Below are 70,540 nucleotides of genomic sequence, written 5' to 3' on the forward strand. Positions count from 1 at the left end.
TGATTCTGACACTTGACCAAATGTGGTAGGCCGAGAAAGGCCATCTTCAGTCCAGGGCTCCGAGGGAGCAAATCTTTAGGCCAGAACTTGTCCATTTTGCTGGCATTATTAAGGTCCGCCTTGGGGACAAAAGCCTGGTAATGCTGAAGGTCCCTAGGATCTGGCAGTTGGCTGCTGGGCATAATGCCAGTAAGGGCCAAGCACCCTGCGGAACCTGGGAGGGCATGAGAGGCAGGTGTGGGGACCCAGGGACAACTAGAGGATGCCCCAACCGAGCATCCCCGGGCCTTCTAGGTCCCTGGGCGCGCGCGGGGCTGGGGTCAGGGGGCGCGCGGGAGAGGGAGGAGCGCTTCGGGCCGGCGCCCCGTAGGGTTGAGAAAGTGAAAGGGCAGCCGCTCCAGGAAGTCGAGAGCAGGAAGCGCCTGGCGCGGGCTGCCGAGCGCAGGTAGGCGCGGGGGAGACAAGGACCCTCCCCAGCGGCGCGCACCTGCCAGCGGCCGCGCACCTGCCAGCGGGCCCGCGCCCCGCGCCCTGCGCCCCCGCTTCGGCCTCTCCGCCGTTTGTCCCTGTATGCTGTGGCTGGAGAACCCGGACCAGCCAAGTGCTTTTCCTAGGGGAAGTCTTTGAAGTAAAGGATCCTAGAGTGGCTGGCCTTGGGCGACAGAGCCGGGCGATCCCGGGCGACGCCGAGTTCCCGGGGAAGAAGAAGCATAAGGCTCCCCAAGGCCCGGGGCTGGGATCGCCTAGCTGTGTTGCCGGGTCCCCTCCCAGTCCCGGGCCGCTGTGACAGCTGTGGGGAGCCGGCTGCTGGAGACCCGGCGCTTTGTCTGCAGCCGCGCGTTGGGGACGTGGGCGTGCCCGTAGCCTTCACCACCCGGCCAGGAGGCTGTGCGACCGGGGAGGAGCCGGCTCGCAAAGCCCTTGGGAAAGCTCGCAGCCAGTACCCTGGGTTCTCTGGTTGTTTGTTTGCTAAAGAACTGCTTCCTGGAGCTCCGGCTCAGTGACCAACGCAGTGACAGCTAACCTTCTGGCGGTAATAAAAGCTTTAAATCACCGGAAAGTCTCCCAGGCGCATGCACCAATCTTCCAGCACTCCGGATCCACCCTGGGATCTTGGTGACCTTACAGGTAAAGATTTACATCTGATCTGAAGACCCTTCCTTACCTCTGTCTAGGTTTGCATTCCTAAACTGCCTTTTCCTGGTCTTCAGAGCTTTCTGCACCTGGGCTCCCAGTTGCCTGCTTGCCCGGCTGCTGGCCCCGGAACTTAAATTGCGTGAACTTGGGCGAGTTGGTAAATAGATTGGCTTAGCACATTGATTTCTTTCTTCGTACCTGGTTAGAGGACACCTGGAAATTCCCTCTCTTGGGGAATCCGGTTTGCACCCTGTGGTCTCGAGAGTAGATTTACAGGTCGAGTTTCCTGGGCAACACATGGGTTGCGTTGTTCCTTGTGAATGGGCTAAGAGCAGAGGTGGACAGAATTCTGACTCCTACTTGTATTTATGCCCAGGACAAGTGAAAATAACTGTTTCTGTTTATCTCCCGTGGGAAATGGAGCCTTTAAAGGCTTAGAAAGTGCTTAATTGGAGAGGCTGTAATTTGTCTTGGTTTAAAACAAAAACTCTTGAAACTTGGAGGGAGTTGTCTGGTTCTCAGGTTTGTCCTTAAATGCCCTCATTTTGACACGTTGCCTTAGGGTGCTATGATTTTGTCCCCGTGTTGGAGAAAACCCTGAGGCATTACTCTTTCTTTTGCTAACTTCTAGCCACTTCTGAGTCTCCTTGAAGGGTGGGTGGCTCTAGGTGGCTCTGAGCCCTGGGGCTGGAAGGACAGTTCATAGCTGTGTCTGTTCTTCTACCCTTGGCCAGGCTCTTTCGGAAGGGCTAGTCTGCACAGCTTCTGAGCCTGGTAGGGGTGCTGTGTCACAATGCAGTAGTTCCTAATTGTTGTCCCTTCCCTGTCTGATAACACTGCCTTCTTATCCTTTTCTTTAATGGGCTGAAGTTCACTGAGTGCTTCTAAGAGGTGACTTTTAAAAACTACTTTTCTGTGTTTAGGCTATATGCCAGAGCCAGTCAGCCAAGCCAGGTGCTCCCCCTCTGGGCGCTCCCCCTCTGTGCGGGGATGGGTTGGAAGAAGTGCACCTGAGAAGGTGCACCCAAGCAAATGGAAGGCCTGGGAATTAGACTCCTAGCTGGACTAGCTGGTCTCTCCTCTTAGAGCAGTGGTTCTCACCCTTCCTAACTCTGAGGCCCTTGAATACAATTCCTCAAGTTGTGGTGACTCCCATGAAGTTACTTTGTTGCTACTTCCTAACTGTAATTTTGCTACCATTGTTGCAATGTAAACATCTGATATGCAAGGGTTGCCACCCACAGGCTGAGGATCACTGTCTTAGAGTGAAAGCTAAGCCTAGGGCTCCAGGAGGGTATGTCAGTAGCCCTCCTGACCGGGGATTTTGAGGGAACAGATTTTGGGGATGTTGTCCAGGCTAGCAAAAAAAGGGGGAAACTTTGTTAAACTGAGTTCTCAGCACCCCAAATGTGGAATCACCATCTGTCAGTCCCAAGGTGCACTTCCTGTGAGCACGGATAGCACATGTGTACACACACACACACACACACACTCGTACATACATCAGGGGAAGCCGGGAGTTTCTTCCTCTTTAGACCTTCTGGAACTTTGCTGTTGGACCAGGTTTTGCTGGATAACACACATAGATTTGTCTGGTAGCAAAGGGTGAATTTTCAGTATTTTGATGGAGGAAATAATTAGACCCTGATTATCCATCTTCAAGCTTGTACAGTTGAAATGAAATCCTTTAACCTGAAGCTACCATCACAGTTAATTCACGGGTGCATTCAAAGTCCAACAAGAACTCCTTTTGAGCAAACCTTTTTTGAAAGATAATCATTTACATATGGAGATTTGAGGCAGACTCCTACAACTTTTGATCTAATCCAGAGGCAGAGTTTTGCTACTATGCTCTAGCTGGCCTGGTACTCGCTAGGTAACCCTGACTGGACTCCAACTCAAAATGGTCCTCCTGCCTCAGCCTCTCGAGCGATGGGATTACAGGTATAAACCACCAGGCTGGCTCCAGCTGAGCGCCTTGCTCCTGTTCTATGCTAGGGTATAGGACAGGGAAATCCTGCCCTCCCAGAAGCCAGCAGAACCACCCACATTGGTATTAATGGACTGTCTGCTGTGTACCAGGCCCTGTGCCAAGGCCTTCCTGAGATCACGGCTTTGTATAACAATGTTGATACCATTAGGTCATCACCCTCATTTTTGAGCTGGAGAAGTTAAGGGAACAGACTTAGTGGGCCTAGGCTTACTTCACTGTAGGTCTGTGTAGAGTCAGGAATGAGTGACACTTGCTAAGGCCCCATGGGACCCTGAGAAAGGTGGAGCTCTCCTGGCTGGGGTAGAAAGGGCCTCTACACCTCCACGAGGGTTGTGGCGCTGGTTTCTGGGCTAAACTGTCTTCAAGGTTGTTGGTTGTCTGCAAGTGAACTGTGGGGTTTGAGACCCAAAGTCTCTGTCCTGTGACTCCACCACTGAGCTACACCTCCAGGATATTTGTTGAGGCTGAGAAGTAGATTCCACTTTGGAAAAATACAATGCCTTGGGGAAAATATGCCCCAAGGGTGGTATGGGGAATCTGGCTGGGAGATCGCCTCAACGCTGGGCCCCTTATCAGTTCTCTGGCTTTGTGCTGTCCCACCTAGCATTGCCCTTCAGCGGCCCAGCCTTCAGAGAAAGCTCATTTTCCAAGCTACTGCCATGAGCACGGGAGAGAGATCCACAGCGGCTGCGGGGAAGTTCATCCCCAGTGTTAGGTGTGGCAGGCTCAATCGCAGAACCACAGCCTAAGCAACTGACGATTGATCTCTTCTGCAGTTTTTTGCCCAGGCCCATAATCCTCTCTGGCTCACAGGAGTCCTAGTGAGCAGTAATGGAGCAGTGCCCGCCTCCACCCCATGCTCTGATAATTGTGCGTGTGACTAAACAATAGACGTACGCTTTGGGGCAGACTGGCCAGACTCATGTCTGGAAGCCCTGAAGGCAGCGTTGAGTGTCCACCTCCCTTCAGGAATCATTAGAACATCCCATGAGCTCCTTTTTAGCGGTCTACCCCAGGGCATCCATGGTGGGAGCTTCCTCTGGTACCAGAAGTGTAACTTTGATCAGCTGTGGGTGGCCCCTCCCCATCTGTGGAATGACTTCTCCCTGCCAGTGTCTCAGAGGTATGAGCATCAGGACCACAGCTTTTTTATCTATCTATCTATCTATCTATCTATTTGATTTTTTTTCAAGACAGGGTTTCTCTGTGTAGCTTTGGTGCCTACACTGGAACTAGCTCTTGTAGACCAGGCTGGCCTTGAACTCACAGAGACCTGCCTGCTTCTGCCTCCCAAGTGCTGGGATTAAAGGCGGCATGCGCCACCACCCAGGACCTCAGATTCTTAATAAAGTCTTTCTCCCGTAGAGCTTGGCCGACTCGAATGGAAGGAAGAGGGGACATGACTCAGTAGGACATGCTTGCTGTTGCTCTCCAGGCTGTGTGAACTGCAAGGCTGTCAAAAAGAAAAGAAAAGAACCTTAACCTGTTTCCTGAAGCATCTGATTTCAGGACTGGAGCTCCAAGGTCAGGGGCGGCGTAAATGGCTCGACTCCCCATGGGCATCCGTTTCATCATCTCCTTCTCCCGGGATCAGTGGTAAGCTCCGGCGTGGTGATGTGCGGGGCAGGGTGCACTGGGTGGCTTTTTCACCCATGTTTCGGTATGGAGCATGGGTGTCAGGCTTTCTCATAGCTTTGGCGTGGTGGCCCTCAAGAGTCCTGTGCTTTGGTGGTGACATCACAGACAGTATTTGGACTCCTAATCTGTCAGGAAGGAAAAACTCATCTTTCTCTCTTTTTATTTATTTATTTATTTTGAGACAAGGTTTCTCTGTAGCTTTGGAGCCTGTCCTGGAACTAGCTCTTGTAGACCAGGCTGGCCTCAAACTGACAGAGATCCATCTTCCTGCCTCTGCCTCCCGAGGGCTGGGATTAAAGGCATGCGCCACCACCACCCAGCTCTTTTTATTTTTGTGGTATCTTACAATATAAAATAGTTTCCCACTAGCCCAGAATGGAGTATAACACAGGTTTATTTATTAGGGGGAAAACTCACAGAAAGAGTAGAGACCCACAGTCCTCTGCATGTGCAGGGGAACCGGAGCTGAATCCAGCAGCCAAGGGGATCCCGCTCATCCCTACGTCTCAATTTATAGTACACAGGATTATGCCCAAAGTGGGCTAGCATAACAAAGGCCATTGGCTGAAGGACTTCCCACAGCGCTGGTGCTGATATCGAACCCAGGGCCTTGTGCATGCTAAAGAAGCACGCTGGCACCGAGCTGAGACCTCAGCCCTGCTCCTCCCCTTTTACATTGAGTGCTTGTTGGGTACCAGCAAGTTAAGTGGACAAGTGAGCAAGAAAAAGGGTTTTCCTCGCATGGTCATGGAGGTTCAGAGAGACATGTGTGTCCCACGGTGTATTTAGAATCTGGGGCTTATTATCATCTCTGATAGGAGACGTGGGAAAGGGCACTTAGCAGGAAAACAAATGGCTTTTTGAAACGAAGAAAGAAAAAGAAACGAAAGAAAAGAAAAGAAAGTCCTTCAGAGCACAGGCAACAGGAGCCTGTAATGCCTATCACCAGTGGAGGAGCCACCTTGCCTTTCTGGTTGCTTCTGTGGAGACAGTTTGTGCCACTGAGGTTTTCCGTGATCTTTCTCGGGAAGCTCAGCTCTCCCTCTGCTCAGCATGGTGGTCGTCTACACAGTCTCGTTCTGGTCCACTCACCCACTCACACGGTCTGCTGGACAATTCCAGAAGCTCTCAGGGTGGGTTTGGGAACCTCTGCAGCTGGCTTCCCTCCATAGCTCTCCCTTGAGGTCAGCTAGGGATCCAGTCACAACCCTTCACACGCTCGTACTGGGAAACGGTTTAGCTTGTCTTGTAGACCTGTGGTGTCCTCTTGTGTCTACAGATTGCTACTGTTTACTGTTTTTCTAGTCTGTTCCTCCTACTTTTATGTAGATGGGTGTGGTAGGCACTGTACAGTTTTTATTTTTTAGATATTTCTATGTCGATTTTGCCTTTTGCTGGGCATGTAGCCCAGTGGTGGAGTGCTGGTCAACATGAGGCCCTGGGTTAAGGCTTTAATCAGTGGTCATGTTAAAATACCATGTCCAGTGTCCAGCAAGATCTTTGATGGTTCCTGTTCCATCTAGAATCTGCATGTTGCATTTTGCCATCTTGCGGGGTTTGCCTCCTTCAGCCTAAAAATGTCCCATGGCCTATCTGTCTTTTATGACCTTGAATCATGGAAAGGTTCAAACACCTGTTTTATGGGTTGTCTCTCATTTTTTTTTTTTTTTTGGTTTTTCGAGGCAGGGTTTCTATGTGGTTTTGGAGCCTGTCCTGGAACTAGCTCTTGTAGACCAGGCTGGTCTCGAACTCACAGAGATCCGCCTGCCTCTGCCTCCCAAGTGCTGGGATTAAAGGCGTGCGCCACCACCGCCCGGCTCTCATTTTGGATATGCAGGTGTTCTTGGCTAGAAAGTCAGACGGCACCTTTTTAGCAGGTGGGGCTGGGGAAGAAAGGGGCTGAAGATGCTGTGGGGGAGGAGGAGGGACTAGACATATGGAGGTTGTGGTGATATTTTGTTTGTGATCTAACAAAGCTTGCTTGAAGATCAGAGTGTGGAGCTACTAGTTAGCCATAGATGCCAGACAGTGTTGGCAGACAACACCTTTAATCCCAGCACTCAGGAGGCAGGGGCAGACCTGAGTTCTCAAGATTGATCCAGTCTAAAAGAGAAATAGAGCCAGGCGGTGGTGGCTCACACCTTTAATCCCAGCACTAGGGAGGTGGAGACAGGAAGGAATATGGCTGGGCAGAGAGAGGAATATAAGGCAGGAGGAGATGGGAGCTCATGCCATTCAGTCTGAGGATTTGTGGACACAAGATCTTGCCCTCTTCAACCCGAGTATTCGGTAGAGGTAAAAGATGTCTCTAATGGCTGGCTCCTTTACTTCCCTGATCTTTCAGCACTTACCCCGAGATCTGACTCAGGTTCTTATAATTAAGACCAATTCGAATTCACGCTGCAGGAGGTGGAATGGGAAGAGACCCCAGAGGCCCAGAGCAGGTATGCACACCTAGCTCCTGGTCTCCTTCTGTGTGCAGCTGGTCTGCATACCTGGCTCAGGGTCTTCTGTGTGTGCCCCTTCCCACTGACAGGAACCAGGGCCTCAGAGACCCACTCATGCCTCAGCTGGCAGGAACAGCAGAAGTTGGGCGGAAATGCCATGCAATGCCAGGAAACAAAGCCATGAATTAAACATGAAGGAACTGTTGCTTGCTGACAAGATCTAGAACAACTTGAGACTTCAAATAATTGATCCTAGGAGTAGATGGTGGCCCCCCAACTGAGAAAAGTACCCTGATGCATCTCACAGATGTCCCAACCTGTGAGCCACTGGACAGGACTGTGATTGCTTCCTCAGGGCTAGCTTCCAGGATCAGGAGCCTGGTAGCTGGGAACATCTCCATCATTTCATGCATGCTCCCACAAGATTCTTAGTCTCTACTTAGTATGGAAATCAGTCCAGTTGCCAAGGCAGGCGGTGTTTTAAATGACCAGTGTCAATCACAATGACATCTGTCTCCTGATCCAGGCGCTGACAAAGTCATGGCCTTCCTTCTGTATCTGGTTGCGTGGTTTCTGAGGTCAGAAAGGGTTAGGATTCATTTATAAACCAGCCACACTGATGAGTAATTCCCAAAAAAGCACTTGTTGAGTCCCTATGTGGCAGAGGCAAGTGACAGCCAACCAAGACCAGACGATACATCAGCGGCTGGGCTGCCGCTGCTTCTCTGAGGATCGTGACACTCAAGGACACTGTATTAATTATTTGTCTTATCTCTATGACCCGCAAAAAAGCAGCTTAAGGGCTGGAGAGATGGCTCAGCAGTTTAGAGCACTGACCGGCTTTCCAGAGGTTCTGAGTTCAATTCCCAGCAACCACATGGTATCAAACAACCATCTATCTATAAGCCCTCTTCTGGCATGCAAGCATACATGCAGACAGAACACTGTATATATAATAAACAGAAGGGCTTCTTGTGCATGTCTGAAGGTACAGTCCCTCTGTGTAGCGAGGGAAGCTGCTGTGGGCTACTGTGACAGAAACACGAGTCTGCTTTGCTCTCATCTCTATGGTACGGGAAGTAGGGCCAGTCTGTAAGCCTCGAGACCCACTCCCCAGACATCTATTTCTAAGACCACTCCCCAAAAGGTTTAACCACCTTCCAAAGCAGCAGCACCAGCTAGTAACCAGATGTTCAACACAAGAGCCGTCCGTACATAGGATTGGCAGTCAAGGATAGCAATGGATACAGTCCAACACAAAATCATAAATTGTCTCAAATTAAACCATGAAGGTTTTTTTTTTGTCTGTTGGTTTTGTGGTGGTGGAGTGTGGTGTGTGTGTGTGTGTGTGTGTGTGTGTGTGAATTTTGGTTATTGTAACTTTACTGCATGGTTCTCAAGTTAAATAGATCTTATATTCCAATGTCAAATAGTTGGGCATGTCTGAACCATAGCAGATACCCCTGAGGAGAGTCTGGGAGTGCATCCGGGCCCTAAGCTGGCATTGATAGAATGTGCATTTTTTGCTAGAAACTCAGGGTTAACCCAGGCTCGATTCTTGTATTGACATGTACTATTTGTCATAACCGCATAAGCGGAGCGGGCACTGGAGAGAAAATGCTGAGGCTGTCGGCTTCTCTTTGTTTACTTCGTCTCCCCAGGTCCACCTGTAGCATCACATAAAACCAAAAGTACAAATAGAGAGGTCTCTCTATGTAGCCAGGCTGGCCTCAAACTCACAGAGATCCACTTGTCTCTTAAATCCTGGGATTAAAGGCGTGCGCCCCCATTTCCAGCATCTTCTTTTCTTAAGAGGACACTAGTCCTTGAGTCAGAGCCATCGGAACCTGACAAGACCTCATACTAACTCATGACATCGTCAGGACATTATTTCTGGATGAACTGATGCTCAGAAGCCCTGCTCCTGTCCACACAAAATGGTTCAGCTTTGTGAATGGTGACGTAGATAACAATAAGCCATGGGTGACGGTGGTGGCGCACACTTTTAATCCCAGCACTCAGGAGGCAGAGGCAGGCAGATCTCTGTGAATTCGAGGCCAGCCTGGTCTACAAGAGCTAGTTCTAGGACAGGCTCCAAAGCTACAGAGAAACCCTGTCTTAAAAAACAAAAACAAACAAACAAACAAACAAAATAAAAGGATGACAATAAAGGACCAGGCAGAACAAGGGCTCCTGAGGAATCCTGAGGGACCTCAGTCTCATAGACCAGGATTGTTGTTCCCACCCACTTCTCCCAGAGACCAAGCGGGGACAGATGACCACTAGCTGAGAGCGGCTATTACTTGTAGACCCTCCTGGAAGTCTGCAACTACTGCCTTCCCCCCACCCCAGGTCCTCTAGGAAACTGAGGCCAAAGGAAGAAGGGTGACTTTGGAAATTGAGGAAGTAGGCTGGGCAGCATGGCACTTGTAGATAAAGGCTCCCTTTTCAGCCTTTGGGAAATCCTGCCTGTTCTTCATTGACCTTTGACTCCAACCCTCAGGAGGAGGCTTTCTCTCTGTGAAGAGTCCATTTATGGCTTCACCAGCAGGAGCGTGGGCTGTCCCGAAGAGCCCCTTTGCTTGCACGCTTTGTACCACCTTCCCCAGCCACCTGAAAAGGGGCCTGGTGGAAAGTGCAGCCTGTCATCCTCAACTTGACTGAAACCCAGTGAGGACTGAGGAATGTAGTCTGTCAGGGCCGGGCCCTCCTCATCCCTTATCATCACAATAGGGGAGTTTCAATTCCGGCAAGGGGTTGACAGAAAGCCTGAGGCCACTGAGTCATCCTTCCCTCGACTTCTGTAGTGCCTTAGTCGGGCAGCCCTAAGCAGTGGTCACTGGAAGGTGTCCAGGCTCCTGATTCCAAATGAGAGCCTCTGAAGAGAAACCCATGCCCAGGCTGTCCTGCCTTGTGTCTGGGGAGGAGCTAGAGCCTGGCTGGGAGCTGGAAATGGCGCTGCGGAGGTCAGTGGGCGGCTCACAACCAGCCTCAGGCTCAGCGCTTGGGCCAAGTTAGCAGCTTTGGCCAAAGAACGAAGAGAACCTGTTCTGCCCCAGGGAGGCTTTCACAGACTGAGATACAGCTTGTCCCTCGCTGGGGCAGCTCCAGCTCTGCCTCTTGAGTGCTGGGATGAACTGTTTGTTTTTCACAGGTTTACTTTCTTCTTGTCACCTTGTGGGCTGGGACGAGTGTCCTGTGGACTTTCCACTCGGTTTCCCCAGGGAGAAGAGAGCTCAGAGGATTCTGTATCCTGAAGCTAGTTTCTACATGCGGGTTCTTTCCTACAGAGTGACCACCCTCCTTCCTCCACCTCAACCAGGGCCTTTGTTTAAGTCTGGAAACACTAATTTTAGCCTCTAATTTTTTTTTTAAAGCATCTGTTTATTCCTTTTGTTTATGCGTGTACGGGTGTGGGTTTGCTCCTGTGATGATGGGTTGTGAAAGGTCAGAGTACAGCTTGCAGAATAGATTCTCTCCTTCTTCGTTCTGGGGTTCAAATTCAGGTCATCAGGCTGGGTAGCAAGCAGCTTCATTCCCTGAGGCACCAACTCTCCTTGCCGATCTCTTCCCCTGACTGGCCCAGGCTTCAGCCCTTCCCTTCTCCAGGCATGAGCATCCTAGGGAGACTCATTTCTTGGGGTTCATGGTTTCAGAAATCTTGTAGTCAGAGACAGGGAGAAACTTGTCCCCCCAGCGTGTCTTCGTTCTTGTCAAGCAGGTTGGCTCTGTGGGCTTTGAAGGAAATGGCAAATGCAAGAAAGGGTTTCTCTGGTGCATTTGCATTCTCAAGCAAATGAACCGAACGAGAGACAGGGCCTGTGGGGGCCATGTAGGGGATTGAACCCTCACCCCTTATCATCACTTATCAGTGTCTGACACTGTTACTGGGTAGACGGCTGGCAAACATGCCTTGAATTACAGAGCCCCCAGGAGGAATCCACTCGAGAACTGTTTGTTGTTGGGACCGAGTGATAGAGCGGAGGCTGGGGCCGAAGATGTTGGCATCCCCCAGCTCCTGCAGGGCTTCGGTGGTCTCGCACAATCAGGGATAGCCGTGTTTTTAATGTCCTGAGACTGTCATGAGATTGTGAGTGGGTTTGGTGCGTGGCTAATGCACAGACGACGGAGCGTGACACCTCTCATGCCCCGTCTGCTACGTGTGTTCCAGGTACCGGGCCTTCATCTTCCTGCTGACATTCCTGCTGTACGCGAGCTTCCACCTGTCTCGAAAGCCCATCAGCATCGTGAAGGTAAGAGATCACACACGGGCACTCCAGTAATCTACCTGAAGCCTGGGGACTCTGGGATCACACATGGGGCTCTCCAGTAATCTACCTGAAGCCTGGGGACTCCGGGAGCCGGAGGGCAGAAGGATGAGGGTCGGGAGATTGTTAGAGACTGCTTATTCCAGCATCTTCCTTTCAGGGTCTTTTGCCATGGTTTGCTTTATTTTCCTTTTTCAGAAACTCAGATCTTTACAGTGTTTCACGCTTTATCCCCTCAGGGGCACACCTCCATCTGACTACAGCTCCAGAATCCCCAAACTTAATTAAATATTTATGTTGTCTGGTTTTCTTTCCTGGCGAATCCCGTCTTAAACGCTTTCCCAAGCGGCTCCAACGCTTGGTGCAGTTTGACCCCTTGCCTGGTTCCGGGGCCCTCTGTGCGGCTCACACACTGAGTGTACACAGGAGAGCAGGGCAAGGGCCGGGGACAGGTGTTCCACTGGACCTCAAGTCCTCTCTATTGACATCAGAACTAGGGAGGAAGCGGGTGTTTTCTCACCCCACCTTACCTGTGGGCCAGTCGCAGGAGTGAACAGCTTTTGACTAATGTAGAAGAAACAAGGCTGCTTCCTCGGGCCAAGACCCACCTATTTATGGCTCTGTGACGCACTTGCCTTCCATCTGCCAGTAGGACCTAGTCCAGGACTCTGGTACTGTGACCTTCCCAGCTGAGCAGGGCCAGCTGCCCTCGAAGGGCTCCCAGCATTGGAGAAAAGGTAGGGGCCTGCTGCGCCTGGGTGCCTTCTCCAGCGTGTTCATTTACTAAGAAGGTTCCAGAGTTTTTCTTTGGTAGCCAGGAGTTTGCTGTGGAAACAAAACACTTGGAAACCTTTAAGAGAGGTTTCAAAGAGACCTGAGGGGGTAGGAAAACAGTCAGTGGCATTAAAAGCTCCCGGGTATGACATGTGACAAGGGCTCTGACATAGGCCCCAGTGACCAGCCCTGGAAATTTGAATGCTGTCTCTGTGACTCTTCCTGCTTAGAGAAATTCCTGAGTGGCCCCACACAGGGGCCTGAGTGAGCACTGAAGACCTGGGGTCAAACAAGGTCAGGGAGCCTTCTTGGGGCTTCTGGGACTCAGCTGGAAAGACTGGGCCTGCACGGTAAGGGAGGGACCACTTCCAGTACCAGGTTGAAGGTGGGGTGTCACCAAAGAGTCATTGCCTGTGAGACAGGTTTGGTGACAGGTTTGCCACCTGTCTCTGGGTCTCTGGGGCAGGATCTGACCCTTGGACTCTACCTGCTGAGCGGGAGGAGTTTTGCCAGGAAGGGTGTGAAAGTGGCCCAAGGTCACACTCTCCATTGGAGCCTCTGAGTTTCTTGAGGAGGGGTCTTGGTTTGAGCCAGAATTCCATAACCAATGGTCTGTGTGTTAACTGTCTAATGCCGACCTCACAGCAGCCCTTGGGTGTCATGGGGAGTAAGTGAATTCGTGTTAGTGTCTTCTACATTGGTCCTCTGGTCCCAGGGTCTCTATTACTTTTTAAGGTCTATCTATTTTTATTTATGTGTATGAATGTTTTGCCTACATGTATGTGTTAGGGAAAAAAATCCTAAGAAGGGCAACTCCCCCAGCACAAAGAAATCCAATTAGATCAGATCAAACCGAATTAAAATGCCCATCATTTTATTAAATACAATGCTCTCAGGTGGCCGAGCACATGGCAGGGAGACAGGAAAGCGGGGAGCACATGCAAACCCGGAACCACGTGTTTCTCCTCTGGGAGCCTACTTAAATACCCTGTAGGAGTGGTATGCTGGGATTTGGAGTCCAGACTAATATAACTCCCAGACCAGGAGGGGCTGGGATGGATGCCAGGGGCTGGAGGCTACTCTCCAGACTTAACAGTATGTATGTGTATTGTACGCATGCCTGGGGCCCTCAGAGGTCAGAAGAGGGTGCCAAATATCCTGAAATTGGAATTATGAACAATTGTGAGCCACCATGTGGGTGCTGGGAACCACGCCAGGGTCCTATGCAAGAACAGTCTGTGCTCTTAACTGTTGAGCCATCTCTCCAGCCCTGGGTTTCTGCTCCTGACAGTGCTGGCCTGGAGTCTCCAAGACAGCTGATTACTTTCATATGGTCAGCATCTCGTGTGATTCCCTTTACCGCCCAGATTTTCCAGGGCACCTGTGTATAGATTAGCCTTATGCCGAGTCCTGCAGGCTGCTTTGCCTCTTGATACAGACAAGACTGTCTGCACCTATGATGTAGACGTTACTGAACTTTGTGAAGCATGCCCTCGCTGCAGCTCCCACTGTAAATGACACAAATGGCCCCGGGGACGGGAATGATTCTATCAGGGACCCAGTGAGTCACCATCTGCAGTCTGTATTTCCCAGAAGGCTGTTAACAAAGCTGGAATACATTTGCTTACTGGACTTGGACCTCACGGCTGAGACTGAGCTGGGTTTCGCCAGTGATCATGACTCACTTCAAGTGTTGCTGGGTCAATCAGGGTTACACTTGTCCTGCATCATCACTGACTACGTTTATTTTTCTCCGATTAAAAAAAAAAGTTCCTTTAAAAACACAATGATAAACCTGGAGCTGGGAGGACAATGTTGTCCCTTCCCATGATCCTCCACCTGTAGCCATCTTTATTTGAGGCAGATGTCTTCCCTGGCTGGTAGACAGATGGAGTCTGTGTCCGCATGGAGGGGAACTTTGGGGGGCTCTCCTCCAGGCTGGGCCAGAGCAGAACCTGTAAATAGTTGGTTTCTCAGAGAATTACTTTTGCAGGGTCCCTGGAGTGTGTGTAGACAGTTCTCTTTGTGCACAGAATTGAAAACGGTAGGAACCCCAGGGCTAACAGAAGACAGAAGTCTTAAGGGCCAGAGCTGTCAAGGAAGCTGTTTTCTGAAGTTTCCTTTATAGACAAGGTCTCAGGATGTGCCCCTTGCTGGCCTGGGACTCACCAAGTAGAGCACACTGGCTTCGAACTCTTGGAGATCCGCCTCTGCCTCCCAAGTGCCCATGACGCAAAGATTCCCAGGGAACATTTTAGTAAAAAGTTAGGACACCTATAGCTAGGATCCACTGTCCTTTTTGTCTTTTTAACTTTTTTTTTAATGATACTTTTTTTTTAATTTATTTATTATGTATACAATATTCTGTCTGTGTGTATGTCTGCAGGCCAGAAGAGGGCACCAGACCTCATTACAGATGGTTGTGAGCCACCATGTGGTTGCTGGGAATTGAACTCAGGACCTTTGGAAGAGCAGGCAGTGCTCTTAACCACTGAGCCATCTCTCCAGCCCATGTCTTTTTAACTTTTTAAGAACATTTATTTCTTTATGTGTGGGGAGTGTGCAGTGGGAGGTCAAAAGATGTGGGAGTTGGGTCTCTCCTTCCACCTGGCTCCCCAGGCTTGTAGCAAGCACCCTGGCCTGCTGAGCTGTTTGCACCAGCCCTGACACACTCTTTTGACTGGTCAGTTCTTTTCTGTGTGTGGGAAAGAGTGTGTGAGCATGCGTGTGTGAGCATGCATGTTCGTGTGTATCTAAATGCACACATAGGTATGTGCATGCGCAGACACCAGAGACCAACTTCAGGTGTCATTCTTAAGTCGTGTTTTACCCTGTTTGGAGTCTGAGTCTCTCGCTGACCTTGAACTCACCAAGTGGGCTAACCTGGCTAGCCGTCCATGCTTAGAGATGCGCCTGTCTCTGCCTCCCCAGTGCTAGGATTAAAAGCACTCACTACCATACCCAGGGGTCCCGGAGTTCTAATTCAGGCTCTCATGCTCACAAGGCAGATACTTTAACTGACGAGGCTAATCTCCTAGCCCTGATCAGTTTTTATTAACCAATTGCTGTAACAAACTGATAGATTTTTCTGTGTAGCTTGTTGAAAGATAATCCTGTAAATGTTTGCAAAGGGCTGCTTTGACATAAACCGTGTTCCTCAACGGACACATCCCCTCCCCCAAATGCCTCTTTGGCAATCAGCCCGTGGGAGCCTAGTATGTCTCCCTGCAGCCCAGTGTAAGAATTCACTCCACGTGGTTTCATTTTGCTTAATTGCCGTGCCCCCCACCGAACACCTGGTTTTCAGAACAGATGTTGTTGGAATATTAAAATAGAGCAATGTTACTGAAAACTAATGCATTTATTTAAATATCCTCTGAGTTCTTCATCCTTTGGAGGCAGCCTTCCAGCGGGGCTACAGGAGAGGCAAAGATGGCATCTCTGACATGAAAGACTGGGAGGGGTATGAGAATATGGTGTCCAGTGAGATTGGAGGTTAGCTGCTGGAGCTGTGCCCTAGCACCCTGGAAATCAGTCTCCAGATGCCGGCCCCAGGGGCAGGCAAGGACCTGGGTGGTGCTCTCTGTTTGAAGTCCATCCTTCAGCCACCCTGGGACTCCAGCCATTGTCACATTGGCTTCAGCATTGGTGGCCAGGGGGTGTGACTGAGATCAGTCAGTTACAAGCAGCCGCAGTAGTCTGTGGTCCCAGCCCATACCTGTCTGTGACCAAGAGCCTGTGATCCTAACTAACCAGGTGCTGGGTGCTGGGTGCTGCTCATCTTGGGCAGGACCGGAAAACTTCTCCTGTGGCTTATGGAAGATTTCGGATCATTTCTAATCTGTTCTGGTTTCCATGGATGGTATTCCCCGGGCAGGTCAAGTCCCAGAATTCTATTCTGAGTATGGCCTATAGAATGCATGTTCCTCACTTCCATGCAAGGCTAGCATGCTCGCTTAGTCCTGCAGGTGACCCTCCCAGCCTGCAACTGTCCTCAATGAGCAGCAATGGAGAAGGCCCCCTTGGGTGTGGTATCCTTGAGAAAGAACATAGTAGGGAAGTCAGAAAACTGAGGTCTTGGTGGTAGAATTGGAATACACACACACACACACACACACACACACACACACACACACTCAGCAGTCCTGGCAGTGGCAGCCAGGAGCTTGAGTGGGGGAAGGTCCAAGTGACCAAATTCTGTCTGACTTGACAGAGAGGTCAGAGCCTCTTTGGCATGTCAGTGCTACCAGTGGAAGCTTGCGAGAAGGTAATCAGTTTATAAAGTGGTGAGCTTTGGGGTGGCATTTAAGTCAGCATTTAACAGCACAGAGCTATGCACAAAGCTTTGTTGATGTGCCATGCTGTGCCTTGTGCCCAGCCAGGATGACCAAGGAAGCCTTTCAGATAACCTGCCTCGCGATAGCCACTCTGTCCTGATGGAGATGGACGAGCCTGCCACCTGCATGGTGGCCAAGTGGCTCCTTGCCTGATGCTACACCAAGACCACCTTTCTGTACCAGCCTCCAGGCCCCTATGACTCTCAGGAAGAATTCCTTGTCTCCTGAGGGACATTCCCCCTGACCAGAAGGTCCTCCTTGCCACCTGCTTGGCTGCTTCATCTGAGTTTTGTGTGGCATGGGTCCTTTATGAAATCTAGTGCAGAAGACAAGTGTGAGTTCACTGATATGAAAAAGTGAGTTCCATACTTCTCAGTTTCCCCAGGAGATGGTCCTGGCCTACTCTTACTGCAAGTGTGGCTAGCATCTCTGGGCGGCCCCATCCCACACACTGTGTAGAAAGTGTGGTATTCAGTCTCACAATCTCGGTTCTTTAAGTGAGCTGCAGCCTCTTGTGCAGGTGGGGAAACCAAGGCAGGACACTGTGTGCTTGTCCTCAGAGTCTCTCCTCACACTTCCTGTCTCTGCCACCTGTCAAACACCTCCATCCTAATACAGCTTGCTGATCCTGGTGAGATGCACTGTTTGCCACCTGACTTGCTGATAAATGTATGTATTTGTGTAAATATGCATATACGTGTGCATGTATATGTATTAAATATACATATCATATATATGATGTATATGTATGTATATGTGTAATATATATACACGCACATATATGTATGAATGATCTGTGCACAAGAAAATGCATTCATCTTAAGCATCTGGATTGACCTGTCTCTGCCTCTACACCTGAGTACCCAGCATCTAAGTTAAGATGGAGCTTTTCCAGCCGCCTATGCCAGACCCTATTATCCCCTTCTAAGTAGCCATAAGATTCATCCACGAGAGTGTCTCTCGTCTGTGCTTGAACTCATGGAGATGAAGTCACATAGCCTGTGTTCCATTGACTGTTTTTCGAGGGCCGTGTTTGGAGACTCGGTCCTCTTCCAGCAGTTCCTAAAAACTCATCCTTTCCTTCCTCCGCAGTGTTCGGGTGTCAGCATCAGCACTTAATCCCTTCCTTTCCCTGGTGCAGCCCGTCAAGGATGTCTGGCAGTTGGTCCTCAGCTTGGAGCTCTCTTGCCAGATGCTGTCTCTACTGTTAGGCCTCTGGAGGCCGGATGGTGCTTGGGTTGGCTGCGTGGGTGGGAGCTGGAGTTATTGCAAAATACCGCTGGAGCCTCCTGTCTGTGGCAGGAGCTCCTGTGGGCTCAGACGCCTACCAGAGGCCTCCTGATCAACAAACCATTGTTCTGTGAAGAGGGGAAGCCACTTTACCTGGTTGAGACATCCCAATAAATTCTTTATCTGCCCCACCGTCCCTTTCTTCTGTAGGGCGAACTCCATAAGCAGTGTGCTGCCGGGGATGAAGCTGAGCCCAGATTCAATGGTCCCAGCAGCAGTACCAGGCATGGCCCCACCCACTGGCTCCTGAACAACGTGACCGTGACCGAGACCGACTGTGGCTGGGCCCCATTCGGTGAGTTTAGTCAAATGCCCTGTTGCCTAGGGATCTTGACAGCCATCCATCCCGGTTCCTCCAGCCTGGCTAGTCTCAGAACAGTGCCACTGTCCTCAAGTATGTGTTTCGGTGACAACTGTCCCCTAGGAAACATTACTTGGCAACCACCAGGTCTTCAATGCCTACGTTACAAAGGGGCCACCCCTTAAATAAGCATGTCTGTGCTGGGTAAATCTCTAGACGAGACCCTGCAGTGTGTGCCTGTCATACTCGGAGGTTAGGGCTTGCCACGCAAAATCTGATGAGGGTGCCACGGGCCAACCAGGTGACATTGAAACACAAAGGCAAGCCCACCACAGCCAGTATGGTTTACTTTCAGTCTGAAGGACACATTCAAGGACAACTTGGAAAAAAAAAAAGATGGCTTTGTTTTCTTTCACAAGAAGCTGGCCAGCAGCTGGGCTGCCATGTTTTTTTGTTTTGTTTTTAATTAGAGTGCCTCCCATTCGGAGGGACTTTCAGAATATAGGACATGTATTTTATAGCCCAAATCTAGAACCTACTAAGTAATTCTGAGCCCTTCTGTTGCTTCTCAATCCCACACAGATAAGAACAACTACCAGCAGCTTCTTGGAGCCCTGGATTACTCCTTCCTCTGCGCCTATGCCATTGGGATGTATCTGAGGTAGGGACGCCAGTCACACACTCTCCTGGGGGGCAACTGCTCCTCATTTATCTTACTGCATCCAAATACTCTGCAGTGTGCAGAGAGCTAGGGGTTCCTCAGTTACTAGAAAGTGATGCTTAAACTTGACTCTAGGCTGGGGCCACTTTGAGAACATAGCAGTGTCTAGAACATCTGCAGCCGTCACAGCTAGGGGAGGGGAATCCAGCATCATCCTGTGGGCAGATATGAAAGACTCGGCTAAACACCCCAGGACGTAGCACCATCCTCACTCCAAAGATGCCCAGCCCAGGGAACCCGGCTTAGTAAATAAAGTGGGTTTCTCGTTGCATCTTTATCAGCAAAAGTAGTTTCTCGTGCCACTCATCAGTGAGTTTATTGAAATGGGGTTCTGTTAGATGTGAGGTCCATACAGAAATCTCAGGAGGGAGGCAGGGACACCTGCCACTTCACTGCTAGGCTTTGTGCCATGACAGGCATGACAGCACAACCCCACTGGGAAGCTACCGCTGAAGTCTTGACAGTGGGTGTCACATGACTCTAGCTGGACTAGAAACATGGAGAGGGGTGCACCCGGGTCTTGCCTGGCAGGATCAGCAGGTACAGCGTGGGTGTGAATCCTCTGAGAGTCAGACATGATGTGGGGTGGTGTCCGTTCCATCAGAATTGCTTCTTAAATTCACAGAGAGGAGGTGTCGGGTGGTGGCACCAGGCGGCCATACTAGAAGACACCTCTCAGTGGTAGCCAGTGACAAACGCTCTTGGGAGCCCACATGATTCAGCCCCTTGTCCTGGGCCTCAGCAAGTTAGCAGCCTCTGAGATGTCTCCTGAACCCTGAAGTGAGCAAGGCGCAGCAGCTAGACCCGAGCTCTAGAATGCTCTCCAGTCCCTGTGGTTAAGTTCTGCTCAGCTGAACATGTTAGCCGGGTGTATTGTCACTGTGCCTGTTTAAAGGTCATTTGCATGGCTCCTGTTTGGTGAGGGCAGGAGGGAAAGCTTGATGGCAAGCAGCTTCTGGAGAGGACCTGGGAACAATGGCGCATACTCCAGGGTGCTGCTCTCGGGCAGGCAGGTATCTGCCCATGTTCTCTGCTTGTTAGAGTCCTGGACTGCTTATGTGGAAGGAAGTGTGGGATGTGAATTTTTTAGATTTTCTGAAGGTGTGTGTGTGTGTGTGTGTGTGTGTGTGTGCGCGCGCGCGTGTGTGTGTGTGTGTGCGCGCGCGCGTGCATGCAGGTGTCTATAGAGGCCAGAAGAGGGCATCTGATCCCCTGGAGCTGGAGTTACAGGCAGTTGTGAGCCTCCTCACATGGGTGCTGGAAACCAAATCCCCAGTCCTCCAGAACATAGTGCCATTAACCAATGAGCCATCTCTCCGGCCCACATGGAGTTTTGAAAGATCACAAAGGGCCTTTAGTATCTGCTGAAATCATGTGTGTCCTTGGTGATGCTGTGGGTGAACGGTAGAGCATGGTGTCATGGTGATGGCGACCCGCCCTGTTGTGAATCTGGAGCCTTGTCTGCTCATCACTGCAACAGTTTCAGAGCCAACCTAACATGGATGTAGCTCACTTTCCCTTCAGCCCAGGAAGGTGAGACTCCAGAAAGTCAGCTCCCTGGGCCTCTTTGTCACTCTTAGCACTGGGGCTCTGGCCCTCTTGATGGGCCTTACACACCAAATAAGAAAACCTGTCTTCCAGTCAGGCAGCAGCGGCTGTGGCAGGAAGTGGTTGGCCAGGCAGGGGAGTGTGGTCCTCACTGACCCACCCAGTGGGTGTGTTCACACAGGTTTCTTGGTTACCGTTCATTGGATGGGCGGCTTGCTTGGGGTCACAGTGGTCCCCTTTTCAAGTCCCCTTTTACAGCTTAATGATTGACATCTTAAATAGCTCGGTACACCGGCCGCGTGTTTTTGCTATAAAAGGAGGCTTAACGAGCAGGGCAAGCCCTGCTTTGTGAGGCAGTGTTTGTGCGAGCCCCAAGTGGGTGCTTTATATTGTTTGACGGTTGGTGATTTTTATGACAGGTGGATCTAAGGGGTCCCACGGGAGGGAGGGAGCTCCACAGAGAAGCATTCTGTCCAGTCTCCCAGGAAATGGTGGGACTCCGAGGTCCAGAAGCAAAGAGCGTGGCATAGGATATCCGGGAGACGTGGCCGTGGCTGTTAGTCGTAGCTGTTGGCCATGTGCTGTGCTGTTTCCTCATGCCTGCCTCTTTCTTTGTTCCCTCAGCGGCATAATAGGGGAACGCCTGCCGATTAGGTATTACCTGACTTTCGGGATGCTGGCCAGCGGTGCCTTCACAGCCCTGTTCGGCTTGGGCTATTTCTATAACATCCACAGCCTTGGATTCTACGTGGTGACCCAGGTAAGGGCCTGCTCCAGGTTCACTGTGAGGACCGGGACGGTTCGGGTCCCAAAGCAGGAGCTGGCGAGGGGCAGAGCAGCGCCCGTCCAAGGTCATGTCTCAAGCTGCTGGCTTAGGAACGCCCTCCTCCCTTGGCACCTGGACTGCTACTTCCTGTTTCAGGAGCTGTCAGCGTGGCAGGTCAATGAGGTGTGAAGCTTTAATGATCACTCCAGAGTGGCCATGGGGTGGCCAGGGTAGGAGTCACTGCCAGCAGAACACAGCTATGAGACCTTAAACTGCAGGGCCCGGGGCAGAGGTGCTGAAGGCGCACAGGGGTGGGACCGGAAACGCAGCTTGCCCTCCTTGAGAGCCCAGCCTTTGTGGCCCTCTTGGCTTCTGTTCTCTCCCACAGTACCGTGGGTAAATATTGACTAGAAAAGGAAATGGGGCTGCCCGACTTCTCCAGATGGCCAAGGGCGGGGAGGTGCAATAGAAAACCAAAGCAGCTCTTGTTTAGTTTGGCTTTTCATGACCATGCCATCGTGCTTGAGAAAGCCTAGCTGCTTTATGACAAGCATGCTTTGTTCTTGCCTGTGCTTGGTTACCCCTGGCATCCTTGGAGAAATCATCTCTAGGTCTCCTGAGCTCGCGAAGCCCATGGCTGCTCAAGTCCCATGTCTTAAGCGGTACAGGGCTCGCATAGATCCCGTGCACATCTTCCTGTAGATGATTTGTCTCTAGATCATTTATAATATCTAATAGGGCGAGTGTTGTGTCTCTGGCTGTTACCCTGGTTAGAGAACATTGGCCATCTGGTATGGATGCTGCCATTGTAGGCCCGACAATGCATTTGGTCCTTCTGCCTTGACTCCTTGGTTGCAGAAGCCTCAGACTATGACATACAGACTTAGCAGGGAAGGAAAGCAAGTCCCTGGGGTTGCAGCATGCTCCGCTAGCAAAGGCCCAGCTGTCAATGCAGAAGCAGCAGCAGCGGGGGGGGGGGGGGGGGGGTGCCGCCCTCTCTGTGCCTCCCGGAGAATCCACTGTCCAGTGAGACAGCCTGCACCAGGCTAGGGCCTCAGTTCTGACGACACCAACCTGAGCCTCCTGGGCTTGGTCCAGCACCTGCTTGGAGAGAGCAGGAAAGCATGCCAGAGCTGGATCAAGGCTCCGTTGAATTCTGAGAGGGAACCTTCTCCATGGGCAGTAGGGGGGAAGACATACCATTTCTAGGCTGCGTTTGCTGCCGTTTATAAACCAGTCTGTGAAGAGAAAGTTCTTGCTTTACAGAATGTTTAGATTCCAAGGAGTCTGGAACGCTTGAGCCTGACCTGTCAGGGTGTTCCTGGCTGAGGGTCCTGGCTTTATTTTTCATTTTTTAGGCCATGTCTCATATGTAGCCCAGGCTGGCCTCAAACTCACAACATTCTTCCTAAGTACTAGGGTTATAGGTTTGAGCCACCATGTAAGGCTTGAGTTGACTTTTTTTTTGCTTTTCATGTGTGTGTGTGTGTTATTTTATTTTTTGGAATGGGGTCTTGTGTTACTCAGGCAGACGTCAAGCTCCTTGAACGGTCCTCCTGCATCAGCCTTCTTAGCAGCTAGGATGACAGCCATGCACCACCATTCCTGGCCTATATATACTTTATAATAGATCCGTGTTTCTGCATCTTTTATGTATATGAGCTACATATGTATTTTAAACTTCATAGCTAATCTGTATGTAAATATAAAACTTCCTTCTCACCATTGGTGGTGGAGACTGACATAGAGTGCTGTCGCATCTGTGTAAGTCCCAGCACAGGGAGGATGGGGAGGAACCAGCATCTCCCCTCAATGAGCCTTCCTTCCCTCCTACAGATCATTAACGGACTGGTGCAGACCACAGGCTGGCCCAGCGTCGTCACCTGCCTCAGCAACTGGTTTGGGAAAGGAAGGTGAGGAAAACATGGCCCCTTCTTCAACAGTTCTTTCTTTTTTTCTTTCTTTCTTTCTTTCTTCCTTCCTTCCTTCCTTCCTTCCTTTTCTTTTTTTTTTTTTTTAGATTTTGATAGAAACTGGACCACATTATCTTCATTATCTTCAAGCTTCAAGGCTTTTTTTTCCCCCAGTCTATTTCAGGAACCTTAATGAGGCTCCTCTTGGACGCAATGTACTGAAAGCTCTCAGCTTTACAGTCCCCGTGGGGCTACAGCCTTCAGAACCCATGTACCTACAGAGCACAGCCTCCCCACTGGCCACTTAGGCAGGTAGTGTGACCCGGACTCCATACCTGAGAGCTGTGTGGCCCTTGGCCTCAGCTTCCCTCACACTTGGGTGACATAGAGCGCCTGGGCTCTCGGGCCTCTTAAATTGGAGTCTGCATCTGGCCATGGGTCGGCAGAGGTCACCCGGTCCATAATTAGCAGGCCTGGCCCAGCTCTAGCGATCAGACTACAGTGCAGTCACTTGTGGTCCCTGCCTAGTGTAGCTGGGGTTAGTAACCATAGAGACGCCACCCAAGATGGAGAAGCTAAAACGGGAGATGGATTCAGAGGCCCAATTTAGAAAGCCTGTTTTAGTCATTTGGCGTGTACACCAGTGTGAGCTTCTGTCACCATGATAGCCAACCGACTACCATGTTTGTGGAGGCCCAGATTTAAATTCCGAGCCTTCCAGGAATTGTAGGAAAAGCCCCCCTTCCCTCTTTGAATCATAGACTCAGGATTTCTGAGCGAAGGTGGACTACTGGCTGATGCAGCCTGAGGCAGAATGAAAGCACAGGTCTCCAAGGAGCAGCTGCAGTCTGGCACCTATATCCTCTGCGGGGCCATGCTGGCTCCTCTGGGCCCCAGCCCTCATGCTGGAGCAGCCATAGTCTGGTGCCTATAGATGGAGCCCCTGCAGGGCCATGCCGGCTCCTCTGTGCCCCTATAGACGGAGCCCCTGTGGGGCCATGCTGGCTCCTCTGGGCCCAGCTCTCATGCTGGAGCAGCCGCAGCCTGGCACCTCTAGACGGAGCCCCTGCGGGGCCATGCCGGCTCCTCTGTGCCCCTATAGACAGAGCCCCTGTGAGGCCATGCTGGCTCCTCTGTGCCCCTATAGACGGAGCCTCCATGGGGCCATGCTGGCTCCTCTGTGCCCCTATAGACGGAGCCCCTGTGGGGCCATGCTGGCTCCTCTGGGCCTAGCTCTCATGCTGGAGCAGCCGCAGCCTGGCACCTATAGACGGAGCCCCTGCGGGGCCATGCCGGCTCCTCTGTGCCCCTATAGACGGAGCCCCTGTGAGGCCATGCTGACTCCTCTGGGCCCCTCTAGACGGAGCCCCTGTGAGGCCATGCCGACTCCTCTGTGCACCTCTAGACGGAGCCCCTGTGGGGCCATGCTGACTCCTCTGTGCCCCTATAGACGGAGCCCCTGTGGGGCCATGCTGACTCCTCTGGGCCCAGCTCTCATGCTGGAGCAGCCGCAGCCTGGCACCTCTAGACGGAGCCCCTGCGAGGCCATGCTGACTCCTCTGGGCCCAGCTCTCATGCTGGAGCAGCCGCAGCCTGGCACCTCTAGACGGAGCCCCTGCGAGGCCATGCCGGCTCCTCTGGGCCCCTATAGACGGAGCCCCTGTGAGGCCATGCTGGCTCCTCTGGGCCCCTATAGACGGAGCCCCTGTGGGGCCATGCTGGCTCCTCTGTGCCCCTATAGACGGAGCCCCTGTGGGGCCATGCTGGCTCCTCTGTGCCCCTATAGACGGAGCCCCTGTGAGGCCATGCCGGCTCCTCTGGGCCCAGCTCTCATGCTGGAGCAGCCGCAGCCTGGCACCTCTAGACGGAGCCCCTGCGAGGCCATGCCGGCTCCTCTGGGCCCCTATAGACGGAGCCCCTGTGGGGCCATGCTGACTCCTCTGGCCCCAGCCCTCATGCTGCCTTACTCTGGCTCCAGTTTTGTGTGCAGACCCATTTTGACATGATTGTACCACTCACTCACTGTCCCGTTGTGCCATGTTGTAGGCGAGGCCTGATCATGGGGATTTGGAACTCCCACACCTCCGTGGGCAACATTCTGGGGTCCTTGATTGCCGGCTACTGGGTGTCCACATGCTGGGGACTCTCATTTATCGTGCCCGGGGCCATCGTGGCAGCCATGGGGCTAGTGTGCTTTCTCTTTCTCATTGAACGTAAGTATACACGGCCCTAGGAATGGCCACCTGGGCTTTAGTCTTCAGGGAGAGTTAGTGTGGACTGCAGTGTCGTGGGTGCCCGTCTTCACCCCAGCCCTGCACAGACTTCCCCAGAATCCCATTCTCTCCTAGTCTTGCTCAGTTTTTCTGCTCTTTCCCAGTTTCTTGGGTCACCCCGTGGGAATTCCTTTCCCTTCATCTCACGATCCCCATCCTCAGCACCACGTGTCTGCATCACCAGGGAGTCTGAGGTCCTCCTCGAACATACACCTGAGGGCACAGGCCCAGCCGACGTGGCCGCACCTGCTCCCTCCAGCCACCTCCACCTGTTGACATGGACTTTACCGGCTTGTATACGCCACGATAAAATGCTTCTCGGGCAATGTCATAAAACCATGGTGTGGCTTAAAGCCATATCTTACTAGGTAAAGTGTCTCAAGGAAAACGAAGTCCACGTTGTATTCCCGTCAGCCCTAGACTTCTGATTTAACGAATTTTGAAAAGCCGAGAACCAGCATATGAAAGATTTGAGCAGCCTTGCTGCAGTCGAGGGGCTGTTCTGACCCTCGTCTCGGCTCTGGGCTCATAGGTAGGCTGGCCGTTTAGTTCTTAGATTACTGCGTGGAGCGAGATGAGCGCACACGGCTGTGGAACACCATGTGGTCCCCAGCCTGTGCTCTGACCTCACCTTCAGGGCCCCAGTCCCCATAGTCTGCACACACTGACCTCGCCCCCACCCTGGCCTCCATGCTGTGCTCTCCACCCGAGAAATGAACTCGCATTCGTGGGTTCTGGTTCTCCCTTTTTTTTTTTTAACCCCTCCCTGCTCAAACCGGTCTTGTTAGTTTTTCAGTGACCTCCATCTTGCCGAGCTCGGGAGGTGTGGCCCTCTCGGCCCTCTGGGTAGGTGGAAACAGAAAGGAACGTTCAGACCTGGAACTTAGATGTGCGGTCCGGGAGCAGAACGGATGATGTGGGACACTGCTTTTGCCCCATTTCACAGTGTTCTTCAGAGTCCCAGGAAGTGGCAGACTGGCAGGCTGGCAGGCTGGCAGACCAGCCCCAGCAAGTGCACTGTGGCATAGGCAGGGCCTTGTGGCTGCTGTCCCGAGGCAACCGGTTAACTAACTGGCAATCACTGGAGTTCTTGGAAAGGCCACGGTGCCACCTGTCTTCCTGGGCCTTGTCCCCTCCCCTCCCCCAGGCAGTCATCTTCTACCAGCTACCTGGAGAGTGCCAGTTCGTCCTCACTGAGGCTCCAGGCCCTGCGTCTGCCCTGTCCCACTTTAGAGGTCCCCAGGGTGTGTGTTCTCTTCTTTAACTGCTGGAGGAGCTTGTTCAGGGTAAGGAGGATGGGAGGAAGCACAGAGGACGTGGTAGCGGCTAGATAGGTTAGATGTTGCCATTCAGCTCCATCGGGGACAGGGCATTGTCCCCACTTAGGACAGACTTATCCAGAACAGTGAACCCCTGTTTTCACCAATCCAGAGCCTCGTTCTTACGAGTGCCCACTCCTGCTAATAATGTACAGGCCAGTACCGAGAGGACTGTCTGTTAGGTTGCTTGTCTCCTGTGCCCCATCCCAGGTGACCTACTGTCCTCGCCTGTTACTGCCATGACCTTGGTGCCGCTCTTCCTCGTCCCTGGGGCAGACAAGCTCCACTCCTCGGGCCAACCCAGCCTGGCAGAAGGCTGACTGGGCCAGAAGCCACAGGCCTAGTGTTGCCTGTTTCTCTGGGAAGTTTGGCTAGAACTGATGTGGGTCAGGACCATTCCTTTGAGCTGGTATGTGCCTCCTGCCGACCCAGTCCTTCTAGGCTCAGGACAGGAAGGTAGTTTGCTGTTGGTGGTATCCTAGTGCCAGGGCAGAGAGAGACAAAGCTGGGACCCCGAGCCTGGTCTCAGGATTGGTCTCTGTAGTGGGCACGCCTTCCCAGTTCCTTTGTTGTTTATATGTAATATATCAGCCTTTGGTGGTCACTACCAAGTGCAGGGAAAACCAACTATTACCTATTTTAAAAGCTCACTGTGCTGCTTGCCTCCTTGTCTCTCCTCCTCCTTCCATGCTGTGCCCTCCGGATGCGGGCCCCAGTTGACACCAGCTGGTTTGCCTCATCAGCCACCTCCCACCCCTGCTCCTGCCTCTCTTGGGCACTTCACTGCAGTGGCTTGTCCCCATATATGTCCTAGGTCACAGGCCTGGTCATGGTGCTTTGGCGGCCCCTTCCCCTTCCCCATCCAATACAAGACTGTCTCAGGGTCTGGTGTTCAACTGTGTGCCACTTCGGTCTGAACAGAGCTGTGCTCCTCATAAGGACAGCTCCCCTGTGCTGTGCCAACCAGGCCTGAGGTCACCTCCACCTCCTACCCTTTTACAAAAAGACCTGAGCTTGGCCCTGCTCCCCGCCTTGGAATTGAGACCCTCTTGTCCCCTGAGTCTTCATCTGTCATAACTGGGACATTCCCCTGGGTGGCAGGCAGAGAATGTCCCACGTGAAGTGCTGTCTGCATCCCAGATACCGTGTCAGGCCCGAGGGCTGTTCTCACACATACTCTCTAAAGTATGCAGGGTTCAGGAACAAGCTGCTGCTTGCTCGGGAAGCTGAGTGACCACCCAAGGCCCAAGAGGCCACTGGATAGGTTTCAGTTGGCAGGACAGCAGGACCTTCTCGTGGCCCCTCCCTTCCTTTCCGCGACGCTGGCATTCTGTTTTCTCCTGGGAAGCATCTGGTTCACACACTTATTTCTTAGAAGTTCGTCACCCGTTCCAGAAGCTATTCTGACAGTGTTCTGGCACCAGCCTCAGGCCTCGATGTTTTGTCTAACCGCTCCGTGGGTCCACCGTGTCCTTGGCTCAGACTGACTTACCACACCATATTCAAAGTCCTGTCCACCACACCCATGGCCTGCCACTTCCTGGAGCGGGCTGCCACATGCCCATCAGAAATCAGCGGAAGAATGGGAAGGGAACGGGGCTGCACCCTCACCTCCCCGGCAAGCCCCTTAGCCTGGGCTGTCTTTCTTCCCTAAACTTCCATTTATTTAGTGAGAGCAGCTCTAAATGACGGGGTTTTGTTCTCTTCAAATGAGCCTTATTACATACATTCAAGGATACACGGCTAATAAAAGTTACAGTCATGAAACACACCCGTCTGCTCGCATAGTCCCCTCTTTTGTTTCTGTGAGGAGAGACGCTGAACTCACTCACCTAGCAGGAATGCCAGGTGAAGAGTGGTTCCGTTGCCAACAGTGCCCTAAGGACCGCCTAGGGCCCCGGGTGGGTTCATTTGCCATGGGCGGCCATGCTCAGCTACCCTGTCTCCCTCTTTGCTCTTTCAGATCCAAAGGACATCAAGTGTTCCTCCACCCTGCCCACGGTAAGAGCTCCTCCGTCTCCTGTTACCCTTCCAGAACAGCCTAGTCCTCTTTGCAGCCCACACTGCCAGAAGGGAGAGACTGGCCACAGCTTCACACATAACAAGAATCTCTCTCAGCCCACGTCACCACCCACCAAGCCCTTCCGGCTGACCAGCTCCCAAGGCCTCAGCTCCACCTGCAGAGGCTACCTGAAACATGTCACCACAGCCTGGCCTGACATCCCTCAGTGGCCCCCATTTCTGTCAACATACAATCCCCGTTAACCTGTGTCCCCTTTGCCCTGTGGAATGTCACCTTTCTGTTAGGACCTTTCTGTGTATAGCCAGCAGCCCCCGCGTTCTCAGCTCTGGGGGCAGTGCCTGAACCGTGCAGCAGAGGGCGCCAGAGCCCTTTCCTGTTGAGGCTCAACAGCCGTCGGCTGGGGGCGGGGGCGGTAAGGGATGGGGGTGTTCTGTTACTTTATAAACCAAAACAAAAGTAAGCAAAGAAGACTGCTGTATTCTGGCAGAGTAGCTGTGGTTGAAATTTGAAAGTGCTCTCAAAGCCAATCCAAGCTTACAGAGCCCGCAATGTTTCCATTGTGACCTGGGGGCGGGCGGGCGGTGACAACCTCTAGATGCAGTAGAACCTGGACACTTGCTTCCATGTGGAAACATCTGTCCCTCGAACAGCTGTGGCCACACCTGGGGAAGCGAGCTGTCCTAGAACCTAGAAGTGGCTTCTTCCTCACAGCCAGCTCCAGGCATACAGGGACCAGGCCAGGCCCAACCTACTGGTGTCTGTGTGTGATAGAGGGCTGGCCGAGTCTGCCTGATTCTTCCCATATTCATGAGCTTAACTGAAAGGCCACGATACATTTCAATCTTCTCCTTTTCAAACCTCTAATCTCTGAGGCAGTCCCCTGGGTCTTACAGAGCTCAGCTGTCCTGAGTGTTCTCTGGCAGGCTGGACAGGGACCGTGAACAGAACAGCTGATATTTCCACCCTCCTAATGTTTCACAGTGGGGTTCAGCTTTAAGAGGGGTTCAGCTTTAACACATGAAATCTTGGGGGTGATCAGCCATAACATAGCAGAACTACAGGGGAAAAAATGTCAATTAGACTTCATCAGAATTCGAGACTTTTGTGTTTCAGATGGTAGCATCCAAAGAGAGGCAGTCACACAGAATGGGAGAAAATGCTTGCAGGTTGTGTTTGGGAAGGGACCTGCATCTGGAATAGACAAGGAGGGTCACTGCTAAGTCGTTAGTGAGACGAGCCTTAGCAAAGCAGACAGTCTGCTGCACGAACAAAGCGTTCAGAAGAGGAAGGGACAAATGAGTCAGTGGGTTGGTGCTGGGGAGGGCACAGAGTGACAGCCTCCTGTCTCTAAAGGTGAAGAAGTGTTCTGAGATTGAGGTCAGTGTTGGAATCAAGGGTCTGACTCACAGAACACTGAACCGCGAGCTTTACATGATGCGGTGCCGTGTGGGTGTTTGGAGTTGTCCTAGGACATCATGAAACAGTAGCATATTTCTGGGCTTTTGCCACATTTTTCTCTCATACTTTTTCTATGGTGATTGAAGTGTTCCTTTTAAAAAAAAACGTACTTTTAGTCTGTAAGTATCTGTCTGCATGTATGTATATGAACCATGTGCGTGTGCTGCCCATGTATGTATATGAACCATGTGCGTGTGCTGCCCATGTATGTATATGAACCATGTGCGTGTGCTGCCCGTGTATGTATATGAACCATGTGCGTGTGCTGCCCGTGTATGTATATGAACCATGTGCGTGTGCTGCCCGTGTATGTATATGAACCATGTGTGTGTGCTGCCCGTGTATGTATATGAACCATGTGCGTGTGCTGCCCGTGGAGGCAGACGGGTACATCAGATCCCTGGAACTGGAGTTACTAAGGTTGTCAGCTGCCATGTGGGCGCTGGGAATAGAACCCGGGTCCTCTGGAAGAGCAGCCAGTGCCCTTAACCGCTAAGCCTTCTCTTCAGCCCCAGTACAAACATTCTTTTTTTTATCTTTATTTTATTTATTTTTTTTAATTAATTTATTTATTTATTAAAGATTTCTGCCTCCTCCCCGCCACCGCCTCCCATTTCCCTCCCCCTCCCCCGATCAAGTCCCCCTCCCTCATCAGCTCCGAAGAGCAATCAGGGTTCCCTGACGTGTGGGAAGTCCAAGGACCACCCACCTCCATCCAGGTCTAGTAAGGTGAGCATCCAAACTGCCTAGGCTCCCACAAAGCCAGTACGTGCAGTAGGATCAAAAACCCATTGCCATTGTTCTTGAGTTCTCAGTAGTCCTCATTGTCCGCTATGTTCAGCAAGTCCGGTTTTATCCCATGCTTTTTCAGACCCAGGCCAGCTGGCCTTAGTGGGTTCCCGATAGAACATCCCCATTGTCTCAGTGTGTGGGTGCACCCCTCATCTTACACCTGTCAGAATGGCTAAAATAAAAAACACCAATGATAGCCTTTGCTGGAGAGGTTGTGGAGAAAGGGGTACACTCATCCATTGCTGGTGGGAATGCAAACTTGTGCAACCACTCTGGAAAGCAGTGTGGCGGTTTCTCAGGAAATTCGGGATCAATCTACCCCTGGACCCAGCAGTACAAACATTCTTAATGAATCCTCTGATGAGATGCTTCTCTTCCAGCATTCCAGAGTCTCGGAGAACGGCGTGAACAGGTTTAGATTGCAGAAGCAAAGCACACACAGCGAAAAGAATGGACCTCTGGTGAGTTACACATGGCTTCCGCCTGCTGTGACGACTGCAGGGACTCAGGACCAGTCTCCCTGCCCAGTGGGCCGAATGACTGGCCCTGCGCCTTAGTCACGGCTCAGACAGCCACTGAGTCTGCTTGTATTCCTGAAGGGCCTTTGAGGTACCTGTGTTGGCTTTTTCTGGATAGTCAGCTAAACTTCCGTGTCTTCAGTCAACTCTGAAAGCCATTCTCTCAACCGGTAGCTGTTGGTAGCCCAAGGAGCCCACCGCTCCGGGTCATTAGGGCTGGAAAGTTAGGTGCAGGTGGGATGTGAGCAGAGCAGCCTGGCTAGTGGTTCTCCACGTGGAGAGGCGGGGCAGATAGGTGCTGTCCCTGCTGGCCCCAGCAGGTGTCACTGCAGCACAGCTGTATGGCAGGTGGGTCTTGCAGGTCCTGGAGCACAGAGCAGGAGGAGCACGCAGTGAGCAGGGATACAATGTGATGTAAGGAGTTCACGTCACAGGCCTAAGAAAAGGTGACCCATGTCATAAAAGGTCATCTCTTACCTTTCCCCCGCTTTCTAGGTGAAGAAAGGCGCTAGGGCATGAAGGTGCTAAGTTCCTGATTTATACCCCAGCTTCCGCCCATGCCCGGCCCTTTCCCCTGCCCTCCCCTCATGTACTTCTCTGGATTCAATTCCTCAGACGATTCACCGACTGAGCCTTCTGAAGTAGTTTAGACTTGACTTTAGTCATTGAAATTATAGTCGTTTTCTTTTCGTTTTGAAGTCTGGTTGCTCGAAGGATCGATGCACCAAGCATACTATCACTTTGTTTATCGCTCAGAGACATTTATTTATGGTGTTTGACGTGGGAGAAGCAAGACACAGGCTATTCCATACACCCTGGTCTTTGCACTTTAAGGAGCGTGTGGGCTGCGACTGGTTAACCAAAATGCTTACAGATCTGTCCACCCTGCAGCCCAGAGGCCGCATGCATGCACCATACCCCAGCGTAGCCATGAATGCAGCCCAATGCACGGTTCTTGAATATGGGCTTTGTAGATGACAGTGTTGTGTCTCAGTGTTGAGAGGTTGGGCGTGCCTACAAGAATCTCGGCTCGCTTGAGTTTTATTTTTCAATATCACATCTTGATTAAGGTTCACACCTCCGTGACACTCCTCCGCAGTGACTGTGAAGGCTGACATTTTGCTCTTTGTAGTGACTAACCTGGAAGGGCTCACTCTGGCTTCAGTGTGTGGCTTCCCTCTCCCCTCTGCAAGTCTGTTCACTGTCACCAAGAAGGCAGCTCGGTAGCCTTACTCAGGCTGACTGTGGTGGGGACTGGCCCTGCTCACGTGGTGTCTTGAGCAAGCCCCTGCCGCAGGTTAGGATGCGTAGTGGGATGTCCCCTGAGCTTGACAGGAGCCCCTGGTTGTCCCCTGTCCCAGGGTGGTCTAGCCTGACTCCAGGTGCTACTCACTGCTGCTCATGCCAGGCACAAGGCTCAATGCAGAGGCCACGTGGGGCTGCACGGGACAGGGAACCCCTGGGCTTTGTGGGCTGACGATGGTTGCCTTGAGGTGGCCATAATCCCCACCTCGTTGGTGTCTCTGACTGGCCAGGGCTCAGACATTCTCGAGACCCCACGTGAGCATCAGAATGGCAAGCCATTCGCCTGTGATTTCCTTGCCCAGACCTCACCAAGGACAGGATTCCCACAGTGTGACTACAGGCACATCCAAGTGGGGCATTTCAGTGACAGCTCTGTGTGAGTGTGTGCGTGTGCGTGTGCGTGTGTGTGTGTGTGTGTGCACGCACAGGCAGGAACAACCTTTGCCCTTGGGCAGCATAAGCCAAGAGCAGGGCTTCAGCTGAGGAATCCTCATTCATCCTGCAGCCCCTCAGGCTGGAGCACACATGGAACCTGCTTCCTGAGTGTTTGAGGCAGGAGCCCTGCCCCCTGCCATCCCTCCCACCCTCCCACCTCCGCCCAGGATTTGTCTCTTGTTAGCCGGCAGCCCCTTGTTCACTCTGAAAGGAAATAGCAGTCCCTTTTGCTTGCTTTGGAAGACATACCACTACCTTACTTTTACAGTCCTTCCTCTCAGCAAAGTCTACGTGAGTGTGGACAGGTGCCTGCTTCTAGAGCAATCTGAGTTTGCAGCTTTTAAGTTAGCCCAGCAGGTGGCGCCACAGGACACTTTACACTCCCAGGCATTCCCTGTAGGTGGGCTTTCTGTGGTCGAACTGTTCTTGCTCTCCAGGTCACAGACGGGCCCCTCTCCTGGCCAGGTGGACTTTCTGCCCTTGCACTACCTTGTGGCTTGCTGCATCTTGCCCCTGGCCAGGCCTCTTTCCATTTGAAAGGGCCTGTGAAGTCCTGCAGGTCTCGGCTAGGTCCCCAAAAACTAGCCTGAAGCCTGGAGCTGTCCGGAGAGTTCTGCGGCTCAGCCAGTCCAGGACTGAGGTCTCACAGGAACCAATGTTAAGTACGACAGAGAACCAGTGGGGAGTGTCCCAAGCTAAGCGCCAGACTTGATTCATGAGAGGAGAGCCAGTTCCCAGTGTGAGTGCCAACGCTCTGTTCCCTGTGTCTGTAAGGGGTGGAATGTGACCCTCACACCCGTGCTTTTCATCTTCCTTCTCAAGTATCGAACACAGGTTCAGTGTGATAATGTCCTCCTGGTCAGTGAACCTGGCCCGGCTGGTGTGACCGTCTCAAGCTCACACACAGTGCTGAATGAGTGTCCGCATGTCAAACCTGCCACCTAGCTTTTATCTTTTTTATCTAGTACGTGTGTGCCTGAGGGCCTGCTTGTTTATGTGATTTCTGTGTGCAGTTCCCACAGAGGCCAGAAGGGGGCACTGGATTCCTAGAGCTAGAGCCACAGGCATTTGAATGCAGGAAATTGAGCCTGGGTCCTTGGCTAAAGCAGCAAGTGCTCTTACCCGCTGAGTCATCTCTCCAGCCCACCCCCCTCTCTCTCTTTTAAATCTACTGTAGTTTGAAGTCACCTTACATGTGTTACAGTAAGGCAAATGAAATGTATCAGTGGCTGTTGGATCCCACCTCATCCGAAGTACACAGGAAAACTCCTTTTTAAGCCCCTGGGACTCACAGTTCATACACGGAAAGCCTTTTTACATCGCCCTTGCTCTGACTTAAGACCCATGCAGAAGCCGGGCAGTGGTGGCGCACGCGGGAGGCAGAGGCAGGCGGATCTCTGTGAGTTCGAGGCCAGCCTGGTCTACAAGAGCTAGTTCCAGGACAGGCTCCAAAGCCACAGAGAAACCCTGTCTCAAAAAAAAAAAAAAAAAAAAAAAGACCCCATGCAGAGCTGGGATCTCTCTGCTATGCTTCAGTGGGCACGAATTCTGTCCCTTAGGAATGTCCCCGGTATCAGAAGGCACAAATCTCAGAACTGGCTTGTAGATTTTAGAGTATCATCGCTTCCGGCAGTGTTTGTCCACTGTGAACTCTGTGAACTACATGCGAGGTTCAGGGTCCTGTGATGAATTCCTTACTAGCAAAGCCATGAAATCACCTCGTTCTACAGCTCAGTGACCACACTGCCAGTTTAGAGTTCAGCTTCTCTCTTTCCATAAAACATCCTGAGATGGAGATGAATATGTAAACCATCCCTTCAGGCGTGTTCATCCATGTTGTCATCTGCAAGGGTCATGCAGAGAACTGTGTGATTGAGTTAAACAAACAACAAAACCACACAAACACACACACACACTTAAAAAACCTTACTGTTTTAAGTATGTTTATAATTTTGTGTTAGGAGCATTCCTGAGTTATCTTTGGATACATGTCAGGCCCTGTGCAGCAGGCTGGACATACCTGATTAGGTCATAATGAAAATATAATCTGATTATATTAAGAGATGCTGAGAATCTTCTGTTACCAAAATCTTCCAGATGTTTGGGTACAAGATACATCATCCAAATGGGTGAGCTTTAACCAACTGGTCTTTCTCCACATGTGGGGTTTATTTTTCGGGTTTTTTTTTTTGTTTGTTTGTTTGTTTTTTACTATCTCTGAACCAAGGAGTTTTATGAGTTAATGGCATTTCATAAACCAGGTGGATACTAACAGCTCATGTGACCATGGGGTTGACACTGTCACCCATATGTGTCCCTAAGGCTTTTTGGAAGGAAACCAAGTGACTTTACTTGCTTAGAATTCTAGCCTCTCTTCAGCCAGACACCCCTGGTGACGTCTGTTCCTTTTGCTTTTGTGTCCAGGACCCAGAGCTGCAGTGCTTACTGCTGTCTGATGGGAAGAGCTCCCTCCACCCAAGTCACATCGTCGTCCTCCCTGGGGACAGCAGTGGCAGCATGGCAGCCATCAGCTTCACAGGAGCCCTGCGGATCCCGGTGAGTCTGCATGCCGCGGGAGAGCGCTGGGCCGCAGGGAGTTTGTCGGAGAACAGTGACCTGTGTGTTTGTGGGTCAGGCCCTCCCGTCCTGTGTTAGCTGCTAACACTCTGGGGTGAATGTGGCCATCCGGTGTGTGATCTCTTTGTTTTCTACTATTCCCATCATTTTGAAATTAATTTTTCCACTCTGAAATTTCATAGATAGATTAAATTTGACAAATGTTTTCCCTTGGAAAACGGAAAGCTGGCTGTTCTGGCCTTGAGCCCATGATGCCTCTGTCCCTCTTGACTCTCCATCTTCCCAGTCATTTGCCTTCTGGCTCTGAGGGCGGAGGGTGCCTCCCGTGTAGTGCCCTGTGCTCACTGTTCTGTGGCCCTACTGAGTCTTCTGTTCCCCAGCACAGTGAGGGTCTAAGTGCCCAGTGTGGCCACAGGGAGGGCCAGACATGGCTACAGAAGAATACCCTGCAATGCGCTAGGGTCCTAAGTGGCTGGGCCTGATTCTCCTCTGGCCCTTAGTGTCAGCTGGCTCCCACAATGCCCTGAGTTAGTAATCTCACAGTTTATAGTTGTGAGCCCTGGCCAATCTCCACAGCTCGGGCGCGGGCCTGGGCACTGGCTTCCTGAACAGGTCTCACAGCCAGCCAGCGGAAGATGGCGATTTTAAATGAACCTCGTTTCTAAGACTGTGTTCTTACTACTGGCTAGCAGCCCTTCTGTGGGACCTTACTGCTGTAGGCTGCTGCCCCAATATTTCTGCTGGCATCAGCTGGGGAGCAGACCAGCATGCAAATGCAAGCCATGGGGCAGTGTGGGCAGGACAGACTTTGGAGGCCTGGCCCAGCTTTCACGCTCCCCCTGCTCCTGCCCAACTGGTCGGCCTAAGCATCCCCATGGGGCTTCTGTCTGCCTGTCACTGGGCTCCTCCCTGGTGCAATGCCATCTGTTGATCTGAGGATAGAATGAGATGAGTTCATCCCAGTGCAGAGCACGCCAGGCACGTAGCAGGCTAATGGTGGACCACACGCTCCCTTCCTCATGCCATGCTAACAACTGGAAAATGCTAAGGGTGGTGGTGATGGGGTTCAGTGTGCTAGTGTGTGGGTGTGCATGTATGTGTGCGATGCTTACGCAGGAGTACGCAGGTGCACACACCCATTGCAGAGGCTGGAGGAAGATGTCAGGTGTCTTCACCTGTTGCTCCCCCACCTTACTACTTTGAAGCAGGGTCTCTCCCTGAACTGGAAACTTGCCTGTTTGGCTAGATCGCTGACCCGTGAGTTCCTGGGATCTGCCTCCCTCCACCTCCACCGTCCAGTGCTGGAGTTACAGACACACATGACTGTGCCTGACTTTTTACGTGGGTGCTGGGGATTTGAACTCAGGTGTGCGTGCACAGCAAGTGCTCTTACACACTCAGCCGTCTCTCCAGCCCAGTTCCCGAGTCTTAATGAGCATCCCTCCTCCCCCAGGAGGAGATCACTGGCCACCATTTGGCATGACTAGCTCGTCAGCGTACATTCTCACTGGCTCTTGTTGGATGTGGACATCAGGGTTCTGCCTTCCGGGCAGCTAGGCGAGTGTGAGCTTCAGATCTCCTGGGGCTTGCTTCCCCATCATGCCCTCCCCTGCACCAGGCTTGTAGATGCACAGCACACCTGCAGGGGCATACTCATTTGTACCCAGTCACACCTGGACACACACTGCCAATCCCATGCTTGGAGCTGACAGTCAGTTGCCCACCCTCTTCCAGGGCGTGATCGAGTTCTCTCTGTGCCTGCTCTTCGCCAAGCTGGTCAGCTACACCTTCCTCTTCTGGCTCCCGCTGTATATCACCAACGTAGGTGAGTGCTGGCTGGAAGTGCGGTTCCGATCCCTGCACTGACCGCCCAGAGCCTTGTCACAGGGACCACACGGGGCGAGTGGAGAGGGACGACGTGGCTCAGCCAATGGGATGGGTACACACACACTTCGTGGCTCTTTAAACCTTCACTGGGTTCCCTGGGTACATCCCGACCCCTTTGCAGTTCTCAGAAACTGCCTGCTTTTCAATCTGGGCTACGTTGGGCTTTGGAGCACAGCAGCCAGCAAGCAGGAGTGTGGCCTCTGGGGATTGAGATAAGACAGCCTGAGAAATGTGACCTAGAAACTATTTCAGGGGGTGCGTTCTGATTTGTGTGAGGGTCGACAGCCTGTTCTAGGTTCCCAGAGTCCAGGAACACCTAAAGCTGTGGATCCGATAGGATGTTCCAGGAAAATAGTACTAGATAGTTGTGTGTCGTTTGTACGTAACGTGACAGGAGATCAGCAGTTCCTGGGGACCAACTCAGGGCTGTTGCAAGTTCTATACTGATGGGGCGGAGGGTCACAGGGTGTGCTGAAATAGGAGAGGGAGGAAAAGCAACAGGGTTTTGTAGATACACCCAGGGCCTTGGGCTCTGGGGACAGTACAGGAAGGGGGCCTTTGAGAATGGGGGAGTCAGATTTCAAGGGTATCATAAGGCCATAACAAAGTTGACCAGGGCTCAGAGTTGGAAGGAGTGTCACCTCAGCCAAGGAAGCTGGGGAGGCAGTGAGGGGACCTTCTGGGGGGCATGGCTAACAAAGACAAGCTGCAGAAGGAAAGAGGGTGAGTGACCAGGCTTCAAGGAGCTCCCTCAGCGCCCAGAGCCCTGCCTCACGACCCCCACTTCATCTCAAGTACAGAATACAGTCTAGGAGGAAGTCTCAGCTGGAGTGTTGAATTTTCTGGATGCCCAGTCTGTGTCTGGGTTTGAGCCAAAACCAGTTCCCTGCAGGTGGCATTCAGGCTGAGGGAGATGGGCCTGAGGAGTCAAGCGCTTCCCAGCTGTCTCCTCTTACTGGTCAGTATCCATCAGCTGGAAGTGAAAGGGACATGAAGGGTACTCTGCCGCCGAAGCACAAGAAGGCTCTAGTGCAGGTAGTGCAGGGGTACCACTTGCTCAGTTTCACTGTGCGACTGACCGAGTGTTCCTGGCCATTGCCCTAGGGGAGCTCTACCTATGACCTTGAACCACCTGCACACCGGAGAGCTTCCTAAACCGATGCCCCCGTGGTGGGCAAGCTAAGGGTGCAAGGATGGCCAGGGAGTGCCAGGCTGTGCCAGGCTGGGGCGAGATGCGTCAGCCAACCTCCTTTTTAAATCCGAGTTCAGGTGATTTCTTGTGGTGTGAAACCACTCGTGGAAGAGAGTCCTGCGTGGGTCCCCCTGGGATAATCCCCGAGGACGTGTCCTCATTAGGCCATGTGCTGGTCATTCAACAGATCACCTGGATGCCAAGAAAGCGGGGGAGCTGTCCACACTGTTTGACGTGGGCGGGATCTTTGGTGAGTTCCAGACCATCGCTCCACTCTGTCAAGAACCTAACAAGAGGGGGCCGGAGAGATGACTGAGAGGTTAAAAGCGCTGGCTGTTCTCCCAGAGGACCTGGGTTCGATTCCCAGCACCCACGTGGCTGCTCACAGCTGTCTGTAACTCCAGGATCTGACACCCTCACACAGACATATGTGTAGACAAAATGCCAATGCACATAAAATAAAAATAAATTATATAGACACACACACACACACGTATAAACCTAACAACAAATCTGGGTGAGTGGCACTCCTGTGGTTTAGTACCCTGAGGCTGTGGCGGCAGAAGGGCAAGTTTGAGGCTAGCCTGGCCTACATAGTGAGACCCTGTCTCAAAAAACAATCTATCCAGCCATGTTCAAGTTAGTGTTGTTGTTGGGAGGGCACCGTGTGACCCAGTGATCTTGAGCCAGCTGCCCTCAGAAGTGACATGCACACACCCTGGAGGTGGTGGCATTAGTTCATGCTGGGTAAAGGGGCTTTAGGGCTACCCTAAAGCCTGACCCTAAACTACCCCGTGACTCCATGGCCCTCACCCGATGAGTCCTGTTAGGCAGGCCCCAAGTGGCCGCTCTCTGCTGCCCAGTTGGGGACAGACTCGGAGAAGGTTGCTGCTGTTCCTGTGACTTGGGTCTCCTCGGGAGAACACGTGCCAGGCATCAGCTCCTGAGGCCGTTCCCTCTCTGTTACAGGTGGGATCCTAGCAGGCGTGATCTCCGACCGCCTGGAAAAACGAGCTTCCACCTGTGGCCTGATGCTGTTGCTGGCGGCGCCCACGGTGAGCCCCAGCTCTGCCCACTGTCAACAGGCAGTCACTTTCATGTTCTCCACCAGCCACCACTGCTCCGGCCTGAGCGCCGCATCCCTAGTAGTTGAGCTTGTCCCTGACTGGAAACACAGGGCTTCCTTCAGGCTGGCCTGCCCCAACTCCTGGGCTGTGCACACCGCGCTTCTCCCTCACCCCGAGTTTCTCATGGGCTGCTCATATCTTTGGGGTATCGCTCACACCCATTGCTGTCCCCCTTCCCAGCCACGCTCTTGCCTGTCCCTTAGAATCTGTGTGCCGTCCCTCCCTTCTAGACTCAGTGAGCCCATCATGGCAGGCCCATCCTTCTTTAAGCATTGAGAAGCTCGTGACCTTGGGCAGGTGACTTGATTTATCTGGTCAGCCGACACATCCCGGTATGGTACTGGCCCGCCATTGCTGTTTGTGATTGAGGGGCTGTTCTATTGCCACATTGCCTCTCTCCCCAATGCTGTCTCTGTCCCTGGAGCATGACTGAATTCTGAGGCCTCTCAGGCCTTAGGCTCTGTAAAGCAATCCTTAAGACATTATGAACTGGACAGTGGTAGCGCACATCTTTAATCCCAGCACTTGGGAGGCAGAATGAGGTGAATCTCAGTGAGTTCAAGGCCAGCCTGGTCTACAAAGCGTGTTCCAGGATGGCCAGGACTGTTACACAGAGTAACCCTGTCTGAAACAAACAAAAGACATTACAAGCAACATGGCCCCATTGCTGGGAGCACAGCCTCCCAGGGTACAGTGCCCAGACAGGTAGCTTCAGACCTCAGAAGAGGAGCTGGGAATTATTCAGTATCCTGCCCACCAGCCCTGGTCACACAGAGTCCCACTCTGTGAGTTCCCTAAGGCTAAGTGTTCAGCATGGAGGCTTCCAGCAGCCCTGCAGCTGCCCGTGCTGAGCCATCTTCTCCTCGTTCTTAATTCCCACAGCTCTACGTCTTCTCCTCTGTCAGCAAAATGGGACTCGAAGCCACCATAGGTGAGTAAGATGAGACTTTGCCACTAATTCTCTCACGTGTGTCTGTCCACACGACCTCGTGACAGGGAAGGTAAAACTCAGTCTAGAGGCATCAAGCTGAGGTGACTGAGCAGTGTGGCCCCATGTCCCTCTTGGGGAGAGGCCAGGGTCCAGTTTCCGGACGTGGACCTGAACAGTGCACATACGTGTGACAGTATGGATAAGTAGGGCACCTGGTCCAGCAGTGCTGTGCTCTGGGTGTCAAGAGGAGGAGATGCTCAGGGAGCCTGTTCAGCCTCGGGGTGGGGCATTAGCCACAGCCCTGGAAGCCATGTGTGAAGTGGAGAGCCAGCCGTGGGGACTGGACGGAGTAGAGGAAGTTCCTATCACAAGTGACCAGAAAGCTCTCTGCCCATGAATGTGGGGTTTCCCATGGACCCAGAGTCTCTTCAGGAAAAATGAGTTCATGCAGTTGAAGGGAGGGGTCATGTAGTTCAGCATCCCTGTCTGTGGTGAAGAGAGGCAGTCCCCCGTGTGGCTGAGAAGGCTGTGGCATAGACCTGACCTTGGTTCACTCAAGCTCTTACCCCCCCCTCCCCCACCCAGTACCATCAGTGGCTGTCCATGAAGACCAAGAACTTGAGTCTTAGGTCCTCGGAACACGGGGGACTCTGAGGCTCTGGGGAAGCATGGAAATGCATCCCCAGGCATGGGTGCAGGATCCATTTGTGCTGTGCCCTGGAGATTGCCCCGGGGGGGGGGGGGGGGGCCTGGACTGCTGGGCCAGGCAGCTCTGTTCTGAGCCCCCTCTGTTTTCCACAGCCATGCTGCTCCTCAGTGGGGCCCTAGTCAGCGGGCCCTATGCGCTGATTACCACCGCCGTCTCCGCAGACCTGGTGAGTAACATGCTGCTTGCCCCTACTCAGGGCCAACACTGCCTCAGTGGGCAAAGCTTCATTCACGGCCATGCCAGGATAGCCTGCATCTTGAGAGCTTTCTAGTGGCTGCCCCTTGCCACCCTCTCTCAGGGTTCTTCCTCACGCGAGAGGTGTAAATCCTGTCCCTGAGTACCCCACAGAGAGTGCCCAGCAAAGAAGCCCAGGAGTGGAGCTTAGACCCTCTCTCCACCTCTCTGCACCCTGTGTCATCTGTCCCAGCATCAGGCTGGCTCTGCCTGGGCCCTGTCTTAGGGGTGTTTCTCAATCAGCGCGTAGGAAGCTTATCCCTTGGGTGGGCATGAGTGTGCAGACTCAGCTAAGTACCCATGAAATACTCTGAAAGGATCCATACCAGACCGAACAAAATGGTCATCACACAAGGGGAAGAAGCAGAGGAAGCATTCTAACAGTATTTTTTAGACTGAATAAGAGAGTCGCAAATAACTAAACATAGTCAGGTATGGTGAAGGATTTTCATCTCTTTGAAACCCTCAAAGCTTTGCTCAGGGTGCTGGAGGGTGGAGACTTCCTAAGGAGTGTTCTATGTGATAGGCGCATGTATCGGGAGCGAGTTTATTTCTCACTCCGTATCTGTGTGTTTCACATCCTTTTCCTCCACTCTCCCAGGGGACTCACAACAGTCTGAAAGGGAACTCCCACGCCTTGTCCACCGTGACGGCCATCATCGACGGCACTGGGTCTGTAGGTATGCAAAGAATATTCCTTTCCAAGCCAGGCGGTGGTGGCGCACGCCTTTAATCCCAGCACTCAGGAGGCAGAGACAGGCGGATCTTTGTGAGTTCGAGGCCAGCCTGGTCTACAAGAGCTAGTTCCAGGACAGGCTCCGTAGCTACAGAGAAACCCTGTCTCGAAAAAAACCAAAAAAAAAAAAAAAAAAAAAAAGAATGTTCCCTTCCTCCATCTCCTCCCTCCCTGAGACCCATGTGGGGGAAGCAGAGAATGTCCTGTTCCCTCCCCTCCCCGAGACCTGCGTGGGGGAAGGAGGGAACCTCCTAACTAGCTGGGAACCAAGGCTCTGATGCCAGCGTCAGGACCGACTGCTCCTGGATGCTCAGGGGAGTCGGCTGTGGAGGCTGTAGCACATGACTTCAGAGGAGATGGCTGTGGGTGGCTGGATCTCTTTCCTCGGTGGGAGCGAATGTACTGTCAGGCTCTAACTTGACCCAGCGGTTGGCAGACTTTAGGCTCTGACTTGTCATCACTGTCTCTCCAGGAAAGACAGGATCGTGTTTTGATTTATGTTATGGGAAAGCACACGATTCTGACACACCCACCTTGCTGAGGTCTCTGAAGAGATGTGTTAGCACATTCTGGTGTGACAAAAGGTGGCAGTGTGTTCAACTCATCCCTGTGTTAGTCAGTTTTGCGTGACTCTATCAAAATACCACAGACGATCAGCTTCAGTAGAGGGAAGGATTATGTTGGCTCACGGTTTTGAAGATTGTATTCCGTGGCCAGTTGGCCCATTGTTTGTGCCTGTGGGAAGGAAAGCAGCATTATGGGTACACTGTACCATTCCCCCTCATGGCAGAGAAAAGAGGAGGGGTGGGCACACACCCAGTGTCCTAGCTCCCTATCACTAGGCTGTGCCCCAAATGTGCCACCAACTCTCAGCAGCACCAGAGGCTGGTGACCAAGCCTTTATAGCACATGGGGGCATTGCAGATCTTAACTGGTCCTGTTCAGGGCACAGACAGCTAGGATCTGGTAAAATACCAAGCCTGGAGATCCCAGGAGCCTTCTCCTTTGAATCATACCCCACCAAGTACACGCTGAGCCTACGGAGGGCAGAGACCCTTCGCTGCCCTTCTGTAGGTGGGAGTTAAGGCTCCCGCCTGAGTGGCATCATCCCTGAGCTGCACTGACTCTGGTCCAAGGCAGCTGTAGTCACAGGCAAAGACTCACGGGTCTCCTGTTCAGGAGGCGGGGCTTCTCAGACGTGATTCCCCAGGTTCATCAGGGTTGGACTGCCAGCTCGAGTCACAGAAACCTCATCTCTGTTCTGTCCTCCCCCATTGCTGCTTCCAGGGCTTCTTCCTGTGAAAATTTGGTTTGTTCTGTGAGGCATGCGGGAACTGTTGTCAGCAAAGCCGGGCTTCGGCTTAACTGGCCACCAAGGTCAGACCCAGCTAGTCCTCGGCATGGGTTCCTTCTTTCTGCTGGATCTGGAGGTGATACAGGTGTCTCGGGTGGCAGGTGTGGTTGCTCTTCTGATGCCTTTCAGGGTCCCTCTTGGCCCCCCGCAGTGAGCTTGTCTGGGGCATGAGGGAGAAGCCGCACAACCCTTTCTGTGAGGAGTGGTCCACCATTCTCCCAGTTCACCCAGCCCAAGAGAGACTTCACGCAACTTTAGATACACGCCTGCCCCCAAGTCTCCCCTCCTCACTCTGTCCCACAGAAGTCTGCTATTCCCAGGACACCATGCTTAAAGCTAACCTGGAGTCCTGTCAGCCCCCTGGGTACTACAGTAAAGCAGAGGATCAGAGGAGAAAGACAAATCAGGAAGGAGGTGGAAAAAACTGCTTCTCTCTTGACGTTCGCCTCAAATACTAGGCTAAGGGGAGAGAGGCTGCCTGGGCAAAGAGGTGAAACTCGCTGCCACACGCTGAGCTGCGGAGGAGGAAAGCACCGTGTTCAAAACAGAAGGGCAGCAGGCCAGTGAGCCTTCTCCGCCCTCCGCACCGTGCGCTGCCCCTCCTCAAAGCCCGTGCCCACCTGGGTTTCTACGGCATTGCCACTGAAATCCGATGGGCTGAACTCCTGGACCCCAGCCCCCATGCTTCCCTGATTGCTCAAGAGCACGGGGACTCCAGTAGCCAGTCACCATGGAAACAGCATGAACACTGGTCCTCCACTGAGTCCCAGCTTTGTGCCTCTCACACACGCTCCCCACAAGACAAGCAAGAGTAGGCTCGAGGGATGGCATACCACTCTAGCAGAAGCATTATATGGGGAAGTGTGTGCCCCAAGAGCCTGTCAAGTGTTCGCACCCATTAGTCAGTGCGGGCGTAGGCAAAGTCACGGCTTAACCGATCCCAAACCAGCCAGCACCTTCTCCCATGCTGGGAGTGCTTTATGGCTCACGTGTATGCAGGGTCCAGAGTGACACCGCAGTGGGACCCAAGGCTGTCCTCATGACATGTGTGTGCAGAACAGTTACATAAAGTCATGGGTATTTTCAAGGTCTTATTTTATCAAAGTCATACGTAATGTAGCCCCAGGGGCTAGATAATCCTAAGAGCTCTTATGACACAATGTGACAGGCCCCGGCTCTGCCTGCCCAACCCTCTCAGCTGCTGCTGGGCTCACTGTATATGTGAACTTCCTGCACTTAGTCTAGACCCCATCTCGTATCTGCTAACCAAGAAAACTAGAACACGACTCTTCCCACACTCTGCCCTGGACACCCCACCCATCACACTGGCTCTGCCAGGAAGTCAGCCCTGTGGGTCCTCAGACCTGGCATCTCCTTCCCTGACTTAACTGCCCCCGTTTGCTTCTTGTTTATTTCTGTCCTGATTGTCCCTGCCCAGACGCCGCCACCTTCTCAATCCCTTTCTTACTGCCATATTCAAACATCTAGCAGCCTGGTGACAGGCCACACAGCTGCCCACCAAGCCACATAGACTGCTTCCTCTCCGTCCCCTGAACTGCCTCCTCCTCCCTCTTACATCAGAGCCCCGTGGGCTAGATTCTTGGTCTCCGCTTCTCTGTGGGTGGCTTTCCTGCTCTGGGTCTTCAGGTTACCCTCGTACCCACCCTCCACCCACCACACTGCCCCTGGCAGCCTTCCATGTAGAAGCAGGTCCTGCATCTTGCGGGATGGGAACCGTTGTTTCTTTGCTGAGTTTGGCTACCATTTTCTATCTTGTTTTCTGGAAAACACCAGTGAAACATCCGTCTCCAGATTGTTCCTTCTTGCTTCTTACTTCCTCCGTTTGTCCTTCCTGCCTCTCTTGTTCTCTCTCAGATGTCCTTGACTTTCTCCTTCAACCTTTGTGTCTTATTTTAGCTGTCGTATTCTCAACACTCCTTAATGTTGTTTGTTTTTGTTTGTTTGTTTGTTTTGTTTTTCGAGACAGGGTTTCTCTGTAGCTTTGGTGCCTGTCCCGGAACTAGCTCTTGTAGACCAGGCTGGCCTCGAACTCCCAGAGATCCGCCTGCCTCTGCCTCCTGAGTACTGGGATTTAAAGGCGAGAGCCACCACCGCCCGGCTGTGGTTTTTTTTTTGTTTGTTTGTTTGTTTTTTTACAATGTCCTTTTAGTGCCGCAGACACTGTGTTAGGTGAGAATTCTTTGCTGATAACTGATCTCCAGCTACAAAAATGAGAATTGTGTAAGATTCCAGTTAGTTTTCCACGTGCACTCCGACAGTATTACCCGTGACTGGAGATTTTCTTTTCTCTGTTGGGTGGGGTGAGGGATGGTGGTTTGAGACAGGATTTCTCTGTGTAACAGCTCTAGCTGTCCTGGAACTAGCTCTTGTAGACCAGGCTGGCATTGTACTCATAGAGATCCTCCTGCCTCTGCCTCCCGAGGGCTGGAATGAGAAGTGTGAGCCACCACTGCCCAGCTGGGGATTTTCTTGTGGTTTAACTGTCCCTGGGCTAACTTCCTCACAATTTGGATGTGTTCGCAGCTGGGTCTTCCTCAGCTATGGACCCTCTAAGCCCCTTTGTATCTTAGTAAGAATAAACCACTAAACTAGTGTGAGCATGGAGTCCTTTCTCTTGGAGAGCACCCCCGGCTCTTCACGGATCAGCCTAGAATCTGCAGGAGTCTTCCTGTCCATAAAGTGCTCAGTGCTGGTGTTCTTGCCATTGCTGGAGTTCTTGCCATTGCTGGTCACTGCTTGGAAGATGGTCTTTACGCTGGGTCCCTGTTCTCCATACCCTTCCTAGTGTCTGCTGTCCCCAGAGGTCAAGATACTGCTCTTTTGTGGGATGCTACTGAGACGCCGATGAGAAGGGACCTGAGGTAGTGGAGGGAATGGATGATGGCCCTTTGCCAGCTGCAGCCGCTCCCCCATGTCAGGTTCTTGGCCAGCCTAGCTGTGGGGAGAAGTCCCAGGTTGTGCCATTGTTGTCTTTTAAAACAAAAACAAACCACAACAAAAATGTGTTTTCCTCTCATCTGCCCTCGACTTTGTGGATTTACAGTTTTTGAAATCTCAGCTGTGGCCCACTCCATGGTCTTGGGGAAGTGCAGAGTAAACTCACATGAGGAGCTGACATTTGTCTGACCCTTTGCTGAGATGTGGAAAGAGTCTATCAGATAGCCTCCCAGATCACAGAGTAATGTGTGTGCTTGCCCTCCCTGGACTAGCCAGTGTGGGTGAATCACCTCGACTCTCAGGTGCTACACTGCGGTCAGTAACCCAGAGGCCAGTAACCCAGAGGCCGTCCCCCAAGCTCCTTAGCACGCAGCTGCTGGACATACCCTGTTCATGTCAGATTCACCCACCCCCTGTGAGGGATATACCAGACCCTGCAGCAAACGTTCTTCTGCAGATGGCTTTTGTTTGTATAGCTTTCCAAGTTTATTTAACATAATTTTAGACTTGCAAAAAAAACCCACAAATATAATGCAAAAAGAGTTCACAGGATCTGAGTTTTCTTTACCCCACGCCTCATTCTACACATGCGTGCACACACATGCCCTCACACAAACTTGTACGCATGAATACACACGCAAGTACCCCACGCCTCATTCTACACATGCGTGCACACACATGCCCTCACACAAACTTGTACGCATGAATACACATGCAAGTGCACGCTTATGCAGACATGCTTTGCACACTGCCCTCTGCAAATAACTGGTCAGCAGCCCCCTTAAACACAGGGAGTTCCCTGACTTGTGGTGGTCAAAATCAGTTGGTTGACATCAGCAGGGTCTAAGTCCTGTGTTTCTGACACATTTATTCAGTGTCATTTTCTGAGCATGGGGGTGTCTGCAGTTATATGTTGGGTTCAGGCTTCTTTACATAAGTCCATGTACTTATTGTTTGGTTTTGTTTCTTTGAGACAGGGTCTCTAAGTAGTCCTAGCACCCACGATATAATCAGGCTGGCCTTGAACTCACAGAAATCCTCCTGCCTCTTCCTCCCGAGTGCTGAGATTAAAGGCATGCGCCACCACACTGAGCTCATTTATCATGATGGCGTGTCAGACGGAGTGGACATTTCAGACATCAACACCTACCCTTAGAATGGGTTCCAGAAGATGCTTATAGCAGTTGTTCTCTCAGCACTGAGTCTGACTCCCCTTTCGTTAGCCTTCCTTAACCAGCATCTGTGTGTCTGTTTCAGGAGCAGCTTTGGGTCCCCTCCTGGCAGGGCTCATCTCCCCTTCCGGATGGAGCAACGTGTTCTACATGCTGATGTTTGCAGATGCCTGTGCCTTACTGGTGGGTCGCCTTGCTCCTAACCCATGCACCTTCAGTTAGCACTGGAGCTGTGGGACAGATGCTAGCAGAGTGTCTTCCCGTGGACTCCTGCAGTCCCTACCAATGTGTATCATGCTGCCTTCACTGAGCACACAGGAACTGAGGCTTTTCCTGTCTCCAGTGGTGGGAGTAAGTCAGAAGCAGGTGGGGCTGTTTTTTGTAGGCTGTTGAGAGTCAAAGGCGAGGAGATCCTTGACTTTGGTTCTGTCTGGCTCGTGACAGGTCACTGAACCTCTCTGTGCTTGCAACATTCACATTTTAAAAGTTTTATTCATTATTGTATGTGTATGTGCATGTACCTGAGTATATACATGTGCAGAGTGTATACATGGGTGCAGAGGCCAGAAGAGGGCATCAGACCCCCTTAAGCTAAAGTTGCAGATGGTCGTGAGCCTCCTGATGTAGGTTCTCTGGGAGAGCAGCCAAGGCTCCTAACCACTGCACCTTCTCTCCAGCCCTCGTGCCCACATTATAAAACGGTGCGATCATAGTGGCAACAGGCCTGTTGGGGCACTAAAGCAGATGGTGAGCACTGCACACCTGTAACCCCAGCACTGCACACCTGTAATCCAAAGTGCACACCTATAACCCCAACTCTGTACACCTGCAACCCCAGCACTGTACACCTGTAATTCCAGCTCTGCACACCTGTAACCCCAGCACTGCACACCTGTAACCCCAGCATTGCACACCTGTAACCCCAGCACTGCACACCTACAACCCCAGCACTGGAGAGGTAGAGGCAGTAGAATCAGAAGGTCAAGGTCATCCTTGACTATATAAGACTGGGAATATGGCTTTCCTAAGCACCCTAAACTCACGCCCAGCCCAGCACTGAAAACTGTTTAGAGTTTGGCTGCCTGAGAGGATTCCTCAAATTATACATATGCAAATAAGTGCCCTAAAGCTCGGGTGGGCCCTTCCTCTTTCCGGTGGTTTTTTGTTTTGTTTGTTTTCCTTAAAATAAGCCAATTTTACCGCCTTCCCAGTCAGGGACCGAGGGCTCAGGGACCTGAGCTCACATCCTCAGAGATGCTAGGGGACCACATTCCTGCTGCCTGGGTAGCGGAACAGTCAGGCTTGTGACTGTTAGTCTCCTGTTCTGCTCATACCACTCAGGCCCCCAACGTCTTGGGGGCAGAAGCTGGGAGTGGGCAACCCCCTTTCTGCTGGTCACTGTCCCCTTTCTGCTGGTCACTATTCCCTTCATAGGCGTCTCCCCTTCATTTTCTGTCTTGTTTCCATTGAGGCATCTCGTGGTTGGCTCGGTTTTGAAGTCTGTGCCGCAATCCTGGTTTGGGGCAGGCATCTGGATTATCCCGAGGGCTTAGTGAGAGGAAGCCTTCACCTCAGGCCAGATGAGGCATGGTCTCTGCTCTGATGACAGTGTCTCCATGGGGCATCAACCTGTGGGTGCTTCAGAGGAGCCATGTAGTCCAGCAAGCCTCAAAAGGCCACACCTGCCCTCTGCTTCTGTCTTCACACGGTGACAATGTCTTTTCTCTGTTTTGTGTGCAGTTCCTGATCCGCCTCATACACAAGGAACTGAGTTGTCCCAGGCCGACTGCAGGAATCCAGGCTCCGTAAGTCCACTGTGGCCTCTCTGGAGTTAAGGCAACTCCAGGCAGCCTGACAGGAAGAAGAGAGCTAACCCCTTGTCCTGGTTTGGGCACACATTGTCACTCTCCTTCCTTGTCTAATAAGTGCCTCTGTGTGGGTGTGATTCCGTGAATGTCTCCTCAGACTCCCAGGGAGAGGACTCTGAGGAAATTGCCTTCTTGGTGGCGTTTGCCGAGCTGTGGCTTCCCAGCCAAGAGAGTTTCTCCAGCTACTGTTCCCCCTTCCTCCTCGCTCCCTGCCACTGAGAAGCCATGGGAAGGGCACGTAGTTGGCCCACCAATCAGCAAGCATCTCAGGGAGGGCACAGGGCTGTCCCTGTGTAGGGTCTGTGCATTTTGTGTGTGCTTAGCATCTGCTGTGTGGCCCTCTGTCACCATATCCCTTGCATTTAGGCTGAAGGAACACTGACCTCTGGAGTGCCTGGACCTATCTGACACACACTGTCCTTGGAAAAGCTGAAATGAAGGATCCTGTCCTGCACATGCCTCTGGGCTACCCTGGGACTCGCTGGATAGACAGACATGGAGCTCAGAATGACAGTGGGAAGCCTGCCTGGGCTGTGCCCCACCGCCTTAATGGGCCGAGGCCCAATGGCCCAGCCAGCCCCAGCCTGGCAGGTGCACGATGCCCGCGAACCACTGAACTCCAGCCTGCGTGATGACAGGCAGGACTGGGCTGCAGCACCCAGGCAGCCCACCCCTCTCAGGTACCTAGTGCAGAATGTTATATAGCCTGTGAGCCCAGGTCATCCTGCTCTCCCGCTTCCCGAATGTGCAGGGTGAAAGGACAGGACACCACAAATGTCCCATCCACGAACCAGCAGCCGCAGAATAGCAGGAGAGCGCCCGGTCGTGGATAGAAACTGAGATGGAATCCCCCACCCCCATCAGTTACGAAGACCCATGCTCAGAACCAACCAGGAAACTGTTCCCGTCAAGATGTAAACAACTGTGAAGCAATAAGCCCCAGCAAGACGGGCACTAGAAGGCCAGTCCCAATACACCGACCGGCATGTGCTGCGGTCCCCTGCAGGATGGAGAGAGCAGAGGCTGGGGAGGGGACTTCATTGGGTACCAGGAGCAATGGGTCCCATCCAGCCATCCCTTTTACCCCAGACGCCTGGGCTGTGTCTAGACCCGCAGAGATTATTTATTTTAAATGTATAATGTGTTATATAGATTTTAAGAGATATAAATGGGATTTTGTTATTTATTAAGACAAACTATGATTGTTCCGTGGCCATTTGTCGTCTTGGTTGTATGTATCTGGTCTTTGAAATAAATTTTTATTTAAAAAAAAAATAAACCCAAGTACAACATAAATGATTATTTCCAGCCAAGTCTCCATTCTGCTAACAAAAGCCTCCAGACAGTCCACGTCGCTCCAGATTTCTTAGGACTGGAGACTCTATCAGTTGTTTTACATGCTGCTGAGACAATATACCTGACAAAGGACACCCACAGGAAAGGAAGGATTCGTTCAGCTCCCGTGGCAGGGAAGGCATGCCCGCAGGAGCCTGAGGCAGCTGGGCATGTTGTATTGGCAGTCGGAAAGCATTTGGCTCATGCCCAGATGGCCTCTCCTTTATAGATAGTCTGGGGTGGCAGACCATGAAATGATGCTGCCCACATTTAAGTGGATCTTCCTACTTCAGTTAACCCAATCTAGAATATTCTTCAGCGATATGCCCAGAGGCTCATGTCCTTGGTGACTCTAGAGTCTGTCAGGTTGAAAATATTAACCATAAGCCGGGCGATGGTGGCGCACGCCTTTAATCCCAGCACTCGGGAGGCAGAGGTGGGCGGATCTCTGTGAGTTCGAGACCAGCCTGGTCTAGAGAGCTAGTTCCAGGACAGGCTCCAAAGCCACAGAGAAACCCTGTCTCGAAAAACCAAAAAAAAAAAAAAAAAGAAAAGAAAATATTAACCATTACAAAGACAGTTTTGCTGACTTTTGTGACAGAAAGGGGGCTCCCTATTGGAGTGTACCCCAGCTCCACACAGAAAGCTGAGCCAAGGACCCCAGTGAACACCAGCTCTGGATCTTTGGTAAGTTGTGGAATATAATGAATATCCCAGCACGTGACCTTGACGGTGAAATCGCACTTGGTGAGGGTGAGGGTCACACATCTGAACACTAAAAGAAGCACCTGGCCATTCAGTCCTCAGGACCTGCAGTGGCCCAAGTTCCCATGATGCATGTTCTCAGAGGGGGTTGGGTGCTATGCTTTAAGGCCGTTCTGCTGAGGTATCCATAGCAACAGGCCATGACACAAGGGCTAGGGTGGAGCACCCCCAAGTTCTGCAGAACAGCAGTTGGTGGAAGGCCTAACCCTGAGCTCCTCCGGAAATCCACTGCCATCTTTGGTTGTTATTATTGTTCGGGTTTTTTGTTGGTTTATTTTCAATGTTATTTCCACATGTGTAATTTTTTTTCCGCAAATGAAATCCCTACAAACATTGACTTGTCAGTTTCTTACACGCAGAGGTTGTCAGCCCTCCTAGTGATACAGGGAATACAGGAGTCCCCTTTGGGGTTAGACCTTAAGGATGGACTCAAATGTTAGCACTTGGTTATTATCATTGGAGTTTAAAGGGAAAGCCTCAAGGCACACAAGCTGTAGAACCTCAGCTCCTGCCCAGCAGAGAGAAGGGAAAAGCCATGCCTTAACCTAGCATAAAGGGCAGACACATGGGGGGAGAGAAGCATTAGAGAAAGACAAGGAAGCCCAAACTGTTGGGGGAATAGAGAGCCCAGTGTTAGGAAAGTACTAGAAGAGAGATAGAAGAAAGGAAAAGGAAAAACAGGCAAACTGATCACATACACAAACACACACACACACACACACGCTGTGGTCTATAAGCTGCTGTACTGGGAGCAGGGACACACACACACACACACACACACACACACACACACACACGGCTGTGGTCTGTAAGTTGCTGTCCTGGGGGCAGGAATTCCCTGAAGGGAAAGCTCAGTGTCTCATTAAGGACTAATTATTCTGCCCTCCTCTTCAGCATGGCTTAAGGTGAACCTGCCGCCTTTGTAGGGATGGTCTTGAAGTCAAAATGACTGAATCAGCCCAGCCAGGATGCTCAGCACCTCCCTGGCTGGAGGGTCTTGTGACCAGGAACTTTTTCTCTTCAAATACTGGCTTCCTTTCCATCTCCTGGCAACTCTCTATTGCCCAAAGCTTCTCAGCTGGGGCTGGGGCTTCTCTTTGTGCCCACCTCCTGTCTTCATGCTAGGGTTTGGTCCGGGTTGACCTTGCAGCTCTGTGCATCCTGTCACAGTCGCTGTGAGTTCGTATGTGCAGCTGCCCTGTTGTGAGACTTTCTTTTCAACACAGGTTTCTCTGTGTAACCCTGGCAATCCTGGAACTCTCTCTCTCTCTCTGTAGATAGACTAGACTTGAACTCAGAGATCCACCTGCCTCAGCCTCCTAAGTGCTGGGATTAAAGGTGTGTGATGTGGGAAGGTCATATGTCAATCTGTTGATTTCATTGGTTAATAAAGAAACTTCCTTGGCCCATTTGATAGGCCAGCCCTTAGGTGGGTGCAGTAGACAGAATAGAATGCTGGGAAGAAGGGAAGTGAGCTCAGACTCCATGCCTCTCCTCTGTGGGCCAGACATGATGAAGCTCCAGCCCAAGATGGACGTATGCTAGAATCTTCCTGGTAAGCCACCACTTCGTGGTGCTACACAGATTATTAGATATGGGTTAGTCAAGATGTGAGAGTTAGCCTAGAAGAGGCTAGATATAATGGGCCAAGCAGTGTTTAAAAGAATACAATTTGTGTGTTTTTATTTCAGGTGTAAAGCTAGCCATGCAGGAGCCGGGCAAGACAAAAAGCAGGCCTGCCCACTGCTCCTTCTACAGGCATGCACCATCACCACCTAGCTGAGAACTTTTTTTTTTAATATTTATTTATTTATTATGTGTACAGCATTCCTTCCATGTGTGCCCGCAAGCCAGAAGGGGATGCCAGGTCTCATTATAGATGGCTGTGAGCCACCATGTGGTTGCTGGGAATTGAACTCAGGACCTCTGGAAGAGCAGTCAGTGCTCTTAACCACTGAGCCATCTCTCCAGCCCCCAGCTGAGAACTTTTTAAAATAAACTCTTAAAACCCACTGTTCTCTGCCTATGGAAGGGGCCCCTGAGGACTCATGGGGCAGTGGCAGTTCCAACCCATGGCTACCAGGCACTCAGTGCGGGAAGCCTCAAGGGGTGATGGTTCCACTCCTAGCTCAATGTACCAAAGCACTGGAAGAAAATCTTGCATGGCCCGTGGGGGAAAAGCTGTCCCACATTCCTTCGCCTTCTAGGCTGAGCCCTGCAGATGGGTACCTTGAGAGACTTCCTGAAAACGCATACACATCGCTGCTTTTCAGAGCGGTTTAGCAGGAACTCAATTCATGAATGAAGAAGACTTTGCCACGACTTTGAAGGGGAAAGTGTACAGTTTCAGTCTAAAAAATCGTCTTCTTTTCATCCAGCAGCAGCTGAGATCACTGGAATCTGAAAATAGCAGCTGAGACCCACGCTGCATTTACATGGAAATGTTCTGGTCTGTGGCTCCCACTCGGTTCTGCAGACAGCCCCTGCAGGGTGGGACTGCAGGCAGACACAGGGAGCCAGGGAGCCCAGGCCAGGGAAAAAGAGCCATTTATCAACAGCCCCTGGCCCCTGGCCATGAGCCAAAGGTTCTCAGTGGGCTTTTCTGCATGAGCTTCGGATAGTCCGCAGCAGGGACCAGAGCCAGCCCTCCAGGCACCGGCCCGTAAAATCTAGTCAGAACAGAGCTAGGGGTGTAGCCTAGCTGGTAGAGTGCTTGCCTGGCATCCATGAGGACCTCGGTTTGATCCCCAGTCCCCCTTAAACAAGGTGGTACATACCTATAATCTCAGCGTTTTGGAGGTAGACAGAGGGTCAAGAAGTTCAAGGTTATTCTGGGCTACAAAATGAATTCAAGGACAGCCTGGGCTACATGACAAAAAAAAAAAAAGTCTAGGCAAAATAAGTTCCAAAAAAATGAAAGCTTAGTGTTGTGCATGTGTGTGTCTTTGTCTCTGTGTCTGTATGTCTCTGTGTATGTGTGTTTGTGTGTCTGTGTTTGTCTCTGTGTGTGTATCTGTCTGTGTGTGTGTGTATGTGTGTGTACGTGTAGGGATTCCAGGGGTCTGAGCAGGTAGAAGTAATGTCTACCCTGACCACATATCATCTCTCCATCCCTGGGTGACGATCAAATAGTCATCCTGGGACCCCCAGAGGACACGTATTGGTCTTATGAGGTAGACAGTAGTTGTCTTCCTGTAGCCTTTCTGCTCCCAGATCTCTCCTCGCTGCCTGGCATTCTGAGAGAAAGTGCATATCGGTTGCTTTTCTTCTTACTCTGGCCAAAGCCATGTCAAGAAGGAAAGACTTAGAAACCCATCGTGGTGATGACGGCACGGAGGCAGGATCCTGAGCATGCTCACATTGTCTACAGTTAGGAAGCACAGAGGGATGAAGCTGATATTCCAGCCTGTGGCCTGGTGGCCCCTGACGTAGGGTGGGCATTTCCTCCGAAGTTAAACATTTGGAAACCCCCTTATAGATACACACAGAGGTATATTTCTGCGGTGACTCACAATCCAGGCAAGTTGAGGGTGCGGATTAGCTAACACAGGGCAAGTGACAGGAATCCTTGGGAAAATGAACAGGATCACAGCCATGCCCGTCTCCTTCTACCGTGATGACTGCTGACACTGGAGAAGGTCATTAGCTCATTAAACTAGCCCAGAACACAGGATACGAAGCAGAACCCCCGGGACCTGTGCGGCAGGAGATCCGTGAGGAAAGGCAGCTCACTTAGTCCCACTGCCAGTCTGAGGGAGACTGTGGTAGTACCTTCTTATGCAATGTCGTGATAGAAGGGGTGAGCAATCCCTCTTGAGCCTCCTTTGTTGGGATCCTAATCTTCCTCGTGAGGGCTCCTGACTGACAGGCACCCCCAACTGCACGGTTAACGGGTAACCCAGACTAGTGCTCACAGTACTTCCTCAGTCACTCCGTGCAGGCGACACGCCCCCTTCGTGGGCAGGAGCAAGCAGAATAGTGACACACAGTGTGGCTAGCTCTGATTTTACCCTAGTTTTCAAACCAGCCACAGGACCACCATCAGTCTCCTCATCTGGAGGAGGGAGTCGCCCATGTCTCTCAGACTCAGGGAAAACTGCCCTTGACAGCTTCCCACACACAGGAATGCCTGTGGGTGTCTCAGTTCAGCGCGGCTCTAATGACTCCCTCACGGCACATAACTTTCCCAGCTCATCTTGGTACAATCTTGGATATTTTCCAAAAACGTTACCTCCTGGAAAACTTTTGCAAACAATACCGAACAACTTTAGTGGCTCCCCAGAGTGGGTTCGAGCCATATTTAAAAAAACTTTTTTTTTTCTTTTTGGCTTTTCGAGACAGAGTTTCTCTGTGTTGCTCTGGCTATCCTGGAACTTACTCTGTAGATCATGCTGGCCTCAAACTCAGAAATCCGCCTGCCTCTGCCTCCTGAGTGTTGGTACTAAAGACGTGCACCACCACTGCCCAGCTTGAAAACACTCTTGATGAAGAGCCTCTCCCTTCTCAGTGGTGCGTCCAGGGTGCAAGGCGTTTAGATATCTAATGATATTACACTGTGTGTAAAATGCTGAAGCCTTATTTGCAGACAGGATCTAGGCGAGAATTCAGGGGGTGTACATAACAAGTCTCCACAGTCACCTTCTTCGTGCACAGTTCTGAAATAGAAAATCTACTCATGAGCTCTACAAAGATGGAGCTCTTGAACTGTACCTGTGACCTGACGGAGCACAGTTATTCTCTGAAGGCAATGCTCAGATTAGAGCTGTTGCCTCAGTGAGGCGAGCTGCGAGGAGGTGGCCATGAGGAATCTATTTTTGCTTCTTTGTTTTGTTTTGAGACAGGGTCTCTTTGTGCGGCTGTTCTGGATTAAAAATGTGGTCTACCCTGCCCAGCCCCCATGAGAAGTCTTAACTCAGTCACCAGAAGTGGTTTAAGCCACAGGTCACTGAGCGGAGCACCCGAGTGGAGGTGAGCACTGCTGTTGTGCACCGCTGAGATGCTTGAGTCAAATAACCTTTTTCTCTGGCACAGTTTCATGTTCTGCACGATGCAAATGAAGAACTTGACATTCATCCCAGCCCAGGAAAGATTGTAAGGCAGCCTCTGGCAAAGGGAAACAGACAGAAAGAACAGATTTCCGGAAAAAAATGTAAACACCTGCCACACAGCGGCCGTCTCCATCTGGAAGAACAGGAGCACAGCCCACATTTAAAACATCTTCTTTTGTAATAATAGCCTAATGATCACAACTCAGGCTAAAAATAAGAGCAACACCTACCATTAAACTTCAGACATTCACAAGTATCTCTACCGTCACCGGGAAGAGCATGCGTGTGCTGGAGGAATGAGCTTCTTCTGGCCAGGGCCGGCTTTTAACTGAGACTTGCCATGAACTGCTGAGTTAGAAGAGGTGACTAGCTGGTATCGAACATGGCTTTCCACCCTCAGCCAGCTCACACTACAATTGACTGGTGCCAAGACAAACCCGCTTGTTCTTGTCACACAACCCTTGGAGTCAGCGGCACCCTGAGTGCTGCTGTTGAGGGCGTTTGTTTAAGGCTACCTCACCATGAACCAGGACCATACAGCCCTTTTGATAATCCTGTTGGGTCCTTCACACTTTCTAACCGGGGGCTTTCCCTCACTCCCTAAATTTAGTCAAGACTGCTTGGCCATACTGTGAAGTTATCCCACTATCAGACGGCAGAAGGCTGCCCTAGCCCTGACTCTTCTGGACAGAGACGGTCCAGTGTGACTGCTCCCTCCCTCAGGCAGGGTCTGTGAACCTCCTCTGAGTCTTGGAGTTTCTCAGGTACCATCTTTTTTTTTTTTTAAATTATTTATTTAACTTTATTTTATGTGCATTTGGTATGAAGGTGTCAGATTCCCTGGAATGGGAGTTACAGGCAGTTGTGAGTTGCCATGTGGGTGCTGGGTCCTCTGGGAGAGCAGCCAGTGCCCTTAACCACTGAGCCATCTCTCCAGCCCCTCATGTACCACGGAGCTGGAACTTTTTACCCCTGAGTCTGCCTCTGTGCTGGATGGTAATCCTCCACCTGGGAGGCAAGCCATGGCTGCATAGCCTTGTTCTCAACACACTGCCCACCACATGTGGCATTCCAAGCATTGCTGACAGATGAGGGAATCCAAGGGACCTTGACATGTTTGCTTCCTTCCTTCGAAAAGAGTTTGCATGAAGATCTTACTTTCAAGACAGTCATGGCAACACACCTCTTCCCTTGAAGACACAGCTTCCTTCCTTGCCCTTTTTCTAACTGCCGGTGCCTGAGCTCAGAAGAGGCCAGTCTGCTACCATCCTGTCCGCTCTTTACTTCTCACCCCCATCTCCAGGAGGGACAGAAGGGGCCTCTCAGTAGGTAACGCCCGCGCCTCTCATTAGCCTCAATGAGATGAGGCTGGCTTGCTTGAAAAACTTGGCAGTTGAGTTCTGATTGGGCCTTGCATCCTGCTGGGTGCTGTGGCAATCACTGGGGTTTATGGAGCCGGCGCAGGATTCTAGGACCTCACAGACCCGTGTGGGGGCAGCGGTGTCTAGACTGCTCTACCTGCAGCGAGTTGCCTTGCCTCTCGGGGCTGCTGAGCCTTCCCTTCCTGCGGCAGCTTGCCAGGGTCAAGGCCACTTGGCTTCTTTTCCTGCCCAGACTGAGCTTCTCACGTGAGGTCTTAAAAATAATAATCCCCGGGCTATTTTACGAACAACGTCTGTCATCTACATTCCATTTTGGGACAAGCCGTCAGTCACTGCTTCCCTGACATGCATACGGCTTTGCAAGGGCTAATTTTGGGATGGCAGGACAAGTGACTAATAAGGAGGAGGAGCCAGAGAGAAGGTGTCTGCCTTGAGATGCTATGGAAATGGGATCGACCCAGTTAGTGCTCCTCAGCCTTACAACTGTCTCTACGGAAATCTGTATGGGGTCACCAGGAGGCCAGATTCTCCTAATCAGGAGGAAAACGAATGTGTCGCTCCTTAGCTGAGGGGTCTGGGGGCCCATTTCTGGGAGGTTCCACTCCTTAACAGAAGCCTCACTCCCCCATCCCAGCCACAAAATCTTGCCATCAGTTGGATGCTGAGTTTGCAGCCGAGACGTGACTCCCTCCATGCCACACAAGTGCTCTTGACAGTTCAGGTCCCTCCACCCCCAGAGTCTGATTCTTTTGGTCAAGGACCGGCCCAGGCATCTGTATATTTTCAGATGGGATCTCATTGTGCAGCCCTGGCCAGGGTGAGCATGTCCGTGCAGTGATGAACATATAGATGTTCTTTTCCTCAGGAGAGGGTTCTCCAACATGGCACTTGCTTATACAACAATAATTTAAGTTCCTCAGGCTCTGCAGAAACCTGCCTCAGGGATTTACATCCCCTACAAGTCTACAGTGAAGTAAGGGACAGAGCCGCACAGCAAAGAGACTGCCATGGCTTTAGTGGCAGAAGTCCCTAAACTAACTGTGCCCCCCAAAACAAACATATAGCCCTACAGTGACTGTGTTTGAAGAGAGAAAGTAACAAAGGTTAAATGGGGTCCTAAGAGTGAAGCTCTTATAAGGGATCAGAGCTTTCATAAGAAAAGACAGGATAGCGCCAGGGGCGTGACCTAGCTCGAGTTGACTAGCATACATGAAACCCTGGGCTAGACCCTAGCGCTGCCTAAATCAAGGATGGTTTGCATCTATAATCCCAGCACTCAGGAGATGGAGACTGGAGGATCAAAGTTCAAGGTCACCTTCAGGCTACACGGCAAGGTCCTGCCTCCTTCACTTCCCCACAAGAATGAGCGGGCACCTGGAACTGTGAGCTGAAACAAACCTTTCTCCCCTAAGTGACAATTTATGTCTGGGTGATTTAGCACAACAACAGAAATGAAACTAAGATACTAACTTACCCACCTCTTCCAAGACCCTTTCTCCAAACGGCTTCACAGTCACAGGCCAGACAGACACAGGAGGGCTCCAATTCAACCTGCTGGCGTGGGCTATTCTCTTCTCGCGGAGTGGCAGTGGCCCCTGGGAGAGCTGAGTCCAGATGGAAGTTTGACTTTCTCTGTGGTCCGGGGGTTTCCCCAGACACCCAGGGGCAGGACCTGCCTCATCTACAATATGCCACTGCCCCGCCTTTTCATCCTGCCATCTGGAACCAATTTATAAACTCAGAAAGGAGACGGTTATGCCGCTTTTAAGGGACTCAGCAGGGGCTCGGCTTAAAGGTGAAAGCTATTCGGATTACAGCACTGCCCACGCTCTTGTTTAAAACCTTCTGCCTCCCTCCTTGGCCTCAGCTACCACGGCTTGCTGTGGAGCCCACCATGCCTCATACGGGGGTTCAGTGGGTAGCGGCACCTGTCTTCGCAGGCCCCAAAGCCTCGGGCCACAGTGACACTCTAACGCTGTCCTAAGATGCCAAGGTGGGAAGTCTTTTCCAGAAGTCCCCATGCCAAGGAAGATGGGAGAGGCTGCCAGCGCCCCAGGACTTGCAAAAACTGAATTCATCTCCAACCCAAACTCCAACTCTGGGTGGTCACCACGGCAGAGACTCTTAACAAGCCTTCCCCGTGTCCCCAAGGCCACTAACCAGATATCCTGTGGCCTGCACCGAAGACCCTCTGTGTTGACACCTGGGCATGGCTGACATAATGGGGCAGGAGGAAAAAGAGGTAGGTGATTTATCCTCGGTTTGTGTCTTGAGTTTTGTCTGTTTTGTTTTTATGGTGCTAGGCCTAGAACCCACCCATTCCCACAGAGGCTCAACTCCGCCCTGTATGTTTGAAGTGCTCTTTTACCAAATCATTTAAAGTGGTTGAGAGAACACTGGAAAAAAGAAAATTTTGGGTTATTAAAACATTCTAAAAGGTTTTCATCTACTCGCCAGCTTGGTAGGTCTGACACAGCAGAGCCAAGAAATGGCTGTTTCGTGGGCTAAAGAGAGCCAGCCCACAATAAATCATAATTAGGATCCTGGACCCACAGCATTCAAACCTCTCCACAGTCAATTTTAGTGAAATTTTAGTCGGTCAACCTCGGCAGGCACAGTTTCCTTCCAGGAATTCTTCATAACAGACCACGCTCAAGACAAACCATCTCCCACAGAGACGGGACCGCAGCAGGCATACACACAGTTTCTCTTCGCTGTCTTCCTGGCTGAATTTAGAGCCACCTGTGAGACTGAGGGGCAGCGATGGGTGTGAGAGCTTTTCCAGGGAAAACTGGCTAAGATGCCTCACGGAATAGGAGTGGAAGGGAGAGGGCCGGCTACCAGAAGCGTTCTCTCTCTTGAGATGCCTCACGGAGTAGGAGTGGAAGGGAGAGGGCCGGCTGCCAGAAGCGTTCTCTCTTGCTTCGTCTCTTTCTTTCTTTTCCCTTGTCACCAGGATATGAGGTCCCCTGCCCTACTGTGCCCTCACACACTAAGTTAGCCTTTCACCCCACCCTCCCTCAGTTGATTCTGTCAGGTTTGGTACAAAAAGCAATATACTGCTTAACAGCCTGATGGGCAGTGCCCTGGGATCCTGGCACAGGAGCAGGGAAATCTGAGCAACTCACTCATCCTCAAAGGTCTCTGTGTCACACCCTGGGGTTCCACTGTTCCTCGTTACTGCCCTGACCTCAGGACTGTTGACATTTGAGTTGGTCAGTTCTCCGTGTGTGTGTGTGTCTGTCTGTCTGTCTGTCCTGTGCACTGGAGCATAAGCAGCAGCACTCCATCCAGGAGTGACAACTGTGACAACTGGCATATCCCTGATCCCACCGCATGTCCTAACGGTGCTCCATCATCACCATCTGGTCCCCCAGCCTTGGCTTAGCCACACCTTCCTGGTGACTAAGCTGCCCCTTCACTCCTTAGGTGCGTGACCAGTGGGTTTCATTTTTCCTTCTCCCATGTGTATAAACTCTCCTCAGTCACAACCATTGCCATAGCAACACCAGCATCTCCCCAGGGCTGACACTGGTAATGATCTTAGTCATTGAGATGCCACTGCACCCGTGTTTACTCAGATCCCATCGCTCTAGCAAGGAGATCCTCCTGCCCTGCTCCTATAAATGACAGCCCACCCCAGTGCACGCCGAGGATGTGTTTCCTGGCCAAGGTCTTGATAGACCCTCAGTCAAGGTCCTCACAGAACACAAAGCTCAAACTAAAACCACTGAGGTGTGCTAGGGACAAGGACTGTGATAAAGGCACAAGCAGGAGATCTGGGCTGCTCAGAGTGGGTGTGGCCACCAGGGGTCAGCGCAGTGGATCTGGGAACCCCTGGGAAAAAGGGACCAGAGCTCTAGTGTTTAACAAGCTCTGAAAGCCTCCAGTCACAAGCAGGAGACTGGAACAGTGGCCCTTGGTCACCAGCCAGAGGCAACTTCCCAAGGACTTGAACTCCACCTCCATCTCTTAGCTCCTGATGGAGCTTCCCGCTGGCTGAGCGCAGTCATAGTTTGGTGTGCCCGTGTGGGTCAGTCTCAGAGGATATAGAAAAGAAAATGGGTTTGGAGGCATCTGAGCGTGTGCTGTGTCCCTGGGGCCCATGTGGACTATCACACTGTAGTTTCCACACGGTGGCAATGTCCTGTCATTATCTCTAGGTGTCTCTCTCTGCGGTAACACTCTGCCTTGTGTGAAGCTGGCTCCTGGCTCTGTCTCAGGCCAGATGTCACCTCCTCAGAGGTAGTGGTCTTTACCCTTAAAAAGGATGTCTCATCCAGGAATCTCGGGCCCCTAAGACCCTAAACCTACCCCATAGTAAGAATTCAGAGCCTGCATGCCTGCCTGTCACTGGACTTCTGTGCATGGAGGCACTGACATTTACCTGACACAGACCAAACGTTTTTATTTTCTCAATCATCCACATACATATATGCATCTGGACATCCATGCAAGTATCCTTCCATCCATTCGTAGACACACAGATCTAAGCATCCATGCATAGCATACATTCATTCAGCATCCACACATCACCCATCCATTCAGATACTCACGGCTCCCTCTACCCATCTGTCCATCTATCCACTCACCTACCTGTCCTCAAAATATATCTCCCGCTTGCTTTCAGCACCAGCATCCTTCCAAACAAGCCTAGGACACAGCATCAGCCTGTAAGCCTTTATCGCCTCCCCAGCTTCTTCTTTGCATCCAGGTTGTATGTTAAAGCACACCAAGCGCTGCTGAGACAGAACTGCAGGTGGGGATAACTTTGCCTTTCTTGAAAGGCAACACAGGCCGCCTGTGCTGGTTAGGTTTTTGTCAACTAGACACATGCCAGGGTCATCTGAGACGAGGAAGATTGAGAAACTGCCTCCACTAGATTGGCCTGTGAAGAGGGCACAGCCCACTGTGGGTGGTGCCACCCCTAGGCAGGCGGTCATGAGGTACAAGAAGAAATCAGGCTGAGCAAACCATAGAGAGCAATGCTGGAAGCAGCATGCCTCCACAGTCTCTGCTTCAGCTCCTGCCCTGGTGTCTCCGGAGGACGGACCGTGACATGGAAGTGGAAGCCAGGTTGTTTTGGGTCGTGGCATTGATCACAGCATCAGAGAGCAAATTAGGACAGCATGTCATCTCCACTGCAAAAATAACGGACAGGGTGGAGTGGACATTTCACACGCAGGAGGCAGAGGTGCTGTGCGGTTGCAGCCATGCTTCTCACCTGCCCGTCAGTTAAAGCAGGATGCAGCACGCCTTGAAGCTGCACCCTGATGTTTAAAAGCAGAATGCCTGAAGCATGCACCCTGATGTCATTGAGCTTGTTTGAGAACAGCCCAGTTTCTGCTTCCTAAGTCGCTTTAACAGCTATGCACTAAAACTGCAGACCCTCAGGCGGGTTGGGGAGCTGTTTAAATGCACTCTAATACCCAGTGCGGTACTCCAAAGTGACAGGTCCTCCATCTGCCCCAAGCAAGGCAGTTTTCCTGCTCTGCGGCGCCAGCTGCTCTGCCAGGTACCACTGTGTAGCGCTTTAGTCTCGCTGCTCAAACACCTCGACTCTAAAGTTAAGGAGCTTTTCTAAGCTAGCCTGGCCTGTTTCCCCGAAGAGCTTTGTGCTTCCTCTCGGATGCCAGTTCTTGTGTCTTTGTCCTTCCTCATTAAAGCTGGGAAGGGAGCAGGAGGCCAGAGCTCACGCCAGCCTGAAAATCAGAGCCGGCTGCTGCATTCATCGGGAGCACAGGTTGTGTGAATTTCTTCCATGTACCTCACTACACCAACTCATTCCTCTCCTTGTTAGGCTGCTCTCAAAGAGACTCACCGTACGGCAGGATGGAAGCAAGTGTTCTTACTTGAAGAAATGGGAAGAGCTGGAGATGGTGAGGAAAGCGCTGATCAATGCACAGGGCTTCCGTGTTCCCACACTCACATCGTGCCCTAGAAAAGTGGGATATTGGGGACACAAATACCTTTGTGCCCACAGGTCACTAGGGAAAGCAGGACTATTACACACATGGGGTTTCTTATCAATGGAGGGAAAAACTATCTGCTTTCCCACCCAGAAGGATGGAAGTGGGTTTTGTTGATGACCTGCTGACCTTTTGGCTAGCTGTGGAGGGAGACCTCATCTACCTTTTGCTATAGATGCAGACCTCCCCCAAGTCCCCCAGAATGATTATCCCAGACCCTTCCCTCCCTAGACTGTCACAATCCTTAGGGGAGATGTCACGTGTACATAGTGGCCTTCTGACCTCCCTACTATTGGTCTGAGGCCACAGTAGATTCTAGGCCTTTTATCTATAGAACTCCCCATGGTCACGTGTTCTTTGTAAAAAGAGTTTCTATGGAGTCACACCTTAAGCTTTATTGTGCGTCTGGAATTGGAATGGCTGTTGCCTGGAAACCTTTTCCCAAACCGACTGTGTTTTAAATGCTCTGGCAATGAACTGTTTGGCATTAGATCCAGGTTGACAAAGTCCATCTCAACTGGGTTTTCATTCTCATCTCTTTGAGGGTACACTTCCTTTATCTGCACAGTCCCCCTGAGTGTGAGGTTATCAACTGTCAGTCAAGCTGATGTAAATGGAGACTATGCATTCATTTGGGAGCTGGGAACGCTCGTGCTTCTCCCAAAAAAGGTGGCTAGGTTTGGGTTCCGGTTCCTAGAGCTGGAATTCCAATCCCAGCTCTGGCCTGGGCTGGTGATTAAAAGCCTCAGGCAAATGACGTTTTCATAAATTCATGCCCCAAAAGTTGGGCACCATAATATAAACAGAGAATTGCTCAGTGGTTAAGAGCACTTACCGCTCACATAAAGGGCCTGGGTTCAGTTCCCAGCACCCACATGCATGGTAGCTGACAACTACAGGAGCTGTATCTACTCCAACACTGGCTTCCTTTCCACTCCTTGGTTCAGTTCCCTTCTGCCCTCTGCCCCTGTAGTGAGGATGCCTGCTCTCCCCTCCGTCACAGAACTCACACTTCGGGATCCCAAGGGACACACTAGGCCTGCATCAACCCTGTCTTCCAGGGTGCTCAGTTTTATCATCAGCCAGGATAAACAGAGGAAGGGAGGAATGTAGAAATGTGTCACTTAGTAATGTACAGGGGAGTTTTAAAATGTTTTCATTAGTTCTTTGAGAATGTTATACAATATATTTTGATCATATTCAGCCCCAAATTCCTCCCAGACCCACTCCAATCTCCGTACTCACCCAACTTTGTGTCCTTTTCGGTTTTTAACCCCACTGAGTCCAGTTTGTGCTGCCCAAATGCTCTTGGGTATGGAGCCTGCCCTGGAGTGGGTCAGCCTACCAGGGGCCATGCCTTTAAAGAAAACTGACTTTCCTATCAGCTCTCAGTTGCTAGAAGCTCTTCAGCTAGGGCCGTATCATCTCTTTGTTCCCAAATCCTTGCTGGGATTTGGTCCACCTTAATCTTACACAGCTCTTGTGCATACTGTCACAATCACTGTGAGTTCATATATACAACTGCCCTGTTGTGAGTTTGGTTTTCATTAGTTTTTGTTGTTTGTTTGTTTGTTTGGGGGCAGTGTTTCTTTGTGTAGCCCTGACTGTCCTGACTCTCACTCTGTAGACCAGGCTGGCCTCGAACTCACAGAGATCTGCCTGCCTTTGCCTCCTAAGAGCTGGGATTAAAGGTCTGTGCCACCATGCCCAGCGTGTGTGTGATTCCAGTGACTCTGGTAGCTAATTTTGATTGTTAATGTGATTGGATTAAGGAATACCAAGGGTGTCCGCGAGCCACACTTTAGGGCATTTGCAGAGAGGATTATAACTGACTAAGCACATAAGACCCACCTGGATGTGAGCGGCAGCATCTGTGAGCTGAGGTCCCAAACTAAATAAAAAGAGAAAATGCAGACAGCCAACTGAACCCCAGTACTCATCTCTCAGTTTCCTGATGCACCCAGAGCGAGCAGTCCTCCTCCAGCGTGGGCAGGACTGTGCTGCCATTGTATGCTGCCACCATGACAGACTGTGATGGACTGTACCCCAAGCCTTGAACCAGAACAAACGCTTTCTCACTGAAGTAGCTTCAGAGCCAGCGTTCTGTCATGGCGATGAGAAAGTAAGGAGACACAGCGGTCATCTACCAATCAGCCTTCACCAAAAGACATTCAGCTCGGTTCTCACTAGTGCCGAGCAGGCTCATGGATGGAATTTTAGTGTCGCCTCTGGAGCAGCGCCTCCTTCCCAGAACAGCTCTGAGCTATGCTCAGGCTGAGAATTTTGATGAGAAATGACATTTCTCAGATAGGGAAGGAGCATAAAACCACGATGATATCAGAGGCTGAAGAGACTCACAGGGGAAGAGAAGCCAGCTCCCCGTGCAGGAGAATCAGAGCTTTCTGCGTGCACACTGGACTCAGGGGTGGGGCGTGGTCTGAGCGTAGTCATTCCTTTCCAGGAAGGACTGGAAAAAAGGTGGGTGGAGGGGGGAGTCTGCAGGGAGAAGCTTGACAAACCTTCCTCCAGCCAGCAGATCAAGCAAGGTCAGGGCCAAGAATAATGATCCTGACGCTCAGCCTGGCCTTTGACACAACAGGAGGGACCCGTGCTTGATCTTGTCCCTAGCCTTGTAACCCCAGACTGCTCAGGAGAAAGGCATCAGGCAGATCCCAATTAAGGGACAGTCTGCAAAGGGTTGACTGGGCCTCCTTAGAGATGTCAAGGTCATCAAACACAGGGATAGGATGAGAAGCTGCCGCAGCTGAGAGGGGACATGAAAAGTGCCACACTGGATCTCGGGACACAAAAGCAGGGCAAGGCAAACCCAAGGAGCCTGAATAAAACATGGGCTCTCGTTAGCGCTAATGTATCGATGTTGGCTCATTAGTTTAACAAATGTACCCTACTATTCTAAGATGTTAGCAGTTGAGAGAATTGCTCTGGGACATCTGGGAACTGTGTGTTCTGGCTTTAGCCACTTTTTCTATAAGTCTAAAATAGCTCCAGCATAAAAATTCTATTTAAAAATATAATTAACAAAGCAACCTGTGACTCATGGCTATGACATTAAAATGTGGCCCACTGTACCTAGTCACTCCCCAGGACATTCCTCTTAGATTTTCAGAAAGTCCCTCTTCTCTGTTGCGTGACTCAACCAGGCAGATGTGGGGCTGGACAGTTAACCTGTGGACTGTGACGCCGGCCACATGGGGAAGCCCACAGTGGGGAGAGGAAGGTACAGACAGACAGACAGACAGACACAGTGTGCCCTTGAGTCCTGCTGCATCTAAAGTCAGTTCACCCCTGGCCTTTTTAAAAGTAAGGTTGCCTGTGCACATGTTTATAAAGTTGGGGTGTTGGTTGCTGGTGGTGGTATTCGACCACACCTCAGATAAAGCAGAGTTCGGGGGTCCTCTGACTTAGAAAAAAAAAGAAATGTGGAGATCACAGAAACATCATCGAATCAGTGGAAGCATGCCGGGGATCCTCCCAGAGGAATGGTTCCAACCTATTTTCTTCCAAAGCATCACACTTCACTGCAAGCAGCAGCTGGACATGCCAGGTCTGTGTCCTTGCTCTGTGTCCTCAGGTGGCCACTTAAATGGTTACCTGCTGGCCAGCACAGTCGCTCCTGCCATGGGTTTTAAGGAGGACTGGATATTTCTATTTCAGTGACAATGTGGCCTACACATCACTGAGCTTCCTGGAGCAACTCCTGTACAAGCATCATGGGTCTCCAGGGAGACAGCCTTGGGAAACTGGCTGTTGCACACACGGCTTCCCAGCCTCCACTGGCTGCTGGTCATCAGCCTGCTTCCTGCCTAATTGGCGGCAGACTTGGTTGAGGAGGATGCCCCATGCCTCTGGAGATACTCAGTAAAGATCAAAGTCATCCTGTGGGCCCTCAGGATGCTGGTGCCAGCATGTGGAAAGTCTTGGGCAGGCGAGGGGGGGGGGGGAGGGGGGGAGAATGGCTGAGATCTCCAGGTCTAGGGCCAGTTTTCTTGTCTTGCTTGCTCTAAAGGAGTCTCTTCAACAATCTTTAAACCTATGCTCCAAGGGGAAACTGCATACACCATGGCTATAGTGACAGAGTGCTTTTGTGGGAAACAGTATCCCAGGACTGCACCGGGCAGGAAGGACAGGGCTTGCATGGACCCATCACTGTGAACAGCCTTCATGGACCTTTCAAGTCCTTTAGAGACTCTATGGTCCCACTGTACGGACAAGAATACTGAGGCTTAGGGTTGTGGAGCATTCTATTCAATGCCACTCAGCAGGTAAGCCCTGGATTCAGAGCCTGCCCCAAGCTTGTTCCTAAGACTGCTGCCCAGGCACCCTCTCCACGGGCCTTCTGTGTGCATGTCCTCTGTGGCATATCAGCTCAGGTCACTTCCTAGATTCCCACCCCCCTGCGGCTCTTGTCACATCTAGAACAGAATCCCGAGTGCTGTGAACACTATTCTACCTGCCTTTTGGCTTCTTTCTGTTCCTGTCCCCATCACCTGACCCAACTCTGGCTGCCTCTGGCCTTTCCTGCCATGACTCACTGCCTCCACTGATAGCCGTCCTTTCAAAGACTCCTCTCCCAATGCCAGTATCCCACTGTCTAAAACATTTATGCCCGAGACTTTCTGAGCAGAATACTGATAGCACAGACACTAAGGCCAAAATTAGTAAATGGTACCTCATGAAGCTGAAAAGCTGGTGTATGGCAAAGATCACCTTCGGGCAGAGTGGCGACCTATAGAACGGGAAAAGATCTTTACCAATTATACACCCGATAAAGGGTTGTTATCTATAACATATAAAGGACTTTTTAAAAACTAGACATCAAGAAAACAACCCAATTAAAAGTGGGGTACAGAACCAGATAGAGCATTCTCATAAGATGAAACACAAATGGCTGAGAAACACTTAAAGAACCATTCATCATCCTTAGTCATCGTGGAAAAGAAAATTAAAGCTACTCGGAGATTTCATACCCCAGTCACAATGGCCAAGATGAATAAAACAAATGACAGCTCATGCTGGCAAGGATGTAGAGTAAGGGGAACATTTATTCACTGCTGGTGGGAGTGCAAACTTGTACAGCCACGATGGAAATCAGCGTGGCAGCTCCTCAGGAAGTTGGGAATAGATCTACCTCAAGAACCGGTTGTACCACTCTTGGGCACCTTCCCAAAGGACTCTACATCCTACTACAGAGACGCTTGCTCATCTGTGTTCATAGCTGCTCTATTCATAATAGCCAGAAATCTGAAACAGCCTAGATGTCCATCAACTGATGAATGCTAAGGAAAATGTGGCACATTTGCACGATGAAATATCAGCCATCTGTTAAAAAAGGAAATTAAGAAAATTGTTGATGAATGAGTGGATCTAGAAAACAAATCATCCTGAGTGAGGTAACCCAGACCCCAAAAAACAAATATTGTATGTTTTCTCTTATATAGAGATATTAGTCTTTAAGCTTTCCATATGTGTGCTACGTCCAAATAACCACAGAGGTTGCATACTCAGTAAGGGACAGTGGTGAGGACAGGATCTCCTAAGAATGAGGAATAGGATATAGAGTTATAGAGAGCTAAGGGGGGAAGTTAAATATAAGGATTAAACAGAAAGGGGGATGGGAGAGAAGGGTAACGGAGGGACAATGGGGAGGGAAAATTAAAACTAAAGGCTACTTAAAAAATCATATGGAAGTTGGGCAGTGGTGGCACACACCTTTAATCCCAGCACTCAGAAGGCAGAGGCAGGCAGTTCTCTGTGAGTTCGAGGCCAGCCTGGTCTACAGAGCAAGCTCCAGGACAGGCTCCAAAGCTACATAGAGGAACCCTGTTTCGAAAAACAAACAAACAAGAAATCATATGGAAACCTACTACTATAGAAGATTCCTAAAATATAAACATAGAAGGGGATCTAAATGAGGTGCCCACATAATAGGGGAGACAGTGCCCCAATAGGAGATCTTACATCACCAAGTAAAACCTCCAGTGCCAGGAACAGACTACATCTTGGTGAGTTGGCCACACAG

The 70,540-nt window shown here is 51.4% G+C and overlaps 1 protein-coding gene across 2 annotated transcripts; it reads left to right on the forward strand.

The window, feature by feature from the left end:
* Positions 1–336: 336 nt before the first annotated feature.
* Positions 337–51,280, forward strand: Slc37a1 (solute carrier family 37 member 1). Of its 2 annotated transcripts, XM_041634607.1 has the most exons (20): positions 341–1,128; positions 4,496–4,726; positions 11,387–11,468; positions 18,035–18,179; positions 18,768–18,846; positions 21,079–21,214; positions 23,057–23,133; positions 25,180–25,346; positions 28,689–28,726; positions 31,379–31,459; positions 35,681–35,812; positions 37,568–37,658; positions 39,100–39,162; positions 39,882–39,967; positions 40,922–40,970; positions 41,772–41,845; positions 42,515–42,593; positions 48,219–48,316; positions 49,874–49,938; positions 50,368–51,280. In XM_041634607.1, the coding sequence occupies exons 2-20, from the start codon at positions 4,671–4,673 to the stop codon at positions 50,381–50,383; spliced, it is 1,614 nt and encodes a 537-aa protein (XP_041490541.1). In that variant the 5' UTR covers positions 341–1,128; positions 4,496–4,670; the 3' UTR covers positions 50,384–51,280. The 2 variants fall into 2 exon arrangements, 1 of the variants encoding a protein (XP_041490541.1); XR_005972570.1 differs by lacking the exon at positions 42,515–42,593 and having other exon boundaries at positions 337–1,128.
* The last annotated feature ends 19,260 nt before the right edge of the window (positions 51,281–70,540 follow it).

Source organism: Microtus oregoni, unplaced genomic scaffold (genome assembly GCF_018167655.1).
Source record: "Microtus oregoni isolate MIOR12 unplaced genomic scaffold, Mior012 000046F_ref0000063, whole genome shotgun sequence".
Classification (NCBI taxonomy): Eukaryota; Metazoa; Chordata; class Mammalia; order Rodentia; family Cricetidae; genus Microtus; species Microtus oregoni.

What these genes read in the sequence shown, in the direction of transcription:
- Slc37a1 (XM_041634607.1), top strand. Translation starts at nt 4,671, where the DNA reads ATGGCTCGACTCCCCATGGGCATCCGTTTCATCATCTCCTTCTCCCGG. An exon ending in GGGACTCGAAGCCACCATAG is followed by an intron (nt 40,971 to 41,771) that starts GTGAGTAAGATG and finishes TGTTTTCCACAG; the next exon opens with CCATGCTGCTCCTCAGTGGG. An exon ending in CCGCCGTCTCCGCAGACCTG is followed by an intron (nt 41,846 to 42,514) that starts GTGAGTAACATG and finishes CCACTCTCCCAG; the next exon opens with GGGACTCACAACAGTCTGAA.